Below are 65327 nucleotides of genomic sequence, written 5' to 3'. Positions count from 1 at the left end.
GAACAAATAATGACAATTCATGGTACAAGCTTGGATGTTGAAGTCGACCCGGATAAGGGAGAGATGGTTATGACTACACCAACCACTATGAGTGAAGAATTTGTGCTTGAAGAAATTGTGGAAGCACCAAATGTGATGGTAGAAGTTGAGGAGAACCCGAAAGAAGAAGATATGGTGATGGTAGAAGAACACTCTTTGGCCAAGCAAGAAGGGGCCAATGATACTTCAAGGTATGACAAATTTATGGACTTGGTAATGAAAATGGAGACCTCAAATCCACCTTTGGTGGAGATGCCTTGTTACTCCGAATTCCTTGAAGAAGTCATTTCTAGAAGAGTGGACATTAGTGGTCATGAGCTTGATGCCTCAAGTGAGGAGTGCAATGTGGTCAAATCTAAAGAAATCCCCGTCAAACTTGATGACCCCGGGAGTTTCTCAATTCCTTGTACCGTTGGTGACCAAAAGGTGGATAGTGCTTTGTGTGACTTAGGGGCAAGTGTGAGTGTCATACCACTTGCCCTTGTGAAGAGGTTGAATGTTTCAAGTTTAGCCCGCGCTTCCATTACAATCAAGCTTGTCGACGGGACAATCAAATCTCTAAATGGGATTCTAAAGGATATCATGGTTCAAATTGGTAAGATTTCAATTCCTACCGATTATGTTGTGTTGGACATCCCTATGGGAAGACGCTCTCGTGTCATTCTTAGTAGGCCATTCTTGGCCACGGGAGGGACTACCATAGATGTCAAAGAAGGACTATTGTCATTCAAAGTTGGGAAGAAAAAATTTGAATTTAAGCTACCACATGCTTCAAAGAAAACCGTGGTTCAAACTTTAGAACTCCATGAGAATGAAGATGAGAACATGGAACTCTTAATTTCTTGTGAGTTGAAAGTTGATGATGAGTCCCCAGCTAAGTTCCTTGAAGAAGAAGTGAATGCTAAAGATAAGCGTGGGGAAATGGGCAAGACTTGGGAAACCGAGTTCAATTCTAGCACCAATGCCCCTCTAAGATCAAAACCGGGAATTGAAAAGAAGAAGCCAAAAAGATGGAGCAAGAGATCGAAAGGAAAGAGGGTATGTGACCCTAGTGTTGACAAAGAGACTAAGGAAATGCTTGAAGAAGAAATGAGCCGAAAATGGCAAGAAGTATAAGATGCCATGAGTAAGTTGCATGATTTGATGATGAGGACCAAAGGTTCGTGTGTTGTTGATTCTTGTGTTGAAGGTGGAAGGTTGTTGGGATCTCGGGATATTGATCCCGGTTGACTGAAGTCTTTGAATGAAGAGGTTTGGTGGAGTTACTTAAGAACCACCGCAATGTATATATTCTGTTTCTCTTTAATTAAATTTTTACCGCATTTTGCACTTAGTAACATGATTCGAAAAGGAGTTAATCTAAATAGCTCTCTTTGGATTCATATAGTATAGCTTGCATCGTATTTCAATATTGCATATAGATTAGATCATGCATTGCATGCTTATTTGAAAATCACTAAAAATTTAAAAAATCAAAAATCAACAAAAACATGTATTTCATTTCCGAATTTCCTCCACATATTTATTTCCATTGGAAATAGGTAAATAAATAAGTTTGGGGAGGAAATTCCATCAAAAAAATAAAAAAAACATGTTATTTATTTTCAGATATTCACAAAATCCAAAAACATGTTCTTTAATTTCGAAAAATTCAAAAACGGCCAAAAATATGTTTTTTATTTTCCTTATTCTCTTCCTATACTTTGTGCCATTGAGGACAATGTAAATTTCAAGTGTGGGAAGGGAAATATCCACTTTGTGTATATTTTCTATATTTGTATGTATTTACTTGTTAATTTGAAAAATTAAAAAAAATGTCTAAAAATTGAAAAAATTCAAAAAGACCAAAAATATTGCATTGTATATATATACTTGTTGTCAGCTAACCTTTGGTATAGACATTGACCATTTGAGGCATAAAGGAGCTAGAAGACCCGCTTGCTAAACTCGTTCTAATCTCTTGCTCCTTTACCGTTCTTTCTTTACATATCTTGTATATTTAATGGTGGATGGGATTTTGTGGCTTGGATGTTCCCTTGGGGAACTTTTGGATTGTTGGTGTTGATGTGTTTCTAGGATTACTCAAACTTGTTTCACGTTTCAATTCATGTTTGTTTAATTTCCGCATGCATTGTGTCTTGTATATATTTGTTTGTGCTTAATTTGCGTTTGCATTGAGTTTGTGAATACATGTTTTCAAAAAAAAATATGGTCTAGGGAGGAATTATGATACCCCAATGATGAGTTATGTCTTGACCCTGCCTTCCCCCTCCCCATGGCTCACACCCGTGTCATATGGTTAACATATGGGAAAAAGGGCATGACCACCATGTTTTGGCCGCCTTGTGGGACCGGGAGGACCGTAGGCTAGACCTAGACCTAGACCTCGACCTAACTACTAAAATGTGAGGATTAGAGCCTCCTAGGGTCGGTGTATTCTCACCCGACCCCGTTTCGGAAGGTGAGTAGGTCTCCTCGCGAGATGTGTTATGTCTAGACGCATAAGTGTGTCATTCCATCCTTAGACCGTGAGTTGTTTTCTTTTTTATGCACATTTCTTGAAACGAATTTATTCACATATACTTGAACCTCACATAGCCGAAATAAGCCTTGTTTCGACCCTTGCATTAGTTCCTCTTTTGATTCACCCCTTTTGAGCCTTAGCCTATTTCACTTGGCATAACCACAAAATGAACTACATTCTATAAATGACCTTCTGGTCGGACTAAATCTTTTCGGTAACTTGTCGTTAGGAGCACCTAGACAAAAACACAATTTATAGCTTCACAAACAACTCTACAATTAGTAAAGAGGCAAGTAAAGGTCGGATCCCAAGGGACGAGAATTGAAATGAGATTTCTATTGAAACTAGTGGTGTCTTAGGGGTGTCACAATTTGGGTTGATGTAGAAGGTCACTAAACTAAATAGCAATGAAAGTAAATAAGCAAGATCAATTGAAAGGGTTGTAAACAATTGATAAAAAGCACTAGGGTATCATGGGGTCATAGGGGAATCATGGGAATTGATCATACAAACATGTTCTCAAATTATAAGCAAGCAATTATTGTTGTGATGTATTGAGTTGGGTTATATCTTACAATCCTAGGAAAGTTTGGGTCCCGGAGCCAAATCGATTAGATTGTACAACACCTACAAGTCGACTTAGTCTTCCCTACTCAACAACATGCATGGTCTAATGAGACTCGAGTTGGTTTATATCTTACAAGTCTCATTGAAAAGGTAGGTGATGGGTAAAAATTCAAGTATTCATAGGCTCGCATTTCATCAAACATAACATGTGCATGAGTTGAGATCAAAACAAGCAAGCAAATAAACCATGAAAGCATATTAATTTAAGCATGAATCATTCCCCATGTTGGTTTCCCCTAATTACACATTAACCCTAGCTATGGAACTACTCACTCATTATCATGTTGAACATGCTAGCAAGGTTATCAATCATACCAACAAAGTGAAACATGATGAACAAATGAAAGTAATTAACAATAATTAAAATGGGATTAAGAGAATTATACCTACTAATGATTCCAATAATAAAGTAAAGAATAAATGAAGTACTTGATGCTTGATTGAGAGGTTGTCAATCTCCCAATAATAACCCAAATAATCTTCAATTACCCAAAATAAAGGATGAACAAAAGAGAGATTAAGGAAATAAAACTTGTATTAAAACTTGATTAATTGTTGATTACAAAACTAAAGAGAGATTTGATTGATATTAACTACTCTAAGAATTGATAAGAAGAACATGCTCTTCCAATTAGACTAATGGGGTATTTATAGTGGAAATTAGGTGGATGCATTAGGGTTAACTAAGGGCTTAAATGACGATTAAGTCCCTACTTAGGGAAACGCCGGTATTTTCTGAAGGATGGGCATCTTTCTTGAAGCTTGAAGAAACGAATTTGCGTTGTCTTGGAATCCGTGCGTCTTAGGCTCGGGACGGCCGGATTCTATTGTCTCTGCCCGGGCGTCTTTGGGAGAAGATGGGCGTCTTCTGGGGTTGCTGCCCCGGCGTCTTTGGTAGAAGACGCGCGGATTGTGAAGGTGGAGGACGGGCGTCTTCTTGGGAAGACGCACGGGTTGTCATGCAGCGTGCTTTCTTCTTCTTTTCTTCCCTTTTCTTCATAAAATCCTTGGGGATTTCCTCGGAGATGCAAGAATCTTTTCTCATCATTGCCCATCTCCTATAATATGTACAAAGGCCTTCTAATCTTGTCTCTCCTTGATGCTTGATCATTGAATACAATCAATTTAGTCTCATTTTGCCATGAAAATGCAAGGTTTGGACTCCTTTCCTACCAAGGACACAAAACCTCAAAGAATATGCAAAACAAAGAACTAAAGACAATAAATGACCCAAATATGCACTAAAAAGCATGGGAACAAGGCTAATTCGGGGACTAAATATGCTCTAATTATGGTCACATCAAATATCCCCAAACCGAACCTTTGCTCGTCCCGAGTACAGAGGTGACAAAGACTAGGACCATTATTTAAACTAACCTAATAACATAGCCGATATGAGACAATTAGCGGGTCTCACTCCGCCCCTTCAACTCATAACAAGACAACCATGAGGTAGGATGCCTTCTTGCAAGGCAAGGTGGGTCTTGCCAAAATGGCGACACATCCAAACATTAAGCACACAAAATCAAATAATGGATGCATCTACAAAAGGAATAGCCACTTCCTCATCAAGTGGCGGAGTCAACTAAAAGGGAACAAATTTAAGAGCATGTATTCCGTCACAAATACTAGTTCAACAAATCACTAAGGCTAAGAGGATGACACTAAATCACCTCCAAATGGTGTTAAACTAGACTACTTTCGTCCTCAATTTCCAAATACTTTCGTCTAGAGCGATCGGATGGCGTGGAATGATGATCCCCATGATGCTAGTAGCACATGACATGACAAGTCTCGAGTTCTCTACAAAAGTAAAGGTCATGGATCGTCCCAAGCTCGATAAAGTGTCTTGACAAAAAGGCTTTTTGGGAATGAAATGCTCAAATCGTTGTAAACAAGGGTGGATATGAATAGCATTCAACAATTGACCTCATTCAACTTTCACATTTCAAGAATTAGAGATGGGGTTTGTCCCTTCCGTGCTAATGTCCTTTGCTTTCGCCAATCGCTTATTAGGCAACCGGTTAACCTCTAGACAATAGCTTTTCGGGGTGATAGTCACTCTGTCTTTGGGCGGTTGAATTCACAACCGTGTGGGCGCCCAATTCAGTGGATCCATCTCCAAAGCACATCAAAGTGGTACGCCTCCATCAAAACGACTAAAATTCTCAACATTTCAACATTTCAAAACATTTGAGGTTTCCTTGGCAGTAAAACGTTTCCACATAACAAAATCCTTGAAATGAGCACTTCAAACTTATTGATAGAAAGTATTTTTAGGTTGCCATACCACAAGGTCTATCAAGGTCACCTAGACAAGTTAACCAAGTCCACATCGCATCACGGGGTTGGATAGGTGACTCACATGCAAACCCTTGACTAGGCTTTGGGTCATGGGTCGAAAGACACTAGTATGACACAATCTAGGGTGTTTTACATCCATTCTAGTAGGCGAAGTTTTAACTTGAAAAAGTATTTGTAATGGCTTAATTGCTCTTGTCAAAGTTCCCAATTAGGCACTTTTCAAAACATTTCATCTAAATGCAACTATATGCCATGATGCAACTATTATATACATCCTAATGCAAGTGATTTTACCAACTAATATGACATATAAACTAAATGTAAGTCCTAAGTTCACATTGTTATACCACATCAATCAAAATAAAGCCACATAGTCATTAACATAAAGAGGAAAAAGGAGATTGGAAAGATCATACTGTGCGGTCTTCATTATCCTCATGTCTCGGATGTGGCGTAGTCGATCAATGTAAACAAGGGTAAAACAAACACAATATATACAATATATACATGACTACACTACAAAGGAAATGAACTTGTTTTTGGTTTTTCAAGTTTCAAATTTTTATGATTTTTCGAAATTTTTCAATTTTTTGGATTTTTTGAATAAAAGTTAAGTTAGAATTCCCCATCCCCACACTAATATGGGCATTGTCTTCAATGGCCAAAATGATGGGAAATCATGCAAGCATGATGCATGAATTCTACACTAAATGCAAGCTACACTAATCTACACTACATGATGCATGAGTTTTTATTTATGACGGAGAGGATAATTTAGATTACCTCCTGTTGTGTATGTATGTACTTCCCCAAACCGAGTTAGACATTATTGCTACTGTCCTAAGGTTGGGTGTAGTTCATGCACACACTATGCAATGCATGAAACTAAATTTGTCATTTTGGATTTTTTAAAAGTGGGAACAATAAAATGAGAACACCTCAATGGGGCCGAGGTGTTAGTCCTCTATGGTGCTAGGACTACTCCAACAATGATCAAGATAAATAAATAAAACAAAGAGAGAAATAGACAAACCTCAAGAGGGTAGGAGCCTCCAAAGATTGCTAATCTTCCATCATATCATCACTATCATCATCTTCCTCAATAGAAGTGGACACATCACCACTTCCTTCTTCACTTTGTTGTTCACTTTGTTCATCATCCTCTTCTTCTTCTTCACTAGCCTCTTCATCATCATTATCCTCATCAACCGCATCACCAACAACCTCATCGTCACCCGGACTCTCATCCCTAGATGCACTCGGAAAGAAGACTTCCCTATCTGCCCAACTAGGCAAAGGACATGAAGGATCAAGTAGTCCTTGCCTAGATAAATGAAGGAGGGGTGGATATTGGGCTAAGTAAGCATCTTCCCGATCCTTGAAAGCTTGCTTGTGCATCTCTTGCATAAGAAGAGTCATATAATCTTTGCTTGCTTCAACACCTTCGGGTTTGAACTCTTGGTACTTGAAAGGATAGGGTGGTGTGACAATGGAAGAAGAGGGCATTTCAATTTCACCCTTTTGTTGTCGGATAATGTACTCGGCCTCTTTTGAAAGGGGAAGGAGATAGTTGGTCCGGTGGACACTTAAACGACAAATCTTCGAAGGCAAAGTAAAAGATCTAGCCTCACTAGTGAGCCACCCATACTTGGTGTCAAGAGGGTTATGAGAGACCCACTTGTACTTGTTTATCATAGTATCAATATCAATGAGATGACCACCCTTTTTCGCCACATACTTGTTATCCTTGTTGAAGTTCGGATCAAAGTATTTAGCCAAAAGAGTGACTAGACCTCCATTCACAATGACGGTATTGCCTTGCTTCCCACAATCAAAATTTAGCCATCTATCCACCAAAAGCCTTAGAGAGTTGAAAGGCTTGGTGAATTCTCTTCCAATATTTAAGGCCGACTCAAGAAGAACAAAATCGAGCTTGGTAAAGTGGTTGGTGTCTTTTCTTGCAATGATGGTGTTTCCTACGACCTTGTGCCACACTCTAATGCCCGGATGGTGGACTAATAGAGCGCGACTAGCATGATAGTTCTCAAATTTCCTTCCGGAAATCGCCTCCTAAAGAGGGTCGGGGTCATATTTGCCAACATTATTGAAATAACTCGGTGAATCACTAAGACCCAATGCTTTACCCATTTACTCAAAGGAGATGCGCCTACTAACATTAGCTAGGCGGAACTCGATGGTTTCCAAAGTCTCTACCTTATTGACTTTCAAAGAACTCAAGAATTCTAAGGTAAGGGAGGGGTATGTCAATTCTTTTGTTGTAAACAATTTCTCCAACCCCATGGCTTTAAAGAAGGCTCTAGTTTGCTCAAGGACACCCAACTTATCTAAGGCATCTTCACAAATAAACTTGGTGGATAGAAATGATTTTCTAGCAAACTTGGCAAAAGTGTCCCTATGGGATTTGGAAATGAAAATTACCTCCGGATAGTTCGAAAGTTGAGCAATTTCCGGAGTAGTAGATGTTGTTGCTTCCATGGGAGGTTGTTCTTGTTGCACTTCCAAGTTTGGGCTAGCTACCACCATAGCCAATGCTTTCTTTGCTTGAAGACTCTTTTGTCTTGATGAGAGTGCCTTTGCTTTTGGTGCCTTTGTTGCTCCTTTTGTCCTTGCCATTGATGCTTGAACCAAGAAAAGAGTAAAAAATCTTCAATTTGTAGTGTACCCAAATCGATTTAAAGATGAAAGGTTTTGCCTTTATGAATTCAAAAATGGACTCAATGGTTGAAGATTTTGTGCTTGGTTTTGATTTTTGTTGAAAGAGGAGTGATTAATTTTTGTTAAAAGGATGTTTTGATTTGATTTTGATGAATGTATTTGAGGAAATCTTGTTTTTGTGATGGAGAGGATGAGGGTTTTGAGTTTTGAGTTATGGGGTTTGTGGGTAGTGTTTTTGAATGAAGAAATGAAGAAATGAATGTGGGATGGGGTTTATAATAAACCCGAAAAATTTGAAATGCAGGGGGAGACGGGCGGCTTTCCTTCGGGACGCCCGGATTCTGTCTGTTCTGGGTTGGGAAATCTCGCCTAAAGACGGGCGTATTTTAGGAAAGACGGACGGATTTGAAAATGCGGGACGGGCGTCTTTCAGAGAAGACGGGCGGATTCCTTTCCAGGGATTTTTCTTGTTTTTTTCTCAGCCAAAAGACGGGCGTCTTCTCTTTCAGGACGAGCGTCTTTATGAAGACGGGCGGATTCTTTGCAGGACGCCCGGATTTGCTAACAGTCCAAAAATTTCAAAAATTCAGCTCATGAAGGACGGGCGGATTCGGACCAAGACGCCCGGGTTGCTCGAAGACGGGCGGATTCTCTTGAAACCGCTCGGATTCTACCCCTTTACCCTGGATTCGATTCATCCGTGTACCTTGCATATCCCTTGTCATTTTTCATTCTTCAAAATCTCGTGTTCTTCATTGTGGGGGCACTACTAAGGCATGAATAGCCTAGGCAATTGTTATCCCCACACTAAGCTAAAGCACTACACATCAATTGAAATCATTAGTCCCTCCCTCACTTCTCTCAAACATGATAATTATCTTGATCAAGGCATAAAAATCCAAAAATGACAAAAATGCAAATTAAGAATTAAAATGCGAGTTAGGGAGTTAGAAATATTTACAAATGGTGGTTTAGGGAGGACTCCACCAAACTCTCATTCTTGATGAGATGTCAAGGGGGCATGTCCAAGGTGTTGTTGATGTTGCTCAACACCTTGAAAAAGTAATCAAAAGCTTGTTCATTGTCGTGATAAAGTTCTTCAATAGATCTTTGCCCTTGTTGTCGGTCTTGATCGATAGCATTACCAATATAGGGATTGAAAATCCCTTCAAACTCATCGTCCCAAAGACCACACACTTCATCTACTTGATCACTAAAGATCTCTTGAGTTGATAGAGACAACTCTCCCATTATCTTGTTTTGGCCAATGAGGCCATCTTCTTTATTGCTTGACTTTGGTGAGCTTTGCAAGCTCTCTTTGTTACAATTTACTTGCTCTTTGAATGGAGCATCTTCAATTTTCTTCTTCCATTGGAGTTCCGACTTCTTCCTATCATCCTTCCGGCGATAATGATCAATCATAAAACATGGTTCATGCAAACGGGGAGCTCTCATAGTCTTGTCAAGATTGAAAGTTATACTCTCATCTCCCACTTCTAGAGTAAGCTCTCCATGTTTCACATCAATCACCGCACCCGCGGTGTGTAAGAAAGGTCTTCGTAGAATGATTGGAATGTTGGAATCTTCTTCCATATCAACAATGACAAAGTCCACCGGGATGAAAAATTTCCCAATTCGCACGAGAACATCTTCCCATATCCCTAATGGTGTCTTCGTCGATCTATCGGCCATTTGGAGTGTAATATTGGTGCATTTAAGCTCTCCCATCCCCAACCCTTTTACTCACCGAGTACGGCATAACACTCACACTAGCCCCTAGATCACATAAGGCTTTGTTGATCGTGGTGTCGCCAATGGTACACGGTATTGAGAAGCTTCCCGGATCCTTGAGTTTTGGAGGTGAACTCCCTTGAAGTATTGCACTACTCACCTTAGTGAAGGCGATAGTCTCAAGCTTCCGGATCGACTTCTTCTTTGTGAGGATGTCTTTCATGTATTTCGCATAGGCCGGCACGTGATTGATTAATTCCGTGAAAGGAATTGAGACTTCCAAATTCTTCACAATTTCCATAAACTTTCCAAGTTGGTCATCAAATTTGGGCTTGGCTTGACGACTTGGAAAAGAAAGTCTAATCACAATGGGCTCCTTCTCCTTGACCTTGTCTTCATCTTTCTTTGAGATTTCTTCTTTTGATGATTCTCCATCTTTGGAGTTTTGCACAATTTCTTCCTTGTCACTAGCTTCCACAACTTCATCCTCAACTTGCTTCTTCAGTGCTTCATACCTTGTACCACTTCTCAAGTGAATGGCACTAACCGTTTCATGTCTTCGGGGATTACTTTGAGGTGGTAATTGCCCCTTTTGTCTTTGTGAGCTTGAAGATTCTAGTTGAGTCAATTGGATTTCCAACATTTTGGTGTGAGCTAGGATGTTGTTGATGGTGGTTTCCTTTGCTTGACTATCTTTTTGCATTTGAGTGAAAAATTCTTGTTGATTCTTTTGCATTTGAAGGACCCCTTTTTGAACATCAAAACCTTGGTCATTTTTTTGATTGTATGGAGATTGATTTTGGTAACCTTGGTTTTGGTTGAAAAAGGGTCTTTGATTTTGGTTTCTCATGGGAGGTGGGGTGTATGTTGTTTGAGGGTTTTGAACATTTTGGCTTTTGTATGAGAGATTTGGATGGAATTTGGTGTTTTCATTGTAATAGTTGGAATAAGGGGTACCACTCTTGTCTGCTTGGAAAGCATTCACTTGTTCATTTGTTCCCCTACATTCACTTGAGTCATGTCCCAAAGTTCCACAATTCTCACATATCCCACTTGGGATTGATGAAGATGCCGTCATGGCATTAACATGATGCTTTGGTGATTTTGAGGCTTCTTCAAGTCTAGCCATAACTTTTTCAAACTTTAAATTGATTGTATCAATGTGAGCACTGAGTTGAGCACCCAATTGAGTAACGAAGTCCACTTCATGCTTTCCTCCTCTAGTAGCCTTGCGAGGTCTACTATATTGTGAGTTATGGACCGCCATTTCCTCAATTTTGTTCCAAGTTTGATTGTCATCAACTTCGGTGAACATTCCATTTGATCCCATGTTGAGAATGTTCCTTGAATCTTCATATAGACCGTTCCAAAATTGTTGTACCAAGAACCACTCGCTAAGTCCATGGTGAGGACATGAGCGACAAATTCCTTTGAACCGCTCCCAAGCTTCATACAAAGATTCTTCATCCCTTTGCTTAAAACCCGTAATTTGAGCTCTTAGCATGTTAGTCTTTTCCGGTGGGTAGAATTTTTTGTAGAAAGCTAGAGCCAACTTCTTCCAAGAATCAATTCCGAGAGTGGCCTTATCAAGGCCCTTCAACCATTGTTTCGCGGTGCCAATTAGAGAAAAAGGAAATAAGACCCATCGAATTTGGTCTTGAGTTACACCGGTTTGAGAAATCGCATCACAATAGTCACAAAAGGCCTCCATATGAGAGTGAGGGTCTTAACTAGGCATCCCCCCAAATTGGCTCCTTTCGACTAATTGGATAAATGCGGATTTGGCAATGAAATTTCCGGTTAGATGTTGTGGTGTGGGAGTACCATTGGGTAGGTTCTCCTCGGTGGGTACGGAATGTGATGAAAACTTAGGCATTGTGGGTTGATTTTGTGTTGTATTTTGTGTTGGGTTCTCCTCACCTTCTCTTGCAAAAGGGTTGATGAACTCAATAGTTGGTTGAATATCTACAACCTCACTAATACCTCTCAAATTTCTCCTAGCAAGTCTTCTATTGGTTGTCAAAGTTCTTTTAATTTCACGATCAAAGGGTAACAAATCATCTTGTGACCTTCTAGACATGCAAAATATCAAACAACTTGAAAACAATTAGAACAAACCTTGAGGAGTTTTACTTCCTCAAGGCAAAGAAAGACACAACTAATAACAATATAAGAAAATCTAAATCAAGTTAACACCGTCCCCGGCAACGGCGCCATTTTTGGCCGGACTAAATCTTTTCGGAAACTTGTCGTTAGGAGCACCTAGACCAAAACACAATTTATAGCTTCACAAACAACTCTACAATTAGTAAAGAGGCAAGTAAAGGTCGGATCCCAAGGGACGGGAATTGAAATGAGATTTCTATTGAAACTAGTGGTGTCTTAGGGGTGTCACAATTTGGGTTGATGTAGAAGGTCACTAAACTAAATAGCAATGAAAGTAAATAAGCAAGATGAATTCAAATGGTTGTAAACAATTGATAAAAAGCACTAGGGTATCATGGGGTCATAGGGGAATCATGGGAATTGATCATACAAACATGTTCTCAAATTATAAGCAAGCAATTATTGTTGTGATGGATTGAGTTGAGTTATATCTTACAATCCTAGGAAAGTTTGGGTCCCGGAGCCGAATCGATTAGATTGTACAACACCTACAAGTCGACTTAGTCTTCCCTACTCAACAACATGCATGGTCTAATGAGACTCGAGTTGGTTTATATCTTACAAGTCTCATTGAAAAGGTAGGTGATGGGTAAAAATGCAAGTATTCATAGGCTCGCATTTCATCAAACATAACATATGCATGAGTTGAGATCAAAACAAGCAAGCAAATAAACCATGAAAGCATATTAATTTAAGCATGAATCATTCCCCATGTTGGTTTCCCCTAATTACACATTAACCCTAGCTATGGAACTACTCACTCATTATCATGTTGAACATGCTAGCAAGGTTGTCAATCATACCAACAAAGTGAAACATGATGAACAAATGAAAGTAATTAGCAATAATTAAAACGGGATTAAGAGAATTATACCTACTAATGATTCCAATAATAAAGCAAAGAATAAAAGAAGTTCTTGATGCTTGATTGAGAGGTTGTCAATCTCCCAATAATAACCCAAATAATCTTCAATTACCCAAAATAAAGGATGAACAAAAGAGAGATTAAGGAAATAAAACTTGTAGTAAAACTTGATTAATTGTTGATTACAAAACTAAAGAGAGATTTGATTGATATTAACTACTCTAAGAATTGATAAGAAGAACATGCTCTTCCAATTAGACTAATGAGGTATTTATAGTGGAAATTAGGTGGATGCATTAGGGTTAACTAAGGGCTTAAATGACGATTAAGTCCCTACTTAGGGAAACGCCGGTATTTTCTGAAGGATGGGCATCTTTCTTGAAGCTTGAAGAAACGAATTTGCGCTGTCTTGGAATCCGTGCGTCTTAGGTTCGGGACGGCCGGATTCTATTGTCTCTGCCCGGGCGTCTTTGGGAGAAGACAGACGTCTTCTGGGGTTGCTGCCCGGGCGTCTTTGGTAGAAGACGCACGGATTGTGAAGGTGGAGGACGGGTGTCTTCTTGGGAAGACGCACGGGTTGTCATGCAGCGTGCTTCTTCTTCTTTTTTTCCCTTTTCTTCATAAAATCCTTGGGGATTTCCTCGGGGATGCAAGGATCTTTTCTCATCATTGCCCATCTACTATAATATGTACAAAGGCCTTCTAATCTTGTCTCTCCTTGATGCTTGGTCATTGAATTCAATCAATTTAGTCTCATTTTGCCATGAAAATGCAAGGTTTGCACTCCTTTCCTACCAAGGACACAAAACCTCAAAGAATATGCAAAACAAAGAACTAAAGACAATAAATGACCCAAATATGCACTAAAAAGCATGGGAACAAGGCTAATTCGGGGACTAAATATACTCTAACTATGGTCACATCACCTTCCTTGATCATGAATGAGTCATGTTTATAGTAGTGATCTAGGTGGTGTCTTGGGTCCTATTGGGTCGGAGTATTGGTTTCTTTTGGCATTTGCACATAAATAAGAGGTTTTGAAAAAGAAATGAAAAATAAAAGAGAAAATTAGAAAAGTTTTGAATAATTCCAAAAAAAAAGTTAGTTTGTGATTGTAAATATTTGTTCTAGAAAGAAAAGAACAAGCAGCACCCCCTACTCATCATTTACGGGGGTAGAAAAAGCCGTTGCTAGAATAAGAGGTCTTAAGATGGTTTTCCAAGTGAGTCGGGTTTACACAATTTTTGCATGAATTTGGGATACAAATTCTTTGTTAGGGTGTAGACGTTATTCATTGTGTGCAAATAAGGGCCGAGTTGAAAGGTTTGTATAAAGGTTCTAACATTTTTCCAATTTGAGTCGGGTTTATATAATTTTTGCATAGTCTTGGGTAATCAATTCTATGTTACGGTATAGACGTGTCTCATGTGTTGCAATAAGAGATGGAAAAAGCGGTATTTTGGTTATTCTTGATTTGAACCTCACATAACCAAATGTTGCTTGCAACAATCCCGTTTCGTCCTTCTCCCTAGCCCCGATACAACCCTTGTTTCATATTATGTACATTTTCCCCTTTTTTGCATCTCACTTGGTCATAGGATTGTCTAACACTCTAGATTGCGGACACGTTCTCGCGAGTCGTAGTAGTTGAGTGTTTTGAGTACTTTTTGTACACATAAAAACACCCATTCTTTAAATGAGTGACGAGTGAAATCCGAGAGGTTGTCGATGGTCCAAGTCCCTTTAGCCATGGGTCTTTTTTGGTTGAATCTTGCGCGTGTCGTGTCATTCTTGGAGGACTAGCCTTGCTTCTCATTTTCCCCGGCTTAGAATGTGTTTCTTTGGCTTGCGTGAACATATTTGGGTTGCTCGTGCCACGTTTAGGGAGTTGGCACCTCGTTGAGGTTTTGAGACGGTTTCACCTAACCTAGACCTTTCAATTTTTCAAAGCAAAACCCTTCGCTTAGATGAGGAAAGCGGTTGACTTTTTGATTTATGCATCTTATGATTGATTACGTGCTTAAATGTTGGATGTGTCTAGATTTTCCGCAAGCCCCCACTTGCCTTGCATCGGAATGCATACCTCATTGTTGTTTCGGTGTGAGTTGAGGGGACGGAGAAGGCCCGTTAATTGCCTTTCATCGGATATTATTACTTTAGCTAGTCTTTTTTATTATGGGTCTTAGTTTAGTTTAAATGAGCTTACTCGAGGAAGAGTAAGATTTAAGTGTGGAATATTTGATAAGTATAATTTTAGTGTCATTTTTACCCCATATTTAATCATTTATTTGACTTGATTTTGTGCACTTCAATTGACGTAATAGATCATTTTATTTACTAATTTATAATAACTAGTATATATCCCGCGCAAATGCGCGGTTTTTTAAATAGGAATATTAAAGCAAATAACAATTATACAACTGATATTTTAACTCAATTTGAAATTCCATTGTAAAATTTATTATTATTATTATTAATGTTTTGTATTAATGGGTGAAAACGAAAAGTTCACTATAATCCATTTGTTGATATGATATAATGAAAGCCCAATTACAGATATAATATAATAAAAGCCCAATAATAGATATGATATAGTGAAAGCCCAAATATAGTCAAATTCATTTAGGCGGGAAATTTTTAGAGTTTTCTTATTCTTTTAGTATAAGGGGGATTAGTTGCATTAGTTATATTTAATATATAGTCGGGTTTTTATATAATATTAGTATTTAATAGTTTAATTTTAATTATCGCGAATAAAAGTATATTTTTGTCGGAATTTGGGTTTCACATTCGCTATGTGATCTTGTAGGTACGAGTTCGTGAGGAAGGTCATAAACCGAGTCGGGTTCGCGAATAAAGGAAGGGAAATTGACACAGAAACCGATTGAAGTAAGACGAGTCAAGAGGAGTTTTGTGCTAATCAAATGGAACAAAGCTCAGCTGAAACCCAAGTCAACCCCACACATTTTTTTGCTCACGGCTGATTCAATTCATTGCATGCTCATATGCAATCACCATTACCCACCAAAAATCCGTATTTCATCATCACAACTCACCATTTTTCATTGCTCTACATTCCATCATCATCACCAATCCCCTGCTCGTGTGCTCACCATCATTAATCAACAACAACAGCAGCAGCACCCCAGAAACATCACCATCATACTCACCTTCCTCAACAACAGAGCCCGACACCGACTCCAGCAGCTTCATCTCGACAGTAACCGTGGCTGCCCAGGCAAATTCGACACCATACCAGCCATTAATTGTCCACCACAGTCGCCTGAAATCGGAACCCGACATTACCTCTGAACTGAAACCCGAAACCCGCACCTGCAAACCACTAGCAGCGACACCACTATTTCAACCACGATCACCATCAATTTCACCCTCCATTAACAAACCCGCGACAACCTTCAACAACAATCGTTCACCACCTTCATCTCGCCTCACCACCATTCACACACCACCTACATTACACGACAACCAACAGCCCCGAATCGAAACCCGATTCGAAGCATCATCAACCCAGCAACATCCTCACATCAAAGCCCGACATCGGAACCGGGTCAACAATTGAACCATCGTCAATCCCGACTCCGTTTCCGCCCCCTTGCCGCCATCAACAGTTCATTCCCTGCATTAACCCAGAACCGATCATCAACCCCGCATCAATTTAATCTCGCAAACAACACGCCCAGAGCCGGCCCACCGGCTGCCCCCTCACCGGCTCTCATTCCGCTCTAAATCCTATCAATTTCACCTCAATTTTCCAGCGGGTTTTGTGCTGGTGCACAGGCGGCGGCCGGTGAGCCGGCTGGCACCCCTTTTTGGCAATTTCAGATCTCGTTTTTCGTTTTTCTTGTTTTCTCCTTTTTGTTTTGTTTGAATGACGTTTCCCCTTTCCCCCTTAGATTATTTTTTTGACCGTGTTGTACTCCCTCCTTACCACACCAAAGGTAACGTAGGGAAAATTGGAGTATTTAAGAAAAAGTTGAAAAAGTAAGGGTAAAGAGGGAAAATATAGGTGGGGTATGTAATTGTGGGTTTAATTGTTGGTTGGTAGGTGGGGTATGTAATGACATTTTGTGTAAATATCAAATGGTTATAAGGATAACTTGGTAATGTTGTGGGCCAAATAAGGAATGTTACCTTTGGTGTGGTACGTCCGTTTATAGTAAGTGTTACCTTTGGTCCGGTACGGAGGGAGTATTAGATTATTATTATTTTTTTGGTGAAATGTGAGTTATAGCATTATATATCAAAACATAAAACGTATCATTTACAAGGTTATTAAAGAGAAGGTTCTCAACAAGCTACCAAACTATATATCCTACTGCAAGCCAATATTCCTAAGCATAGCTAGGCTAACTTGATCCATGTTTGGACCAGCTTTGAACTTGATACGTCTCCTGGCTTCCTCTTCAATCCGTTTAGCAACAATTTCAGGTCTGGTAATGAAGTTATCGATCCTTGCATTATTTCTATGAAGCCAGACATTATAGCAGTGAGCATTCATCACTACTGCCATTATCTTCCATCAATCGACCTGATTACTGCTACCATGTCATTGACAGCAGGCATAGGTCTGCCAAGCCAAAGTTCTAGCTTACCTCTGATCCTGCTGCTGTAAGGACAGTAGATAAAAAGGTGTTCATTAGTTTCAGGCATACTGTCACAACAACAACAATGATTATCATTGCTGTAACCAATTTTAAACAGTTTATCTTTGATGTTCAGTCCTCCTTGGAGAGTAATCCAGGTTATCATTGAGTGCTTAGGAGTATTCCTGTTATTCTAGACAAGCTTAGTCCAATTCTGAGCAGGGTGAGGCATGACCAGCCAGTCATATCCTCCTCTAATTGAATAGCCATGAGCTTGAGCAGTCCAGGTACCATCAACATATCCATCTTTCAGTAAATCTTTTACCTTACACACGTTTTTCCATGACCACGGGGCAGTTGCAGGAGACTTATAGTTATGCCATTGCTACTGTTTGATGTAAACCTGATTTATCCATCTAATCCATAGTCGATCTGCTTTTGAATATACCCAGTTCACCACTTTACCAATTGTGGCAACATTCCATAGCTCAGCTTTCTTTATTCCCAGACCACCTTCAGGTTTTGGCAGAGTAACCTTGTCCCAAGCAACCAAGGGAACTCTATGATATTCAGAGCTACCATCCCAGAGGTAGTTTCTACAAATTGCTTCAATTCTTTTAATGACACTCTTTGGGATGATAAACATAAAAGCCCAGTAATTGTAGAGGGTATTTAGCACTAAATTTATGAGAGTAAGCCTGCCAGCATATGAAAGTTTTTTGGCTCCAAGACTTCGAATTTTCCCTACCATTTTCTCTGTTAGACTATTGCATTCCTTCTTTGTCAGTCTTCCAGCTTGAATGGATACTCCCAAGTATCTAAAAGGCATCTGGCCCTCACAGAAACCAGTGACCAGTATTAGATTATTATTATTTAGTGATATTATTATGAGACTAGTATAAAAGAACACCATACTACTATTTAGAATAGAATTATTTTACCTTAGATTATTTTCCTCTCAAATATTTGTAGAACCCTAGTAAAATATTTCTCCTCTCTTGAATTTTTCTAGACTAAGTTGTAATCTTTATTAGAAATTAATACAATTGCTCTTTAGTTTATGTAAGTTCTTCAATTCTCATTAGTTTACATTAGTCATTTGTGTTGTATTTTGAAGATTAGAAGAAATTCATCTTCCATTATTATCCAAGTTTGTTCCTTTCTTCTTAGTTGGTATAATTCTCACCTTTTATTTACATTTGTTTACATTTATGTTCTTTACTTAATGTTTTCATTCAAAGTTTCCATCTTTATTATGTTTAGCATATTTGTGTGTGTATTGTTCCATCTTATTGTTAGTATTTCATCCTTAAACATGTGTGAGTAGTTCTCATCTAGGCCTTAGGGGGATCTCGGATCTATAATGGGTATGATTTTGGGTTAGAATTATAAGGATTTGGGTGTTTTAATGGTTGTCACTTTCTTGCACATGAAGTATTTGTAGAATTGCTCCTATGAAAGTTTGAGTATTTTCTCACATGTGACACGGCTATCGCAACCCTATCAAAGATAAAACCTAACGGTCTCAATTAAAATGTAGCAGAGGCAGTCGAGTATCGAATCCACAGGGAGGTAATGTAACTATAGCTGTCTATTTCTAATCCTATGGTAACAATTGGGGTTTATTGAAATTGGTTCTTAAACTACGAAGTTTGAAAAGAAGAGAAATAAAATAAAGAGCAGTAAAGGCAATAAAATACGATTAAACTATCAAGAAGAGAGGGACATGTCGGGATTTCGGTTCACTACGGTAGTCCAATAACTCACCAGTAAATGATTCGCATTTAACTAATGTGAGACGGATGTTAAAAGGTCCTTTCGGTCCACTTTCTATCCTAAAATACCACTAACTTAACTTTCATCCTCATTAGGGTAGTCTACTATTTATAGCAGGCCTATTTAGTCCAATCTTTCGATCCAGGATTAATTTTAGCCAGATTAAAGGTTGACATAGAAGCATGCACTCAACTAGGTCGGGAATTACAGTTAAATTGCTATAGTGACAGAGTCTCGTGATTAATTCGTCTAATTCATCTACTAAATCGTCATCTTTCTACCGCAGATTCCCTAATCCCAACATGAAGGGAGTTTAGCTACTCATATCGGTGATTAAACTAACAATGAGACAAATTTCAAGCAGAAAACATAATGAATAAACAATAAATCGCAATAATGAAAATTAGGGCAAAGAGAAATAAGAACACAATTGAGAAATTAAAGCAACAAATAATTATTATTAAATAAGGGAGAGAAAGGATTACAATCAGTGCGAATCCGGCGTAAAGAACAACTGAATCCGAGCAATAATAACCCAAAGTAAAGTAACAAAGAGGGAAAAGCAAAGCAACGTACTAAAGTTACGAGAGAGAGTTTGATAATATGATAGATAATCCTAATTAACCTAGTAATGCGTGCTTAAATAGCAAACAAAACAAGTTTATGCGAAATAAAACATCACGCGGGCTAATTAAAGCCCAAACCCATAAAAACCACTCGATCGAGTGGATTAAAACCACTCGATCGAGCAACTCTTCAGCGGTTTCTACTCGATCGACCAGGAAAGGCACTCGATCGAGTAGAGGTCTTTGTGCAAGCTAAGGATCGAGTGAAAACCACTCGATCGACCACCGAAGGGCAAGAAAACCACTCGATCGACTTGTAAAAGAGCTCGATCGAGTACTTGACTTCATTTCAGCTCACGTCTGCGTTTAAGTGCCTCATAATGCGTGACACGACGCCTCCAAATGCAGTATCTTACTCTGGCACAATCCCGTCTCCTCTAAATGCATGCAAAAAGGACAAAAAGAAGTGTGGTTCCACTACTTTCGCGATCATTCCTACAAAAAGGACAAAATACACCAAAGTAGCCAATTCGGGGCAAAATACCATAAAAACAAAGTATAGAAATGCATAGAAATACGTCTTTGAAATAGGCTAAAAAGACTATACATTAGGCACGTATCAAATCTCCCCAAACCAAACCTTTACTCGCCTCGAGTAAACTCAAAACTAAACTAATGGAACGGAAATGATAACTCAGAGCTAGCTTAACTTGTCTACTTGAACCAATTTAATGCAACAAAAATCAACAATTAAAGCCAAGCGGTCGATGCGCAAACGAATTATAAGCCGTTCGAAAATAAAGTGACCTATCGACCTTGCAAGACCAACAAAATCGGACTCTCGCGTGGTCATTCTTCTCTCATGAAGCAAAGGGCAAATGTATTATGTAAGAGAGAGAAAAAAAGACACTCACCACCTAATCTGCGACCTACGTAGCATGCATGCATCAAAAATGAAAGACAATTCAAGTACTAATGCACAAATTCCAACCGATAATGTCCGTCACAGCCGAGGGTTTGCAAATAATATGGGAATAGTGAGGTTCAGGTGAGAAAAGGCAAAACAAGTTATGAAAATGTGGAGGTAAAAGCGTCAAGCTAGTTCCTAACAAGACCATAATGAAACCATCCGGATCTCAACTGACTGAAAAACTAAGTACAAGTGCCCTTCACTTGGCACAAAACTCACTAGACTCAAAGCACAATCTCCTCAAAAATATGGGATAGAACGGAGGAGTCGACGGTCACAAACTTCCTCTTTAAAAGCACCGTCAAACAACCGATCAAACAAACAACCCTTTTCGATTGTACGTCTTCAAACATCTTCTCAACTCTGACAAGAGGGCACAACTGTTTTCATAATTTTTTCTTTCCTTTTTTTTTTTCGTTCCAGCGTTTTTTTTTTTTTTTTTTTTTTTTTTTTTTTTTTTTTTCACGTTTTCCTTTTTTTTTTTTTTTTTTTTTTTTTTTTTTTTTTTTCAATACTTTTTTTTTTCTTTCCTCCTTCCTTAGTACAAACACCAACTCCAAACAAGAATTACGGACCAAACTGCAATGGAAGACATACCACAAAAGAACATACTAACTAGCTTGATTAGGCAGGCTTAGTTTGGAATGTAGCTAATGGGTCAAAAAGGCAAGTTTTGGCTAATGTGGAGCTAAATGGGTGAAAGATATAAAGAAAGGGGAATTTGCGAGACCCTCCCTGCATGTGACACCAACCACAAACCCGAATATGTGCATTTGACGAGAAATTGAATGTCATAAATGTGCAAAAGAGATGAACATGCTATGCAAGGAGTACTACTCTCAAAATTCCTAATAAACTGGTCATAAATGGCACCAGTTATGGCTCTAAAAACTCAGAATTTTTAAGTAGTTTGCCGGTTTATAGGTCAAGTCTAAATAATCACTTATATTTGAACAAAATTAAGTAGATTATGCGTATGACAAGGCTAAAAACTATCAATAAAAGTGCAAGGCTCAAGTAAATTGACAAGTTATAGTACAATTTCATCACGGAAATCTACCGTTCCGATTCAACCTATATGCAAAAATAAACGTGAAATGTTTTTGAATTTTTGAAATTTTCTAATTTTTTGGATTTTTTTGATTTTTTATTGAAAATAAACAACAATGCAAGCTGAAAAATTAAACGTGAATGTGAAACAAATGCAAATGCAGACTCAAAAGGATGCAATACCCTCCCCAAACCAAAACGGACAACGCCCTCGTTGTCCTCCAGCATACACCAGCAGAAAAATGGGGGATCGGGAATACACAACCTATAAATAAAGTGAAAGCAATAAATAAAGGAGACAAAATAAAAGAGTAAGAAAACATACAAGACACGAACTTCCCCAAACCAGCCAGAAAACTGGGGAAGTGAGTAGACCAGTAGCTACTCGTCGTTGTCGTCGTCGTCGCCATCTCCATCTCCATCTCCCTCCCCCCGGTACAACGGGTCTCTCGCCTCCTCTCTCCTCTCCCGCTCCTCAGCGCGAGCTCTCTCCACCGCCACCTCTGGGGTCCTCGCTCTCTCCCCCTCCCTCGACACCGGGTACCCTCACCGGGAACCGGAAGAAGGAAGGGTGTGGCCAACCCTCGGGGATCGGTCTGTGTCTCCGGAAGTGGTACTCGTACAGAGGGTGTAGTGTCAAAGCTAAGTCCCTCTCCATACGAGCCTGACGCTCTGCAAGCTCAATCAACAGACCGTAAACTGCGCCCCCTTGGTCCTGGACCGTGGGCGCTACAAAGGGAGGAGGTGGTCTAAAAGTAGCCGGAAAGACCGGCTCATTCTGAGTCTGGGTCTGGGTCTGGTCAGTGGGAGGTGAGGCAGGAGTAGGAGTAGTAGTAACAGCGGGAGTAGGGGTCGGATCGGGAGTAGCCGTAGAAGGCTGGGTACTCCCTACAGGTGTAGACCCCTCTCCAGTCTCAACTCGCCTCTTTATAGCGGCGGGCTCATCGGGAGATGGACGAGGCGGAAGGTGAAGTAAGGGCAAGGCAGGCAGACGGTTGCCCTTTGGCACAGTAGGTAAGGGCTCAGGACGGGGGAGACTGTCGCAAGGTAAGTCAACGGACAAGGAGTCGTCAATCTTCCAAGTCCGGTAGATGGGGTAAGCCAATGCTTGAGCAAGCATGGCGGCGGACTCGACCTCTCTCCCACGAGTGCTACGCAAGTCACGAGGCCAAGGGGAGAAAAGGCGATGGGCAAGAATGGTGGCTATGCCACCGCAGCAATGGTTCCGTCTCCTTCTTCCCCGTTCGTGGAGGTAGTCTTGGGCGGTGAGGTAGGCAATGTTGAAGGTAAAAGGACCCTCACGATCGACATTCGGGTAACCGCCCAGGATGGAGAGCTCGCGGTTCGTGATGTTATTCGGCTCCTTTCGGCCGAAAATAGAGCTCCCCCATGAGTCCGAGAAAACAACGGACGGGGGATGGTGGACTGGTGGAGCTTTCGCTCCTGAAAGCGGGTGCCGGGCCAAGCACCGCCAAACCTGTTTGTAAACCTTCCTCGAGTCTGACGTCACACCCGAGGAGGTAAGGTCTAGCAACCTACCAAACTCGGCCCGGGGGCATCGAAAGGTCCGGTTAAATAACCGGAAAGAGACCGACAGCGATCGGGGTCGATGGCGTATGCCCCCGAGGAGAAGGTAAAAGAGCCGAGAAACTCGAGACTCAGCTCTAAGAAGGTGTGGCCTCTCATGGTAATGAGGCCAGGCATCCCCGTGACCCGTAATAAATCACACACTGACTCGTAAAGGCCAAGATTCTCTAATGCCGATTTGTCTAAAAATCGGGAAGGCATATGTTCACACTTCAAAGAGTTATAAAATTTATCGCGATGTAAAGCATTGACGAATAATACTGCGGGTAGTCCGGTGAGAGTCCGGGGAAGTGTCCCCTCGAGACGATGAATCGTCTCTCGAAGTAGGCGGGTCGGCGGTGAAGTAGAAGCGAAGCGGGGGTAGCAAACAAGGAAGGGCTAGGCTGCGGTGGAGGTAGAAGTGGCTGAGCTGGTGTAGCTTTGACTAGTCTACGACCCGGCCTCCATCTCTGGAACGCATAGCGGCCCGCTCTCGGACTGTGTAAGGAACTAAAGCGACTCGAAGGCAGTGAGGCTGGTGTGAGTGTGCCACAGTGTAGAAGTGGTGGCGAAGTGGTGGCCGGAGTAGCTGGCGAGCTCCCAGTGAGCCGGCTGGAGCGTAAACTGTCCTGCGCAACAAACAAGGAAGACTGGGGCTGCGGTGGTGACTAAAGTGGAGCTAGTGGCAACAGCAGGGCCACGACTCGCTCAAAGACGGACTGGGAGGTGAATGCGCGGAAGGTAAAGTACTAGACTCCATCCTGTAATCAAAGCAAGGGACATGATAAGAAAGAATGGCCGCTAACCGTGGCTAAAACAACGCGTTAACCAAAGATGTGACAAAGACATGTAAGTCCCTAAAAGTCGAAAAAATCGACTCTCAAAGATAGCATTCCCAACAATCCTAAACAAATTCGAAATGGCGGACATGAGTGGTGATAATGTGACAACGTAATGTATGCTAATGGAGGCTAAAACGATGAAAAAACGCATATGGAAGCATGTAAGACTCCTAGCAGTCGAAAATTCCGACTCATAGTACAAGATTTCCCAGCAATTCACAGCAAGTAATGGCGATAGGGGATGGAAAAAGCAGTTAACAACAGCAGCAAGTAAGAGAGAACTGAGGTTAAACAAGGCAGCACAAAGACCGTCTGACAGTCGGAAAATTCGACTTATGAGCCCTAATCGCGGAAATCTCGCGCAAATTTCGAATTAAGCAAGCAACAACAGCAAGGAATTGGGATAAGATCATCAAGCAGCTAATTAAGGGCATATAAAAGCAATTAAGTCGAAAAATTCGACTGAACATGGATTTTCGAAACCCTAAATTACTTCTACCTCATAAAATTCGAAATAATTGAAATTAAAATGCAAGAGGAATGAAGAAACACTTACTTGATGATATACAACCTACAATTTGCAATTAAACTTCAAATAAACAAGCAATAATGGCGATTTAACGAGCTTAAAACCGCAAACCCTAAAACCCTTTAAACACCGAGAAAACAAGCACAATTAGAGGGGGAATCAAGGGGCTTTTGAAGATTAATTAACAAGGAAGGGATTGTAGGTGGCGGATTTGGTGATTGGGCATGAAATTTAGGGATTTGGGGAAGGAATCAATCGCACATAAGGGGGGTGTTAGTCGAAAATTGGGAAGAATGAATTAGAAAAGGAATTAAGGAGTTTAAGTTAGAAAAACTCCCTTGTCCTGCTCAATTCTACTCGATCGAGTGGTTTTAAACCGCTCGATCGAGCACTGTTGATCCTCTAGCTTCCTATCGAGTAAACTGTTACTCGATCGACCATTCCCTTATTTGGCTTTACTCGATCGATTGGAAAAACAGCTCGATCCACCATATTTTCACTCGATCGAGTACAAAAAGTACTCGATCGAGGACTTCCTCTTGTAGACTCTTGAATTTTCGTCTTTTCTTCCTTGAATTGCGTGAAGCTTCCCCAAACCTGCATAAAAACACATCCAAAAGTTTCCCAAAATACCAAATACGCAAAAACACAGTCTATAGTCTTATGTCTATGCTAAAAATTGTCTAAAACTAATTGTCCTAATTAAAACGCAAATAAACAAATTCAAAAGAAGTTCAAAAATTGTCTATTACAAGGTGTTACACGGGGCATTTCCCCGTTTAATTCCCATCAAATTTCAGTAGCCCCTTCGTGGGCTTCTGACTGGAGGACGTCACCTCAGCAACGCTGACTGTCCTCTTCATCTTCCATGAGCTTGAATTATCCTTTGAAACAGTAGGAGGAATGTAATTCCAATCTATGTAGGTTCGAACTTGCTTCGTTCTTGCTCCTCTGTCATCTTCTTTGGCATCCTTTCTTCCAATTTGATTGATAATGGCTACACCATGTCCCTTGACAGCCTCATCCTTGCTTTCATCTGTACCTGCAGTGAGGAAAACAGACGAACTTTTCTCCTTTTTGCTCTTAGTCTGAGGCGGAGGGTCAACAATAGCGGCACAATCCTCCAAACTTTCATTTGGAGTGTCAATAATAGGAACAATAGAAGAGAGAGCATTGCAAGGCTGGGCTTGCATGGGAGCTCTCCGAAACTTGGGTGATGAAAATCGCTCCTCATCCCCTACCTGAAAGGTCAAAGTCTTCCCCCTGACGTCTATTACTGCACGGGCAGTGGACAAAAATGGTCTCCCTAAAATGATAGGGGTGTGTGCATCTTCGGGGATGTCTAAGACAACAAAATCAACGGGAATAAAGAACTTCCCGATCTGAACAGTTACGTCTTCTACTATACCTAGTGGCCGTGACAGACTACGGTCGGCCATCTGGACAGTCATGTTGGTGCAACTCAGTTTTGTCAAACCAAGTCTCTTAGCCAGAGACAAAGGTAAGACACTTACGCTAGCGCCTAAATCGCATAGCGCATTATCAATCAATTGCATACCGATATGACACGGAATTGAAAAACTACCCGGGTCTGATTGCTTAGGGGGTAACTTATTTTGAAATAGGGCTGACCCCACCTCAGTCAAAGCTACGGTCTCACTGTCATTAATAGTCCTCTTACGTGCTAAAATTTCTTTCATAAACTTTAAATAAGAGGGTACCTTAGTCAGCAATTAAGTGAACGGCACGGAGACTTCCAAGCTCTTCAAAAGTTCGACAAATTTGCCAAACTGTTGATTAACTTTGGTATTCTGCAGCCGCCTCGGGAAGGGAACCGTGATTGGTATCTCGAGTCCCTTGTTTCTCTCTTCCAACGTATCTTCCGGTGCAAGTTCAGTATCCTTTGGACGCTTCTTACCTCTAGAACGAGGTCTTTCCGGTGATATCTCACTTAAACGAGCACTAGCAGGCTCTCGTATAAGCTTCCCGTCATCAATACCACTCGATCGATCAACTTCTTCAGTCGATCGAGCGGTTTCTTCTTCAACAGCAGTCGATCGAGCAAAGTTTCTACTCGATCGACCAATCTCATTATCTGCTTCACTCGATCGAATAGGAATCCTACTCGATCGACTAGTTTGTTCCTCCTGTTCACTCGATCGAGTGGAAAAATCACTCGATCGACCACTATCATCCTCAATTCTACTCGATCGAACACCAGTCTTCAGTCGATCGAGTAGTTCCTTTGTCGTGAGCCCTTTTTCTCGACGATAATCGCTCACCATCGATAATGGATTCCCTAGGGTCTGATTTCTTCACTTCTGGTCCCTCATAAGAAAGACCGCTTCTCAATTCTATCAGGTTTACCGTCTCGTGTGGATTCTTCTCATTTTGAGTCGGTAATTGACCCGGCTTTCTCGAGGATTGATTTGCAGCAAGTTGGGCAACTTGAGTCTCAAGTGCCTTAAATGACGCGTTTTCTTTGTTGATTTTGTTGATCATTCAAATTGCAATTGCTTCGATATGGCTTGCATCATGGACTTAAGCTCACCCATTTCACTCACCCCACTAGAAGATGATGCACCTTGGTTAGGAGGGTTGAAAGAAGGAGGCTTCGATAGCCCTGTTGATTCTTGTGTGGAGGAATATACGGGCGATGCGGAGGGGCGGTGGGATTGAGTACATTCTGACTACTCCACCTCAAATTGGGGTGGACATTCGGCTCGTAAATAATTGTTGTTCCGCCCGTAGTGTTGGAAGGCGTATTGCTCAAAAGGATTGGGACAATGATCTGAGACATGCCCCTCTCCTCCACATCTTCTACGAGAAAAGGACCGTCTGTCATAGCATTAACCTGATACATCCCTCCCTTGGAAGCTCCTCCTAGCTCATACTTGCCAAACCTTGCGATAAGAGCTTCAAGCGCAAATGACGAAGAAGATTCAGCAACTCTTCTTTGATTTCCTCTCGAGTTCCCATATTCAGCCTTATGGATGGCTAAATCATCTATGATCTTCCACCCCTTGGTTGCTCCCAAGTTTTCAGCAAATCGGCCATTGGCCGCAGCATCCAAAATAGCCCTCTGATCGTCATACAATCCATTATAGAAATGATTGCACAAGCTTTATTTTTCGAAACCATGGTGCGGTATGGTACGCACTAGCTTCTTAAATCGAACCCATGCCTCGTGAAAGTTCTCGTCAGGCCCTTGTTTAAAACTTGTTATCTGAGCTCTAATGGCGATAGTCCTCGATGCAGAAAAGTACTTCTTATAGAACGCTAAAGCCAGTGAATTCCAATCAGTTATACCGTGAGCAGCTCGGTCCAAATCCCTATACCACTCCCTCGCAAAGATCGCGGGTGAGAAGATAAACATGGTTTCTTTTATCGATCCATGTCACGCCAAAGGTGGGGGTATGGAGCAGCAATAATCAATAAAAGTCTCCATGTGCTTCTTTTTGCATCCTCGTTTGCAGCCCCCCACCGAATCGATTCTTCTCAACCATATTAAGGTAAGAAGGTTTCGGCTCGAATTTCCTGGCTTCCCCTGGTAGCTCGAACCCCTTGTAAAGATCCTCAGCTGTGGGTTCAGAATGACTGGCAATGGTCGCTTCTTCGGCCATTTCGGGAAAGTCTGGAAAAATAACGGTTTCAACTGCTGAATTTGAAACTGGAGAAGAAGGCGGATTATCCTCGAACAGTTCGTTCTCGTAATAGTTGGAATGAGAACTAGACTCTTCCTCTAACTGTTGATCTTGAAACAATCTCCTCTTTACGTGCAAAGATCTTTCAATCTCAGAATCGAATGGTAGTAGTGGACCACCCTGCGACCTGCGCATAAGAAGAAACTACAACAGAAAATAAGAATAGTCTAAGGAACGGGTGTCCCTTAGACTGGAAAGGACTAAAAATAAAGCAACTAATAAATTGAACAATTGCCTCCCCGGCAACGGCGCCAAAATTTGACACGGCTATCGCAACCCTATCAAAGATAAAACCTAACGGTCTCAACTAAAATGTAGCAGAGGCAGTCGAGTATCGAATCCACAGGGAGGTAATGTAACTATAGCTGTCTATTTCTAATCCTATGGTAACAATTGGGGGTTTATTGAAATTGGTTCTTAAACTACGAAGTTTGAAAAGAAGAGAAATAAAATAAAGAGCAGTAAAGGCAATAAAATACGATTAAACTATCAAGAAGAGAGGGACATGTCGGGATTTCGGTTCACTACGGTAGTCCAATAACTCAGCTGTAAATGATTCAGACGAACTAATGTGAGACGGATGTTAAAAGGTCCTTTCGGTCCACTTTCTATCCTAAAATACCACTAACTTAACTTTCGTCCTCATTAGGGTAGTCTACTGTTTATAGCAGGCCTATTTAGTCCAATCTTTCGATCCAGGATTAATTTTAGCCAGATTAAAGGTTGACATAGAAGCGTGCACTCAACTAGGTCGGGAATTACAGTTAAATTGCTATAGTGACAGAATCTCGTGATTAATTCGTCTAATTCATCTACTAAATCGTCATCTTTCTACATGATTCCCTAATCCCAACATGAAGGGAGTTTAGCTACTCATATCGGTGATTAAACTAACGAGACAAATTTCAGTGAGAAAACATAATGAATAAACAATAAATCGCAATAATGAAAATTAGGGCAAAGGGAAATAAGAACACAATTGAGAAATTAAAGCAACAAATGATTATTATTAAATAAGGGAGAGAAAGGATTACAATCAGTGCGAATCCGGCGTAAAGAACAACTGAATCCGAGCAATAATAACCAAAAGTAAAGTAACAGTAGGGAAAAGCAAAGCAACGTACTAAAGTTACAGTAGAGAGTTTGATAATATGATAGATAATCCTAATTAACCTAGTAATGCGTGCTTAAATAGCAAACAAAACAAGTTTATGCGAAATAAAACATCACGCGGGCTAATTAAAGCCCAAACCCATAAAAACCACTCGATCGAGTGGATTAAAACCACTCGATCGAGCAACTCTTCAGCAGTTTCTACTCGATCGACCAGAAAGGCACTCGATCGAGTAGAGGGTCTTTGTGCAAGCTAAGGATCGAGTGAAAACCACTCGATTGACCACCAGAGGGCAAGAAAACCACTCGATCGACTTGTAAAAGAGCTCGATCGAGTACTTGACTTCATTTCAGCTCACGTCTGCGTCTAAGTGCCTCGTAATGCGTGCCACGACACCTCCAAATGCAGTATCTTACTCTGGGACAATCCCGTCTCCTCTAAATGCATGCAAAAAGGACAAAAAGGAGTGTGGTTCCACTACTTTCACAATCATTCCTACAAAAAGGACAAAATACACCAAAGTAGCCAATTCGGGGCAAAATACCATAAAAACAGTATAGAAATGCATAGAAATACGTGCTGAAATAGGCTAAAAAGACTATACATTAGGCACGTATCAACATGTTTGGTTATCTTGGTGTCTATACTAGTGGATGGACAATCTTGGTGTGTAGACTATTGGATGATGTTTGTGTATATGTGTGACGAGTTTTAGTTAATCATATGAAGGTTGGTTAATGAACTCTAGGTGTCCTAAGACATTAGGTATAATTCCTTGACTATTTGTCTCCCATTTCCCATATTTACCTTGTTTTATGCCCAACGACCCGAGTGAACGCGAAAGCTCTAGTCTTTCTCATATTGATCAATTACAATTTCATTTAGTTTAATTTTATTCCTTAATTGCATCTTAGTTAACCATTAATCAAACCTCCTTCATTTATTTGACTAAAATTGGACTTAAACGACTAAGTATACACCCCCGCCATCTTTGTGTTCGACACCTTAATTATACTACTTAATTTGGGTTCTTTATAAATTGTTTTTGATAAGGGTGTGACGACCTACCCTACTATCATATAGTGACTTTCACATAAATTCGATTTATAACCTTTCGTCATACTCTAAGTATACGAATTATAAGAATGGCGATAAATCTTAGCTTAATGAATTAATCCCGCAGCGAAAGCAAGTGGATTCAATTTCTACATGTACAATACCTTTGAACTTGTCTAGACTCTTATCAATATAAGAATATTCATTTAACGCTAATATCCGCTTAGAACTATGTTTATAGGTTTGGATAACTTAGAGAAGTTTTATTCCTCCCCTAAGTCTTTCATCATTCACAATGATCAATATGTCCCTTATATATAAGACTATTAACACTACATTATTCCCACTAAACTTCATGTATAAATAGAACTACTCGACAATTTGAGACATGTTTATCACATGATCAAAACATACAATTCAACTCCTTAACATATACTTAAGATTTATTTTTTAAGTTTGTATCCTACCTTAGGATAGTTGCGATTTACAAAACTCATGCAAGATGATTTTAAAATCCAACTATATCAAATCATATCCGAGTACAATGAAGCGTTGTTGTGTGCAAAACCTTTGCCACCAATTAACCAAGCTAAATAAACATTTTCATGTTTATGCTTGTTTCGAACTTTTGCAGAGTTGAAACTAGATAAAGCATCTTAATAAGTTACAGGTTTGTTATTTTCAAAAATAACATTATTCATGTCTACTTAGATTTCGAAGAAATATTTACTGATTTTGACCAAGAAGGAATATCTTCCCACGTCTTATTCTCAGTTTGTGGCTCTTGAACATTTTGTCCCAATTTGTCTATAAGAAATGATCCTCTTTTGTCTAATAGACAGCATCACGAGCCACAAACCCTTTGTTCTCGTGATCATGTAGGAAGAGAGACTACATGTTCACTATCGAAACAAGCTACAATTTAGGTACCATGCCTAACCATATCACATATGAAATGTAGATGATTGCTTTAATTATGTTTTGTTTTAGTGGAATATATAAATACTAGACAATTTGTGATAGAAACTACTTCCAACTTTATAGTAAAGATTCAATCATATCGTATATGATTCTTTGTCACTTTCTAATATTATGAAGGTGAACTTGTGATACCATATCACACTCTTTTTGGTGTTTATAAAAGTCTTCACTTTATTGTTCCCTATTTTAACAAAGTACTAATACTTTGGTTTTATAATCTCTAGGTTTTGATACTTTTAAACATTCATTCAACTTGTTCAAAGAATCTCTCTTCTTACCTCATTAAGTGGATATCTAGTATCTACCTAGCTCGTTGGTAGAAGAGATTAAGAAGTAATAACCTTTTCTGATTGAAATTAAATTCGACCATACACTTCAAAGTGTAAATAGGGCAAATATCTTGCTCTATTCATAATCCTTCTCTAGAAAAAAGTCATGAATTAATCTTGCTTTGAATACAAGATTCGTACATACCAAGAGAGTCCCAATCAAATGGTTTGGGACACTAGTCAAAACTAGTTTTTAAATGCAATTTTCAATCAAGAATTGAGAAATGATTGGGGTCACCAACTTGAGTCTTATATAATATATATATATATATATATATATATATATATATATATATATATATATATATATATATATATATGAAATTTATTTTTAGTTTGAATATAATTATCTTGATTTGTATGGTTTCACCATAAACTTAATCGTAGTATATAAGGGCACAACGCTTGTTTTAATTGCACAATATTAAAACCCTTTGCGTTTTTCTACAAAAACTTGAATTATATTCTTATTTAGACTTAGTGTACATCATAACAATTATTGAGGTGCAATTCTAAATAGAAAACTAAAATGAATACACTATAACACTTATATGGATGAAATGGCAACTACCCTAGTTCCATTCATGTAAACTTCTGAATTTATTCTTGCTAGTCGTCGTACGATTATTCAATATTAGGATTCTAAGGATTTACAAAACCCTCGGATTGTGTTATGAACACATCCTCTTTTAAATACCAATTTAGAAAGGTGATTTTGACATCCTTTTGCCATATTTTATAATCATGAAATGTGGCAATTTCTAACATGATTCAGAGATTTGTATCAAATACTCATGACGTGATAATTTGCAAGAACACAATGTCAATGTCATTGATATTCAAGAAAGAATATGTTGGAGTCACACAACCAACTTCCTTGATCTTTACTTATTTGGGGTTTGTATCTAATTTAGTGTCTAACACTTTCTCTTTCGAGCCTAGTTCTCTCCTTAACTATTTAAGATTGGTACTTACTTCTTATTGCTCTCGCTAACTTTAAGAATTTCCATTTGATGAAGACTTATCTTCATATAAATTCCTAGTTAATCCTTCACAAGGGTTATCTTTATTGTGGTATTTGGTTAATCAAAATTTCTAACAAATTAATTTACCAATTTTACATTGTCATGTTCTTAACAACATAAGTGCTTGATGACAAGTGTTTAGGTTGAGCAATAAGATTTTTGAACATTGGATGCATAGAAGATATTATCAAAACATATTTTAATCAAGTACTACTTCTATTCATATTCTTCATAAAAAATCATAGGTATGTAAGGAATTTTAGGATGCTAATCTTATATTTGCATAGGACGATTCCTATCGAGTTCTATGAAATAGAACGATTCCTATGGATCTAGTCCACAACCTATGATACGGTTCATATGAGGATTTAGAAAGAGATTCTATTTGTCATTAGTAATAGTGTTTTAGCGGAGACTCGTGTTACAAACGAATTGATATCATATATAAATAGGAGCGATAATAAAGAACAATATAAATCAACAAAATAATGGGAAAAAACAACATTCATCGTAAATAATGAAAACATTTTAGCATGTTTTAGCATTTATATAATGACCTTCACCCAATTATATAAATGATTCCGAGATCCAAATCCATATTAACTCCGGCATGGGAAACCGATACATCCCTCACTAATATAACTCGGTGGGTTAACTCTTTAACCGACTATAGAATTAGAACTCTCGGTCGATGAAATTACGTTAAATTCATCTCTAGCCTCGGAACATAAGACTAGTCTTCATGTCCCGTTGAGACCAACCAAATTTCGCGTGTAATAACTTGTTATTACCCCACTTACCCGATGAAAAATGAAAGTACCCCCGGAAACAGAATCTACCCCAAATGTCAAAGGGATTCATGGGTCCTACTATTTGGAAAGGCTAATCTCAATTTTAAATATGTGAGAGGTCTTGTCGATTTATTATTTATCACCTTTTATGTGAACTATATTAGTGAACTACGATAATTATAATCGACACGGTCGAAAAACGATATTATATATAAAAATGCATGTGATGTAATGGCGATTTGGCAATACATATAACATATAAAGAAAAATGCAAAGTAATAAATAAATTTCCTAGTATGGCCTTCCTAAAATAGAAATTCTAATATTCTATTACAAATTCGGAAACCAACTCCAATGGTCTCTTGAACTTCAAGTGACACACCTCCGAAGGAAACACCGTCTTGATCAAAACTCCTTTCCTAATGGATCCGTCTTTAGGAAACACCGGAATTACAAAATAATAATAAAAATATATAGCTATTCCTATTATACATTTGTAATAAAAATTTAAATCTATTAAATTATAAGACGGTGATGCGAGATTACATTAAAATTACAACCGAATCGATATTCCCTTTCATTACGGGTAATACCAATTAAAAAACTAAGGCCATACTAAGATAAAATTACATAATTCAAAAATTATATAAATAAACTATGACATTCATCAAAGAAAAATGCAGCATTATAATATGTATCTAACATGCCAAATTATGTGCCATATCGCCCTATTTAAACTTATATCTTAAATATAAGCCGGTTTTATGGATATTCGTAATTTTAACTTATTAAAATTACACAAAATATTACTAAAATCTAATTTTAGTCCAAGTTAATTATCCTAACACCTTAGGACTCAAAAGTTAGTCATCACTCAATTTTTGACAATAATTCAACTTGATATAACATTTATGCTCATATAGACCTTAAAAAATCATAACTTTTTATGAAATAAATCCAAATTTAATTACAATAATTTCAAAATTTAAAATTTATATTTTTTAATATTCTGGAAAAATTGCATGACACTCATAATGTCAAAAATCAAGGTTAAAAATTTTGAAATTTAAATCGAGAAAATTATAGTTGCTTTTTATCGGTTTTATCAAATAAAACATCTAAAGCATACGAAAATTAATCCAATCAATGTTCCAACTTTAGATCTGAAATGTGCGATAATTATGCAACCTAAAATAATTTTCTCATGCCATTTAATTCATTTTAGATATTTATGCTAAAATGCTCACTCTTTATGTCATTTTTACACTAAAAATTCAGAAATCATGCAAAATGAATCAAGTTCATCTAAAATTTTACACATAGTGAGTAAAATGTTCATGTGACAACATATTAAAACTTCATGGCATGTTTCGAAGTTTAACAAATTTTAACCAATTTACCTCGATATATCTCATTTTTATCTCATAAAAATATAAATCATGCAAAATAAATCAAATTTATACGAAATTTTACGTACAATAAGTAAAATATAAATGTGAGGTCATATAAAAATTTCAAGGTCAGAAACAAGGTTTAACTATTATTAGCATTTTAAACACCATTTTATACATTAAAATGTAATAAAATTACTAAAAATCATTAAAATGAGCAAAAAATTACCATAAATCATCAAAATGACCTAAATTCATTTTAGAACCAGAATATATAACATACAAAAATTTTTGTGGCTCTATCTTCATAAATCACAAATTTTAGTTTTAATTAAGTTACAAATAACTCGGAAAAACCAAACCGATTATGCATGCAACAACCATTTGCTCTGATACCACTTGAAAAGGATACTATACCCTCTAATTAAACTCATTTAATTATTGATCTAAATAACTCTTTTAATTAGATGTTGATCTTATGCATGAATAACATAAAGAAAATTAGAAGTAAGAATAAAATTCCTTACAACATGAAATTGGATATAAGGGCACAAGTAAGAACACCTTTCTTACTTGTTCTTGAGCTTAAATATTGGATGATTCTTTTTGTCCCAAATTTATGAGAACCTCCTTTCGAATGCACCAAGACAACCCCCTTAAAACTACTAAATAATTAACTAGATTAATTTAGTAGTTGACCTTAAAAATGATCTAGTATTATTTTTTATTACTACTATAGTAATCTTTAAATTAGATCTTTGAATAATAATTTTCTCAAAAATATTTTTAGAGAAAACGAGAAGAGTAAGTAGTGGAAAAATGTAAGAATTAATTGAAATGAATAAAAACAATTCTTATTATTGAAAGGGGGAGTGAAAACCGGTTGGGAGGGAGAGGATTAGTGAGCCAATGCATCCCCATGTACTTTTTGCATTGTTCTTTTCCATATAAACTAGGGTGTAGTCTATTATAAGATGGTAATCATTATGTTTTTAACAGTTAAAAACAATTTACCATTTAATCCTATACTACCCTAAAACCGGTGCCCCTTTTGTAATGTGGAGTCCATTTTATTTTTGTCAATTTGTCATTTTGTCATATATTGTGTGACATGTGACAAGTAACATGTTATTAATAATATTGATGCATATTTAACAATTAAATATCATTACATATATTAATTTAATTATATACTACAATTGACTAATAATTCACATTTACAAGTAAATAAAATGGTTCATGTTAATATAATCTACAAAATATTGTAATTATAATTAACCGTTCATTCTTAATTTAATTGTTTCATAAACAATATTTTAGTAATATAACATCTTAATTACTAAAATGAATCGAATTTAATCGAATTACAATAAGATTCATATTCTTACTCACATACATGAATTGTTCAATTTTAAAGAATTAATTAATATGTATCAATATACAATTAATTAATTTTATCTATTAAGGGAATCGTCCTTTAGGTGTGACCTTAAGGGATCAACGAACTGATCCCCACCGTATAAACGACAGTAATGTCAAACTCTAGTCAGCCAATCATTACCGATTAATGTTGACCAGTTGACTTATAAAATGAATCATCCCTTTACATACTCTTATTATGATTTTCAATAATGTGATCGCACTATTGTTGAGGACACATACTCCAACACACACCTCCTTATTAACTCTTTCTCCATCACCTCAATGTTCACATAAAATGTCACACCCTCATACTCACAAAGGCTACGAGTATTTGGTTTACTCAACGTTATATCTTCTTCATTAAATACCATACTTTCATATTCACAAGACCTCAAGGAAATTGGCTCTTCCAACTTCACATCTTCCACATCAAAGGTTATTCCTTCATATTCACATTCTCGATCAATGCTTAAAAATTGGTGAGGAATGGTTGGTTGGGTGGTTGCTTAGGTTGCCTTCATTTGGGCAATTCGAATTGCCAACTCTTCACCATGGGTAACAATGCTTTGGAGAACATTGTTCCTATTTTGGCTCTCTTCTAGCACTTGTCTGAAGAAATTTTGTTGGTCCCATTATTTGGAGAATTATATTTTGAATGTCAAAGCCATGCTTATCTTCTTGTTGTGTGTGGGTGTGAAAGTGGTCATATTGTGGCATTTGGAATTGGTTGTAAAGTGAGTCTTGGGTGGGTGGTTGTTGTGGATATTGGATGTGGTGATTTTGGTAGGAAAGGTTGGGGGTAGTAGTTAGGACTTTCATTGTATGAGTTGTAAGGTAGGTTTGTCTTGACTTGCTCCTCAAACTCCCAATACCCATTGTAGTCATACTAAAAAGATCCACCACATACTCCATGTGTCAAGTCTTAAGCCATCATCATAGCTAAGACAAGGAAACAACTACAAACACATAAACTACAATAAAACGGTAAGAACGACCTTGAGGAAGAAGTTCCTTAAGGTTAAAGCAAAATTAAAATAGACAAACAAACACGAACTTAATCGCAAAACACCGTCCCTGGCAATGACGCCATTTTGATGGTCAGCGAGTCGTTGTTCACTCAATCAAGCAAACACATTTATATTTTCAACAAACAACTAGTAAGTGGTTAAGTCGAGGTCAATCCACGGGACGGTGTGATTTGGGTTCTAAGTCTATCTATCTCAATTTAGGCTAGTGTCACAATTACTGGGGTTTGAGGTTTTGTTCTAAACTACGACAAAGAAATGTAAACAATTGAAGAACAAGGGAAGTGAATAGAAATGGGATGTAAACAAATCATTAAAGACACTAGGGTGTCATGGGATCATAGGAGAATCATGGTAAGATAACATAAATGAGTCACATAGATGCAAGTAATTATTATTGTTGGAATCGAGTTAGCTTATGTATTACAATTCCTAGGGAGTTTTAGGTCCCGGAGCTAAGTCGATCAAGACTTTACAACACCTACATCGACTTAGTCCTCCCTATTCAACTATATGCATGGTGTAACAAGCCTTGAGTTAGTTTATATCTTACAAGTCTTGTTGAAAAGATAAGAGAATCATGCTAGGTTGTCAATCAAGCATTTCATTAAACATAATGTGGACACAGCCACTCGCGTCGTGCGCACTCACGTGTTGATTTCGAGGCGGCGTCAATTCTCCCACGGAACTCCTGCGTGAGGGCGAGGCACGTCATGGGCCGTTACTGATTTGAAAGGCATCGAAACCGGTGAAACATTTGACAAGCCTGCATTTCTGGAGTCGCCACCAATTTTTATGGAAAATTGAAACCGTTCGAATACTTCGCGTCATGTCAATATACAAAGTAGTGACATGAACACTAAGAAGTTCGTTACCCTTAGCATTCTATGTCTAGAATGACTCTCGAGATGCCAATGGACATGGATGTCCAGAGATAACTGGAGTAAGGGGTGAGGGTACGTATTAGGAAGCTCGTTTATTTAAAAACCTATTCCCGCCCGCCTCGATAGCGGCCTCTACTAATGATCAGGGAAGTGGTTTATACACGATAAGTTATCAATTGTATGCATGCTATGCAACATCCAATGTTTTAGACCTAACATGTGAGATTAGACTAAGTCGGTGAACAAACAATTTAGCACTCAATTGGGTCGAAGTTGGAAGTTAGATTAATTACATGTGAATGCCAAGTAAATAGATAATACAAGATAATAAGTAAAGAACAAACAAATAAATAAATAAGTTACAATTGATAAACTTGAATTTACATCATAAACATACTCAAAATATTTTGAAAAGAAAAGAAAATAAAAGAGATAAAAGAAAATAGAAGAAATAAGGAAATTAAAAGAAATAGGAAATAAAAAAAAAATATATATAAATAAAAAATATGAATTATAAGGAAAATAGTCAAATTATGGAAAATATGTCGAATTATGGTGATAATAAGAATAATAGTTGATTAAAATCCTAATTACAAAAGCTATGTAAAAACGAGAAGAGTTCAGAGGTAGAAGCCATCCCAGAACAGGCGCAGCAACAACTGCGTCCTCTGGAAGAGGCGCATCACTTGTTGCGACTGTTCTTGAGTTGGGTTCTGACTGGGAAAGTCAGAACCGCGGGTTAGTTATTGTTCGTTGGTTGATTTACGTCGATTATTAGCATACGACTCAAGTAGAAGTGTTTTAATCAGATTATATGCATCTAAGATTGTCGTAAAGTGAAAGAAAAAAAAAACGAATTAAAACGAAGGTTTATAAATTAAAGTTATTCACGACGTCGGAATCGATTTATATACAAGACTTTTAAAGACGGTTGAAAGCAAAAAGAACAAAGTCTGAAGAATAAAGAGAAATATGTACAAAAGAAGAATTTCAGGGACATGATATGAATGAATCGAGTCTCTTAAATCCGGGTTTGAATAACAGGAAGAAAATCCGAAAATATTTAATTATATGGGATTTAAGTAGAAAATTATTGAAAAGGATTTTATGAAATAAATAGAAACTGCAAACAGCAAAGGTTCGAAGAAATAAAGAAGAAAAAACGAAAGATGAAAACAAACAGTGGCACGAGGAAGAAGAAGTGGAGCGACAACGGATAAGCAGCCCCTGGAAGAGGCGCAACATATACTGCGACCATTCTAGAAGGCGCATCAGTTGGTGCGTTTCTTCTCGACGTCATATCACTGCTGTTTTTATTAAAACGGTTTGAAACTTGACTTTTGAAAACAGTTTGAGCATATTTATGATATGAAATCTTACGTTAATTATAATACCGAAATAAAATAAAGAAAATTGGGATTTTACACCCTCATACTTACATGTTAGCGTCGCAAGATTTAACTAAATCGGTTTTTTAGTGGTAACTCGACTCGATCTATGCAAATAAGAAAGTGCCCTTGAAAAAAGATTTAGACCAAACTGATTTAATTGATTGTGTAGTGGTCAAATTGGTCGGTCCTGCAAACGTGACTGGTACTCATAGAGATCTGAGCTTACGTGGTCTTAGAATGCAAAAGAAGAAGAGAAGGGCAGACACTCTGTAGATACCTCATTTCTACACCTCTCGCCAACCACCCAGTGATGATTGGGCCGCATGTTTAATACGCCGAACGATTTTATGACAGTCCAAAAGTTCACCGACAAGTGATAGCTCAAACACTCGAGTCAACCCCTTTGTCGTCTTCTACCTACCGATAAGATCATTTTGACAGTAATTAGAGTTCATTTGAAGTCCGGGTAAAAAACCGCTTCCTTTTCTAAAAACCGTTTAAATGTCGAGTCGGATATTCCAGAATGTTCTAGTATTCTCTGGATATTTATTCCTAATTTTAAATTAATATTTTTAAGTAAATATCTTCCGTATTTTGTGTTCTATAGAATAAGGAAGTGTATATCTACCGAAATTCCATAATAAAAACGCGGAAATCTTTCTTGCTGAGGAGGAAACATATGGGGAAAGGACGCAGCAGGTGCTGCGTCTCTTCCAAGGATCGCAGTAGCTGTTGCGCCTCTTCTCCAGCCTTTTTTCACGCTTTTCAGAATATTTCCGTGATTTGTTTCCGTATCCGTGTCATTCCTAAACTCCTTCACCTGTTTAGTATAAATCGAGACCTTCGGCCTCCATATTTGGCAGGCGAGTGTTCAACCCCTTCTTTCTCTCTCTTTGCATTCTAGACTACGCTATTGCTTTCGACGCCTACGTGCTTGATCAATGGACCAAGTAAGCTCAGATCATTCTGAGTCCCAGTCACGTTGCATAGACCGACCAATTTGACCAACTCCACGTTTAATCAACCTAATTAATCTTTTAAATCCTCTAATGAGGGCACTTTCCACGCATATTCGAGTCGAGCAATCACTAACGTTAACTTTAGTAAATCTCATTTCGTTAAACATGTAAGTCTGAGGGTGTAAATCCCATTTTATTATTGTACTTGTATTTTGTATCAATTAATGTATATTTATATCAAGAGCACGTTCAAAAACCGATTTAAAATCCATATTTTAAAACCGTATTTACAAAACAGCGAAGGTCAGACGTGGAGAAGAAACGCATCAGCAGCTGCGCCTCTTGAAGGGTCGCAGCATCTGCTGCGCCTCTTCTAGAGGCTGCTTGCTGCTCCTGCTCTTCTTCTTCTTCCTCGACTTCCTGTAAATTTTCCTTTTTCTTATTCTTTCTTTTCTTTCGTTCTCTATTGTAATTTTTGGTATATAAATTGTTTTTAACAAATCGCTTTTAAATTACAATGCCTAATTCGTCTTTAATCCCGAGTAATTCAATACTTGAGGGTTTTCGCCGTTTTAATTCAAACCGATTCTTCTGGGTATCGACTTGTTCATGTCGGGGTTATAGAAGTCCTATTTGATACAAAAGATTTCTTGTGTGTCTAGTTTCACTAATCTAACCTCAAGTTTCGTTCTTTTTTGTGTTTCCGACACGAGTTCATCATAATTATGTAAACCTTTGTAAATTCTCGTTTTTATTCGTTTTATGACTTGCCTAGATGCATGTAATTAATTAAAGCACTTTAATTCAAGTCTAATATTGATAATCCATCCTAAATCTACCAACGAACGATAATGATGTTGCGATTCTGACTTCACAGTCAGAACCCAGCTCTAGAATAAAGGCATGAAGTGTTGCGCCTCTTCCAGAGGACAAAAGCAAATCCTGCGCCTGTTATGGGTTGGCTTATGTCCCAGAACTGTTTCTCGCTTTAACGTAGCTTCTAATTACAGTTTAAATCAACTATTACTTCTATTATCACCTCTAATCTGACGTATTTTCATATTTTAAATTCCAATTTTATTTTCCTTCTATCTTCTTCTTCGAAATCTCGTCTTTGAGCGTGCTTTTGACGTAGAAGAAAATAACTTTGTAATTATTGTAATTTTAATTATTGTAATTCATTTATCATTTATTATTACGTATGATTTTTTTTCTTGGCATTCACATGTAATTAATCTAACATCAACTTCGACCAAATTGTTTGTTAAAATACATGTTAATAGACATAGTTTAATTTCACATGTTAGGTCTAAAACATTGTTTGTTGCATTGCATGCATTACATCGACGACATATCAAATATGAACGATTTCCCTAATCATTAGTAGAGACCGCTATCGAGGCGGGCGGGATTAGGTGTTCGAATTAAAGAGCTTCCTAATACGTACCTTTAACCCTTACTCCAGCTATCTCTGGATATCCGTGTCCATTGGCATCTTGAGAGTCATTCTAGACATGGAATGCTAAGGGTAACGAGTTCTTAGTGTTCATGTCATTACTTTGTGTCTTGACATGGCACGAAGTATTTGAACGGTTTCCAATTTTTCGACAATAAATTGGTGGCGACTCCATAAATGCAGGCTTATTTAACCTTTCACTGGTTTCAATGCCTCACAAATCGATAACGGTCCATAACGTGCTTTGGCAAACCAAGGTTCCGTGGGAGAAGTGCCGCTGCCTCGAAACCAACGCGCAGGTGCGCGCGGCGCGGTCGGACCATGTCCATAGTTTGTCGACTCCGCTGGGGGAAATACACTTATGTGTTACCCAGGGTAAAACTTGAACAAGGTTAGTGATTAGTTTATACGAGACAGTTGTCGATTTTCATTACTCGACCTTCTTAGGTCGTTTCATTTGATCTTCCTAGGCCCTAAACCAACCCATTCGACCAATCGTCCCATCTGGACGGTCCAAATTCTTATCTGGGCCTAAAGATGGATAGCGATTGATGTCAACCATACCACGATGCTTACTCATGTTTGTATCAAGAGCTTTCACTAGTCGAGGGAATGGACTAGGAACCGACCTTACTCATGTTTGGCACGGACCTGTCCACTGACCAGGGTTTGATTTCTTGGTATGGCAACCCACCTTTCTAAGCCAAAACCCTTTAAATGCACTTAGCATACCGTTATAATGCCCATATGTATGTCTGTATTATATACGTGATCACCATTTGTAAACAAAACCATGACGAAATTTTGTAAAATAAAATCCGTTTCAAAATGTAAACATTTTCAAAAATGGCCTAAAGCAGCGCAAAATAAGCTGAAACTCTGTCCAAATGTCGAGTCAAAATTCGAGCCTCAAACCCATTTCAAAGCTCACTTCGAGTCAGCATTACTACAACTACACTACTGTTGTCTAGGACAAGCATTTTAAAATTTGTCATTTTCAAATCTCACTTGACACAGTGGCATACACCCACTTCACGAGTCGAGTCTTTTTTGAGTAAGTGTGCGAAAATGGTCGATCGTGTTTTGATTCGTCGTCGATTTCTTATCCTCAGTCCAAAATGGTGGGAACTAGTCATGGAAGAGTTAATGGTCAACCCGAACCGTCCGCATATGGTAATGGTAAAATCCTAGTTGTACTCCTTCGTCTCCATACAAGCCAAGACCAAGCTTAAGATCGCCTTAACGTTATTGAAGGTCGTATTGTCGCTGTAGAAGCTAGACTTCCTCCTGCAGAGGATCCTATTCCCGACACGCTCATGCGCAATGATCCTCCACCCTTTGGACCACTAGAAGTCAATCTTCCACCAGGTCCTACTGAAGCTGAAAAGCGACTCCAGCATTTGGAGTAGCAACTAATATATCTCAAGGGAGATGAAATCTACAAGGAAAACAGCCGCAAATATGAGGTAGTAAACGCAAAACTGCCAACTAACTTCAACATGACCGACATCCCGAAGTTTGAGGGGCATGAAAACCCTTTGAACCATATTCGTGCATTAAAAGATTATATGTCTATCAAAGGCATTAAGCCAGAGATGTTCCTAAGGATCTTTCCTTCATCTCTGGATACTATTCCTAAGCAATGGTTCTATTCCTTGGATCACAAGAAAATCGCCACTTGGGACGACGCTGCAATTGAGTTCACCAAGCACTACATAGATAATGCTGAAATTCAAGTCAATATGCGCACTCTAGAGGTTCTTACCCAAAATGAGAAAGAAGGTTTCACCGACTTCCTATGTAGGTGGAGAAAGACTAGCACGCAACTCGTCGAATGCCCAGATGAAGCTACTCTTGTTGAAAAGTTCTTGAACAATTTAAGGCCAATCTATGCGAACCATCTAAGGTACCAAAACATAAAGTCTTTCAAAGACTTAACTGTATTAGGAACGAGAGTTGAAGACGACATCCATAAAGGACTCTTGTCCAAAACGATAGGTCGTGGATATCAAGGCACAACGAGTCGTTCTCATGGCTCCACTAGCAAGACCGACGAGGTCAACCTTGTCGAATCATCTACTAAGAAGAATAACCCGCAGAGGAAGTTCACCAACGTTGGTGACTCGTACTCAAATGCTATAAAAAGACTGATGAAACAAGGCAAACTCCAACCCATATGACCTACGCCTGACCCAGAAAAGAAGTCTAGATTCTGGGATGAGAATGCCTACTGCGAATACCATAGAGGCAAAGGGCATGATACAGATAATTGTTTCAAATTGAAGCATGCCATTCAGGATAAGATTGAAGATGGGCGCTTGCCTATACCTCCTGTAAGCAAGCCTAACAATACTCAGAATCCTCTTGGAATTTTGATGATCACAAATGAGGAATCCACCTTGGATTGTTCACACCTCATTTCTCTAGCTGAAGATGAGATTAATGCACTAGAAAATGAGGAGAGTTATTCCACTATCTCCCCTACTATCGCTGATTTTGTCGCATGGGCAAAGGGTGTAAGTAGACAAGTTTCAGAGCTAGAAGCTACAGTGGCATCCCTATACAATCCAAGCACTATACCTAGGAGAGACATGCCAGTGATTCCAATCTTGTCTCAAGGATCCACAATGCAAGAAGTAATCGCAGTGACCGACAGTCTAGTCGAGCAAATAATCAACCTGGAGGCTGAAATCATAAACTTGAGATAGCTTCATATCGCCAGTGGAATATGGGCGGATGACGATGAAGATGTTTACCTCAAAGAACAACCTCTAGTCCAGGCTAGTGAAGATCAAGATAGACCACCTTACTCGCTCGGGACGTCCATACCAAAATGTCACTCAAGGACAAATGAGTGGTCCAGTTGCTAATGGTCCAACTACTAACACCAATGTCGTCACACCAAATGATGGCGAAGATACATCTTCTGACCATTAATTGAAGGAACTTCAAAAGACAAAGGCTGATCTTTCAGTCTGGCAACTAGTTGCAAGTTCATTTCCTCAGCGCCAGGCTTTACTGCAAGCATTGGCTAAATTAACCGTTGCACACGACTCTACACCTGACGACATCGTCAACCTAGTCTTCCAAGACTCAATCATGCTAAGTAACCCAGTTACTTTCTCAGATGAGGACTTGCCTCCCTTTGGCGTCACTCAACCTCACTCTATACATCACAGTCACATGTTTGAAAAAAAAACGTACCAATGACTTTGGTGGATGATGGCTCCGAAGTCAATGTCATAACACTAAAGACAACATATAAGTTAGGCATGAAAGAATCAGACTGGACTCCAACTAACCAAGGCGTTTGAGCATACGTAGGAACGCGATGTAAAGTAATGGGGCTAATTAACCATACTGTGGCCACTGGGCCAATCGATCGAAAGGTTAATTTTCAGATAGCAGACATCGAGGCATCTTTCAATATACTTCTAGGTAGGCCCTGGATTCACGCTTCCAAAGCAGTGACATCTACCTTACACCAAAAGATCAAGATCCCTCTAGATGGCAAGGTAGTGACGATCACTTCATCACCTATCAAGGCCGTAATAGAGAAAATGCCAAGCAACTAAATGGTTACAGATCCATTGTACGAGCTTGGAGGATTTCAAATCATAAACCTTATAGAGAGCGAGCTAGCTCCCTTATAATTCAACCTATACTCCAACTTGGTGGTCAACTACATACTCAAATCCCAGGGATACTTCCCAGGGATACTTCCCAGGAATACCACTAAGCCCCATCAGAGAAAATACCTTTGCACCTTTTAAGGAAGGTAACTCCCAAAGGATACCACTAGGCTTGGGGTACAAGCCCACGAAGGCTGAAACCTTGGAAATGCTTGCTCTGGTTCAGATTCGCAAAAGTAAAGGAGTCCAAATGCAACCCTACCTCCCTACACTAAATGGGTACTTCGTCAGGGGAGGGAACTGTCAATATTTTCATAGATTTCCCAAACCTTGGCGTTACAGAGGCATTCAACTAGCTGCAATCGAGGTCTTCCACGATTGCTACTTCATTCCTCCAGATATGGTTTCTACCGTCAAAACTCGTCAGACACCTTGTATCGACGAACAGGCTGTTAGCCTTCTATTTGGAGAAGATCGATTCATCAAGGCAGTGCAGGATGAGATCATTACCATGATACTTCAAGACGACATTTCAACCCTGCAGCACTGATCACCGACACCAGCTCAAATTAACAGAATGGATGGATAAAGTCGATCAAATGGACCAACAATCAAGGAAAATTCTTCAAACTTACTACTGGAGAAGGAGAGATGTTCAAAGGAGAACCCAAAGACGATGAATTCGAGTCAGAGTCAGAATCGGAGTCGGAGTCGGGATCTAAGTCTAGAGAAGTCACTAGAGAGTTTTCTCCTGTCGTCACTCCCCACCCTTTTGTTCCTCCTAGCATAGCATCGCCAAGTAACAGTAGCTTGGGGAATGTCCCGGCAATTGTCCCTTTACCGCCACTGACTACTACGCAGATGGGTTTTTTGTTTCAGCTATTTTCAAACTTTATCATGAATAAATCTGATTATGCTTACTCCTTGTGTTATTCTGAATGCAATTCTGTTTACGATGATAGTAAAAATGATACTGACCCAGACTCAATCGAATTACCTCCCTATATAATTAAATAAATACTAGAAGAGGGGGAAGGGGCACCAGTTATAGAAAACACCAAACCTATCAACGTAGGAACGGAATTAGAACCCCAAGAACTTAGGATAGGGACGACCCTAAACCCAACTAAACGGGCCAGTTTCATCGATATCCTACACGAGTTCAAAGACGTCTTCGCTTGGTCTTACAAGGACATGTCAGGGATCGACAAGGATATTGCAGAACATTGCATTCGAATTAAGCCGGGTTTCAAACCTGTAAAATAGAAGCTTCGTCGGATGAGGACAGAATGGGCTCTTAAGATTAAATAAGAAGTTGATAAGCAATTCAAAGCCGGATTCATCAATGTTTCCGAGTATTCAGACTAGGTGGCTAATATAGTCCCCGTACCCAAAAAGGATGGGCGAATTCGGGTTTGTGTTGATTTCAGAGACTTGAACAAAGCGAGTCCTAAAGATGACTTCCCTCTACCACACATCGATATATTGGTAGATAATACAGTAGATCACGCACTGTTATGCTTCATGGACGGGTATGCAGAATATAACCAAATTAAAATGGCCAGAGAAGATATGCATAAGACAGCCTTCGTCACTCAGTGGGGCACATACTGCTATACTGTTACACCATTCGGGCTAATCAATGCCGGGGCTACATACCAACGCACTGCGACTACTTTGCTATATGACATAATGCATAAAGAGGTGGAGTGTACGTAGATGATATGATCGTCAAATCTAAGGATAAAAAAGGGCACATCGCTAACCTTCGCAAATTCTTCCTCAGACTGCGCAAATACAATATGAGGCTCAACCCTCAGAAATGTGCATTCGGGGTAACATCAGGCAAGCTTCTGGGATACGTTATCAGCCATAGGGGAATAGAAATCGATCCATCCAAGATCAAGTCCTGAATCAAGATGCCATAACCCCAAACAGAAAAAGAGGATATAGGATTCTTAGGCAAAGTACATTACATAATTCGATTCATATCGAAACTCACTATGATCTGCAAACCTATCTTCAAAAAGCTCAAGAAAACGGACCATACCATATGGGACGATGACTGTCAGAAGGCATTTGACAGGATAAAGGAGATATTGGCCAAGCCACTAGTGCTAATGCCTCCCCAACAAGATCAACCTCTTGGTTTATATCTCACAGACTGTTGGAAAAGAAGAAAGAGCTATCTACTACCTTAGTAAGAAGTTCTTGGAGTACGAGAGTAAGTATACACCACTCGAGAAGACATGCCTCGCACTTGTGTGGGCAACAAAGAAGCTACGCCATTACATGCTTAGCTACTCGGTTAAAGTGTATTCTAAAATGGATCCCGTCAAATACCTCTTCGAGAAACCCGTCCTCAATGGACGCTAGGAAAGATGGACCTTAATGGTCTCAGAGTTCAATCTCAAATACGTATCTTTGAAAGTCATAAAGGGGCGTGCTGTGGCTGAATTCTTTGCAGATAATCCTATCAACGATACGCAGGCAGTAGACATGTGGTCTTTTCCAGATGAGGACATTTTATAAACCAGTATGGATTCTTGGGATCTTTACTTTGATGGGGCATCCAATTTGAGAGGATTTGGGATAACAATGTTGCTCATTTCTCTTGAAGGCGATCATACACCACTTTCTGTCAAACTCGACTTCGAGGTGACAAAAAGTGCAGCAGAGTATGAAGCTTGCCTCATTGGTCTACAAGCAGCACTAAGTTTGGGCATCAAGAACCTTGAAGTTCATGGTGACTCATCCTTGATCATTAACCAAATCACTGGATCCTGGAAAATCCGAAGTGAAAGTCTAGCACCCTATCAGGCTAGGATAGATCAGATTGCTCAATTATTCGATCAGGTTACTTATTTACACCTGCCTCGCGAAGAAAAACAGTTTGCGGACGCTCTTGCAAAACTCGCATCCCTGATTAATATGCCAGACAACATGGCTGAAATGCCTTTGTGCATCGAACGCCGTTCAGAGCCAGCCTATCTACACTTCCTTATAGATGAGGAGGAAAACGAAGGAGAACCTTGGTTCCAGACCATTCTAAATTTCAAGCTTAATGGTACATATCCACCAGATATGGATAAGAGGGGACAACGCGCCATACGTCTACTTGCCTCTCAATACCTCCTCATACAGGGAGAGTTATACAAAAGAACACCACTTGGTGTCATCTTGCGTTGCATTGATCATTCACAGGCATAGAATGTAATGGGAGAAGTTCACGATGGAGAATGCGGTCCTCACATGACTGGACCTATAATGGCAAAGAAAATTACACGTCTAGGGTATTACTGGATGACAATAGAGTGAGATTGCATCAAATATGTCAGGCATTGTCAAAATTGCCAGGTCTTTGGGAATGTGCAACATGTCCCTACCTCAATGCTATATACTATGACATCTCCTTGGCCATTTTCTGCTTGGGTAATAGACATCATCGGGAAAATCACTCCAGCTGGGACATGAGGCCATTGTTACATTCTAGTAGCTATCGACTATTTTAATAAATGGGTCGAGACAACATCTTACACTAGCCTTACAGCCAAACATGTGGCAAAGTTCATACAAACCAATATCATCTGTCGATATGGTTGCCCACATGAAATCATCAGTGACAACGAGTCACATTTTCAGGCCGAAGCTGCACAGTTGCTAGCCAAATATAAGATCAAGAATCACCATTCCTCGCCGTACAGACCTCAAACTAATGGCGCGGTAGAGGGAGCTAACAAAAATGTCGTGACAATCCTCAAGAAAATGATCGATAATTATCTCGATTGGCCTAGCAAAATACCCTTTGCATTATGGGGATAACGCACGTCATTTAGGACGACCACTGGGGCTACTCCTTTCTATATGACTTACGACATGGAGGTTGTACAACCAGTAGAGCTAGAGATTCCATCTCTACGCATTCTACTCGAAAGTCAAATCCTAGAAGCTGAATGGAATACGGATAAGTATGATGAACTCGTCCTCTTTGACGAACCTAGGCTACGCGCATTACATAATGTTCAGACATATTAGGCACGCATCAAACGAGCCTTTAATAAATGGGTCAAGCCCATAAATATCAAGGAAGGGGATTTAGTGCTCAAGTTAGTCATACCTCTCTTACCTGTCGAACCACGGGGAAAATTTAAACCGAATTGGGTAGGACCGTTTTTGGTCAAGTCCATACTTTCAGGGGGTGCGGTTAAGATCACAGACCTAGACGGGAATGAGTTTTCTAATCAAGCTTATGACATTTCGCTCTTGCGTTTTGGCATTTTGACATCCTCATATCATCAAATTGAGTTGCATTTCCTTAGGAGTAAGTAGAGCACACGCTTATTTTTTCTAAGTTCATTACAAGCTCTTGCTTCGAACATTTATTCTTTTACATTTTTTCGAACTACATACAGGGTTGGATTTCATTTTTTCTAATGAAGACGTAGGTAATCCTTCACAGGATACAACCTGTCATTTCAGGATGTAAATAGAAGGACATTTGCATGTTGCATTTGAAATTCGACAAGAATAAATAAAGAAAATTTATGAAAGTTTCTTAACTAATAAATCATTTATTCATTATTCTTTAAATAATAGTAATACGCCAAATACATATAAAATTAAAAATGCTGAAAATTAAAATGCTAGGCGAGGATTCTAAATCGCCGACATTTATTACAACTCAAAATAATAAATAATACTATTAAAAATGACTAAGGCTACTCTTCCATTTCCCCCTTGCCTTTGTCGGCATTGTCACATTTCTTGTCTCGGCCACGAGCGGGACACTCTTGCGTTATTTCCGACCTAATCACTAACGGAAGTTCTCACGGTCTAGCTTTCCCATTTTGATCCACCACTATCTTCTCGGCAGGAGCATTCTTTGGTTCCTTCGACGGACGGGCGACCCGATATCCGACCTCTTCTTCCTCCTCAGTTAAGTACTTTTGGTTCTCCTTCGCCACTTCGCGGATTTTATAGTCTACGGACTCGTGTTTCCTTAACTTTTTACGCTCCTCGGGAGTGCCAGCTTCCCTCCACTGTAGATACGAGTTAGATACCCATAATGAGCTAACCGGACCGGGTATGAACCACATATTCCTTTGGGCCCAATGATTTGCCCACTCTCTACAAGACTCCGAAGTATGCGCCAAGGCAGTTTGAGGGACGGTGTCCAGCTTCGAGATTTTCTGTCTTAGGCCCACTTGCCTTATCAATCTCTCAGGAAAAGTATAGACCATGAATTCCAAGCCGGGAACGCGAATTGACCGTGTCGGATCCAAAGACGATACTCCAGTCACTGATCTGAGATGCCACCATGACACTATCCACCTAATCAAGAGCCCACCTTCACTCTTCAATTTATATTCCCAATAATCGCATACTCGAGTGAAGTCCACCGTGTATAGCCTCGTTCTCATCGCAATTAATCGGGAGTGATATCCTGTCACGTCAACTGGGGGATTGATCAACCGCAGTCTTTCCATCAGCCAGATCTGCAAAGAAGGGGAAGAGAGTCAATATCCCAAAACCGGCTAAAAAAACAAAAACAAAAACGGAAATAAAAAACGGCCGAATAGGACAAGAAGACGGGTTCTTACCTGTAAAATAATAGGATTCCCAAGATAAAGATGCTTGTTGTTCGCCTTCCTATTATCCAATCCCAGAATGGTCTCCCCTAGAATCAAGCATGCTGGCCTTCTACGCAGTTCCAGTTGCTCTACTATGCCTAGAAACCGAGGGTCACCCCTCAGCTCTTTGTCCACATGCCCTCGCAAGATATAGCAATGAAGAAGGCAAAATCCATAAGCTCTACGCCTCACCACATAAGAGATAGTAGGGTCCTCCTTATTTATAAATCGATCGACAATTTCGAACATACGGACACCTTTTAAGGTCACAAGATGGTCTATCTCAGCCTTGGTCAATCCAAGCAAGTCCCTGAATTTATTAGTATATCCTTGAGAGCTAGGAGGTATAGCTGGAACACTTTCGGCATCCCATTCTCCAACCGCACCAATTTCTTTAGGAAAAGGACAAATTTCGCCTCTCGAAAAGGCAAATACATGAAAATTAGGATCCCAATATTCAAGACAAGCATCCAGAAAGGGCCTAATTACCTTCACCACCTTCAAACTTATGATTGATGCTAGATTAAAAGCACCCATGTCGTGTTTCTCCATATTTGTAAATTCATTCGTCCACTCCTTAATGCGATTTTCAAAGGCATCCATAATTTTTTTGGACAATTTGAGAAGATATAGGAGGTTTTATAGGAAGTCAAGGAAGGGAGAATTGTGAGAATAGAAGCTCAATCGAGGTCTCTATTTATACTATTCGATGTTTCCTAAATTCAGCTTAGGACGGACTAACTGGAAAAAGGACGCAGCAGTTGCTGTGCCTCTTCGAAGGATCGCATCTCCTGCTGCGCCTCATCCACAAGCTCTCTTCCTCGTTTGACAGCCACGGGATCTTTCCTAAATCTGTTATAGTTAAAGTTTCCTATTCCTATAGGTGCTTAATTCTGTACTTCCGAATAATCACCAAATTTATGTTTCCTAATCTTTTACGGGTTCGCTTTTCGAGGCAAAATCGACATTTTCGCCAAATACGCAAACTTACTCGTTTTTTTTTTTTTTTTTTTTTTTTTTTTTTTTTTCGGGGAATCATTTCACTCCCTCTTTTCACAAATGTTTATGAAACACTTAGACATTTCTTTTAAAATCTTTTTTTAGGGGGTAGCCTTCCCTATCGCCCGGTCGCGTCATTTTTGTCCATTTTCGGGCACTTTTTTTCATTTTCTCTTTTTTCGCGCTAATTTAGGCCATTTACTTGTGAATTCTTTTTTGTTATATGTTTTGCTTGTGATTTCCAACGTGAATTTTGGCAGCATGACGGCGTAAACCGTCATATGCCAAACCTATTTTTCAAAGTGATGTGACCATAATTAGAGCATATTTAGTCCCCGAATTAGCCTTGTTCCCATGCTTTTTAGTGCATATTTGGGTCATTTATTGTCTTTAGTCCTTTGTTTTGCATATTCTTTGAGGTTTTGTTTCCTTGGTAGGAAAGGAGTGCAAACCTTGCATTTTCATGGCAAAATAGAGCTAAATTGATTGAATTCAATGACCAAGCATCAAAGAGAATCAAGATTAGAAGGCCTTTGTACATACTATAGTAGATGTGCAATGATGAGAAAAGATCCTTGCATCCCCGAGGAAATCTTCAAGGATTTTATGAAGAAAAAGGAAGAAAAGAAGAAAGAAAGTAGTTGTAAGACAATCCGAGCGGATTGTCCACAAGCCGCCCGTCCAAGAGGTGCAATCCGAGCATCTTCCCCAGCTGGACGCCCGTCCAGAACCACCACAATCCGCTCGTCTTCCCTTGAATCCGCTCATCCAACAAGCCCACAATCCGCCCGTCCCGTGCCCTGGACGCTCGGATTGTGTGTCAGCCATTTCGTTTTCTACACATTTCAAGGAAGGATGCACATATTTTTCTAAGACCGGCAAAAAGGAGACCGGAATTTCCCTTGAGACCGGCGATTCCTCAAGGACTTAATCGTCATTTAAGCCCTTAGTAAACCCTAATTTATGTAACTAATCCCCACTATAAATACCCCATTAGGATAATTAGAAGATCATGTTCTTCTTAGCAATCTTTAGTGTAGTTAATATCAATCAAATCTCTCTTTAATCTTGTAATCAACATTTAATCAAGTTTTAATACAAATTTCATTTCTTTAATCTCTTTTAGTTCATCTTTCATTTTGGGTAATTGAAGATTATTTGGGTTATTATTGGGAGCTTAACAACCTTCCAATCAATCATCAAGTAATTCTATTATTCTTTGCTTTATTATTGGAATCATTAGTAGGTATAATTCTCTTAATCCCTTTTTAATTATTGTTAATTATCCTCATTTATTGATCATGTTTCACTTTGTTGGTATGATTGACAATCTTGCTAGCATGTTCAACATGATAATGAGTGAGTAGTTTCCTTAGCTAAGGTTAATGGGTAATTAGGGAAAACCGACATGGGGGATGATTCATGCTTAAATTAATATGTTTACATAGTTTATTTGCTTGCTTGCTGCGATCTCAACTTATGCACATGTTATGTTTGATGAAATTCGAGCCTATGAATCCTTGCATTTTTTACCCATCACCTATCTTTTCAATGAGACTTGTAAGACATAAACCAACTCGAGTCTCATTATGCCATGCATATAGTTGAGTAGGGAAATTAAGTTGACTTGTAGGTGTTGTACAATCTAATCGATTCGGCTCCGGGGCCCAAACTTTCCTAGGATCGTAAGATATAAACCAACTCGATCCATCACAACAATAATTGCTTGTATGATCAATCATAACAATAATTTGAGAATATGTTTGTATGATCAATTCCCATGAATCCCCTATGACCCCATGACAACCTAGTGCCTTTTATCAATTGTTTACACCCATTTTTAATCATCTTGCTTGTTTACTTTTATTGCTATTTAGTTTAGTGATCTTCTACTCCAAACCCCAAATTGTGACACCCTTAGACACCACTAGTTGCAATTGAAAATCTCATCTCAATTCCCGTCCCTTGGGATCCGACCTTTACTTGCCTCTTTACTAATTGTAGAGTTGTTTGTGGAGTTATAAATTGTGTTTTGGTCTAGGTGCTCCTAACGACAAGTACCGAAAACTAAACCTCCAAGTGAGTCCGACCAAAAATGGCGCCGTTGCCGGGGACGGTGTTAACTTGATTTAGATTTTCTTGTATTGTTATTAGTTGTGTCTTTCTTTGCCTTGGGGAAGTAAAACTCCTTAAGGTTTGTTCTAATTATTTTCAAGTTGTTTGATATTTTGCATGTCTAGAAGATCACAAGGTAACTTGTTACCCTTTGATCCCGAAATTGAAAGAACTTTGACAACCAATAGAAGACTTGCTAGGAGAACTTTGAGAGGTATTGGTGAGGTTGTAGATATTCAACCAAACACTATTGAGCTCATCAACCCTTTTGCAAGAGAAGGTGAGGAGAACCCAACACAAAATCCAACACAAAATAAACCCACAATGCCTAAATTTTCATCACATTCCGTACCAACCAAGGAGAACCTACCCAATGGTACTCCCACACCACAACATTTAACCGGAAATTTCATTGCCAAATCCGCCTTTATCCAATTAGTCGAAAGAAGCCAATTTGGGGGGATGCCTAGTGAAGACCCTCACTCTCACATGGAGACTTTTTGCGACTATTGTGATGCGATTTCTCAAACCGGTGTAACTCAAGACCAAATTCGATGGATCTTATTTCCTTTTTCTCTAATTGGCACCGCAAAACAATGGTTGAAAGGCCTTGATAAGGCTACTCTCGGAATTGATTCTTGGAAGAAATTGGCTCTATCTTTCTACAAAAAGTTCTATCCACCGGAAAAGACTAACATGCTAAGAGCTCAAATTACGGGCTTTAAGCAAAGAGATGAAGAATCTTTGTATGAAGCTTGGGAGTGATTCAAAGGAATTTGTCGCGCATGTCCTCATCATGGACTTAGCGAGTGGTTCTTGGTACAACAATTTTGGAACGGTCTTTATGAAGACTCAAGAAACATTCTCAACATGGGATCAAATGGAATGTTCACCGAAGTTGACGACAATCAAAATTGGAACAAGATTGAGGAAATGGCGGTCCATAATTCACAATATAGTAGACCTCGCAAGGCTACTAGAGGAGGAAAGCATGAAGTGGACTCTATTACTCAATTGGGTGCTCAACTTAGTGCTCACATTGATACCTTCAATTTGAAGTTCGGAAAAGCTATGGCTAGACTTGAAGAAGCCTCAAAATCACCAAAGCAACATGTTAATGCCATGACGGCATCTTCATCAATCCCAAGTGGGATATGTGAGAATTGTGGAACTTTGGGACATGACCAAAGTGAATGTAGGGGAACAAATGAACAAGTGAATGCTTTTCAAGCATACAAGAGTGGTACCCCTTATTCAAACTATTACAATGAAAACACCAAATTCCACCCAAATCTCTCATACAAAAGCCAAAATGTTCAAAATCTTCAACCAACATACACCCCACCTCCCATGAGAAACCAAAATCAAAGACCCTTTTACAACCAAAACCAAGGCTACCAAAATCAAACTCCATACAATCAACAAAATGACCAAGGTTTTGATGTTCAAAAAATGGTCCTCCAAATGCAAAATAATCAACAAGAGTTTTTCACTCAAATGCAAAAGGATAGTGAAGCAAAGGAAATCACCATCAACAACATCCTAGCCCACACCAAAATGTTGAAAACCCAATTAACTCAACTATCATCTTCAAGCTCACAAAGAGAAAAGGTGCAATTACCACCTCAAAGTAATCCCGCGAGACATGAAACGGTTAGTTTCATTCACTTGAGAAGTGGTACGAGGTATGAAGCACCGGAGAAGCAAGTTGAGGATGAAGTTGTGGAAGCTAGTGACAAAGAAGAAGTTGTGCAAAACTCCAAGGATGGAGAACCATCAAAAGAAGAAGTTTCAAAGAAAAATGAAGACAAGGCCAAGGAGAAGGAGCCCATTGTGATTAGACTTCCTTTTCCGAGTCGTCAAACCAAGCCCAAATTTGATGACCAAATCGGAAAATTTATGGAAATTGTGAAGAATTTGGAAGTCTCGATTCCTTTCACGAAATTAATCAATCACGTGCCGGCCTATGCAAAGTACATGAAAGACATCCTTACGAAGAAGAAGTCGATCCGGAAGCTTGAGACTATCGCCTTCACTAAGGTGAGTAGTGCAATAGTTCAAGGGAGTTCACCTCCAAAACTTAAAGATCCGGGAAGCTTCTCAATACCGTGTACCATTGGCGACACCACGATCAACAAAGCCTTATGTGATCTAGGTGCTAGTGTGAGTGTTATGCCGTAATCGGTGAGTAAAAGGTTAGGGATGGGAGAGCTTAAATGCACCAATATCACACTCCAAATGGTCGATAGATCGACGAAGACACCATTAGAGATATGTGAAGATGTTCCCGTAAGAGTTGGGAAATTTTTCATCCCGGTGGACTTGTCATTGTTGACATGGAAGAAGACTCCAACATTCCAATTATTCTAGGTAGACCTTTCTTGCACACCACGGGTGCGGTGATAGATGTGAAGCATGGAGAACTCACTCTAGAAGTGAGAGATAAAAGCATAACTTTCAATCTTGACAAGACCATGAGAGATCCCCGTTTGCATGAACCATGTTTTATGGTTGATCATTATAGCCGGAAGGATGATAGGAAGAAGTCGGAATTCCAATGAAAGAAGAAAGTCGATGATGCTCCATTCAAAGAGCAAGGAAATTGTAACAAAGAGAGCTTGAAAAGCTCACCAAAGTCAAGCAATGAAGAAGATGGCCTCATTGGCCAAGACAAGAAAGTGGGAGAGTTGTCTCTATCAACTCAAGAGATCTTTAATGACCAAGTAGATGATGTTTGTGGTCTTTGGGACGATTAGTTTGAAGGGATTTTCAATCCCTACATTGGTAATGCTATCGATCAAGACCAACATGAAGGACAACAAGTGAAAAGATCTATTGAAGATCTTTATCATGATAATGAACAAGCTTTTGACTACTTCTTCAAGGTGTTGAGTAACATCAACAACACCTTGGACATGCCCCCATGACATCTCACTAAGGATGAGAGTTTGGTGGAGTCCTCTCCAAACCACCATTTTTAAATATTTCTAACTCCCTAACTTGCATTTTAATTCTTACATTGCATTTTTGTCATTTTTGGATTTTTATGCTTTGATCAAGATATCTATCATTTTTAAGAGAAGTGAGGGAGGGACTAATGATTTTATTAATGTGTAGTGCTTTAGCTTAGTGTGGGGATAGCAATTGCCTAGGCTATTCATGCCTTAGTAGTGCTCCTACAATGAAGAACACGGGATTTGAAGAATGAAAATGACACGGGATATGCAAGTGCATGGATGGAACTGAATCCAGGTAGACCAGGAGGAATCCGAGCGTCCTTATGGGGAATCTGCTCGTTTTATGGGAATCCGAGCATGTATGGGATAATCCGTCCGTCCAAATGAGCTGCAAATTTGAAAAATTTGGTCTGTTAGAGAATCCGAGCGTCCCAGCAGAGAAGACGCTCGTCTGAAAGAATCCGCTCGTCTTTGCAAGAAGTCGCTCATCTTTTTGCCAGTGCAGATTGAGAAAATTCGCTGTAACAGAATCCGCTCGTCTTTAAGGGTATCCGCTCGTCCTGAATTGCAGAAATCCGCCCGTCTTCACTGAAAGACGCTCGTCTTTAGGCGAGATTTCCTGAACCCAGATTGAGCAGAATCCGAGTGTCCCGAAGGGAATCCGCTCGTCTTCCCCCTGCAGTTTTGAAATTTTGGGTGTTTTAAATACTCCTTCCCACATTCATTCATACATTCAAAACACTACCCATAAACCCCAAAACCCCAAAACCCTCATCCTCTCTATCACCAAAAAACAAGATTTCCTCAACCAAATTCAACAAAATCAAATCCAAATTTCCCTACAACAACAATTAATCACTCCTTTTCCAACAATAATCAATCCAAGCACCAAAATCTTCAACCTTTGAGTCGATTTTTGAAATACAAAGGCAAATCCTTTCATTTTAAAATCGATTTGGGTATAATTGGAAATTGAAGACTTTCAATCTTTTCTTAGAATAATCATCAATGGCAAGAAGAAAAGGGTCAACAAAGGCACTTAAGGCAAAGGCACTCTCAAAAAGGCAACAATGCCTTCAAGCAAAGAAAGCTTCAATGGCTATGGTGGTTGCTAATGCAAACTTGGAAGTTCAACAATAACAACAAGATCCTCCCTTAGACGCAACAACAACAACAACTCCAGAAATTGCTAAATTATCAAACTATCCGAAGGTAATTTTCATTTCTAACTCCCATAGGGATACATTTTCCAAGTATGCTAAGAAAGCCATTCTACCCACCAAATTCATATGTGAAGATGCCATGAACAAATTGGGTGTCCTTGAACAAACAAAAGCCTTCTTTGAAGCCATGGGGTTGGGAAAACTGCTTACTACAAGAGAATTGACATACCCCTCCCTTACCTTGGAATTCCTGAGTTCATTGAAAGTGACTAAGGTAGAGACTAGAACATATATCGAGTTTCGCCTTGCCAATGTGAATAGGCGCATCACGTTTGATGTTTTGAGTAAAGCATTAGGTCTTAGTGATACATCATACTATGATAAGATGCCCGAAAAATATGACCCCTCTCCTCTTTGGGAGGCGATTTCCGGGAAGAAATTTGTGTGAGCTTTCATGCTTGTCGCGCTCTATTAGTCCACCATCCGGGCATTAGAGTGTGGCACAAGGTCATCGGGAATACTATAATTGCAAGAAAAGAGACTAATCACTTTACAAAGCTCGATTTTGTTCTACTTAAGTCGGCCTTAAATGTTGGAAGGGAATTCACTAAGCCTTACAATGCTCTAAGGCTTTAAGTGGAAAGATGGCTGAATGTTGATTGTGTTGGGAAATGTGTCCTCAACAATAGTGCGATCACATGATTTAATATCATAATTAAATCTCATATAAAGAATACATAAGCGATGATTCAATTATATAGTCAACTGATCAACATTAATCGGTAACGATTGGCTTGCTAGAGTTTGACGTTACTGTCGTGGGACGGTGGTGGTCAGTTGATCCCTTAAGGTCACACCTAAAGGATGATGTCCTTATCTATAAAGTTAATTAATTGTATGTCGATACAAGTTAATTAATTCCTTAAAAAATGGACATTTTGTTTTTAATAAGAGGAGATATGTATCTTATGTTAATGTGATTAAATAAGATCATATTTAGTGGATTAATATGTTAATTCACTAAATTATGTTGAGGTTTTAGAAAAGTTTCGAGGTAGAGGTAATTAGTTATTTATATTTACAAGAGGTTGTGAATTTAACTAACTAGCTATTATGGGACCCATTATATGTTGATATAATGATATAATATTACTCAATAAGTTGAGTGAATATATGTTTATTAATTTGTGTCATAATTGTTGTATGATCAAATTAATATTTAATTATGTACGATAATTAAACATAAGACTTATAAGCATTTGTGGGACAAATATTATAAGACAAAAATGGACCATAATAAGAGCATTGGACCGTTTTTTTTAGAGGATGTAGGACACTTGTCCTAAGTCTTCTATTTTGTCTAAAAATATTAAGACAACCACAACACTTGTCATGCTCACTCTACCACATAAGAGACTTTTAATAAAGCATTTGAAAAAGATTTTTGAGAAGTAAAATTGCTCTTATTAAGAGCATGGGGGCCGGACCTCCTTGGTAAAGACAAGAGCTTTTGTGCTCATCTTTCCCTCTCTCATATTCTCAAAAAATACAACATGCAAAACCTCTTTCTTGTTCATAGTTTTTCCTCCAAAAACTTGAGAAGTTTGATTCAATTTGTTCAATCAAATTACTAATATTATTAGTGTAATATATGAGTATTAGTAATCAATTTTAAGGTAAACTACTAAACAAATATCTAGCTAATATTATTTAGTGGGGATAAGGAATAATCTTGGGTGCAATCAAGAGGAGAGACTTGTATACTTGAGGTCTTTGGAGGATCGTCTTAATACTCATCATAGCTCAAGAACAAGTGAAGGTAGGAGACCTTACTTGTGCCCATAAACCGAAATTAGTAATGTAAGGGACATTATTTTCTTATAAATCTCTTATTTAGTTATGCATGCACTAGATCTAAAGAACAAATCATTAACAAGTTAATTTGTTCACTTTTAGAGGAGTCTAATAATAGGTATATGAACCTAACAAGTGGTATCAGAGCATAAGGATGTTGCATGCATAATCGGTTATTGTTTTTCCGAGTTAAAAGGTTAACATATAAAACTTAAAAATTTGTGATTTATAAGTATAAGCCACGAAATCACCATGCATGTTATATATTCTGGTCCTAAAATGTTTTTAGGTCATTGTTATGATTCATGGAAATTTATTGCTCATTTTAAGGATTTTTGGTCATTTTATTACATTTTTATGACTAAAATGGGAATTAAAATGCTAAAAATAGTTAAATTTCGTTTCTGATCTTGGAAAATTTATATAACCTCACATGCATATTTTACAAGTTGTGTGTAAAAGGACGAGTTAATTTGATTAATTTTGCATGATTTATGATTTTTATGAGATAAAGATGGATTAAAAGAGGTAAAATGGTTAAAATTAGTTAAATTTCGAATTAAGCCATGATCTTTTAATATGATGTCACATGCAATATTTACAGAGAGTATGTAAATTTCTAGATTTAGATATCTTCTTTAGCATGATTTATGGATTTTTGAGTAAAAATGGCATAAATAGTGACTATTTTAGCAAAAATTAGCTAAAACGTATTGCATGGCTTGAGAAAATTATTTTAAGTTACATTAATATCCCACTAATCAGATATAAAGTTGTAAAAATTATTGGTTTAATTTTCGTATACTTTATACATTTTATGAGATAAAAACGATTAAAATGTAACTATATTTTCTCAAAACTAATTCGAAAATTTTAACCATGATTTTGGACATTATGAGTGTCATGGATTTATTCCAGAATGTTCAAAACATTTAAAATTCAAATTTTGAAACTTTTATGATTTAATTTGGATTTATTTCATAAATATTGTGTTTTTAAGGTAAAAAATGAGCATAAAATTAAATCAAGTTGAATTATTGTCAAAAATTTAGTGATGACTGATTTTTGAGTCCTAAAATGTGTTAGGATAATTAACTTGAGCTTAGATGTGATTTAAGTGTTAATTAGTGATTTTAAAAGGTTATTATCACGCATTTCCATAAAACCGGGTTATATGTACGTCATAAGTTAAATAGGGCGATTTGAAACATCATTTTGCATGATAGGTACATATTATAATGCTGCATATTTCAATTGTTGAATGTCTTTTATTTATATAATTTTGTATTATGTAATTTTATCTTAGTATGGCCTTAGATTTAATCAATATTACCCGTAATGAAAGGGAATATTGATTCGGTTGTAATTTAATGTGATCTCGTATCACTTTTATTTTTTATTTCATTAGTTTTCCATTTTACAAATGTATAATAGGAATAGCTTTGTATTTTTATTATTATTTGTAATTATGGAGCATCTTCAAGACGGTGCCATTCGGAAAGGTGATCCGACGAAGACGGTGTCTTGGGAGGCGTGCCACTTGAAGATTCAAGGGACCAAAGGAGTTGGTTTCCGAATATGTAATAGATTATTTGATTTTCTATTTTAGGAAGGCCATACTAGGAATTTTATTTATTGCTTTGCATTTCTTTTAATATGTTACATGCATTGCCAAATCGCCATAACAACACATGCATATCATATCGAGTCATCGACCGTGTCAATTATAATTATCGTAGTTCACCGCTTTAGTTCACTTAAAACGTGATAGATAATAAATTGACAAGACCTCTCACATATAAAAATTGAGAAATAGCCTTACCAAAAAGTAGAAACCCATGAAGTACCAATTTCACAAGGGAGTTAATCCGGCTTCACCGTAATACAAACCTTGTTACGTTGGCGAAGTGGGGTAGTAAAAAGTTATTACATCAAAATTTGGATTTAGCTCAACGGAAGTATTGTTGACCGTAGTCGCATGTGTTCCGGGCTAAAGATGAGAATTAGAGTAATTTTTATCGACCGAGAGTTCTAAAAGTAGAATCGATTAAAGAGGTAATCCACTGAGTTATATTAATAAGGGATGAATCGGCTCACCGTGCCCAAGTTGATATGAATTTGGATCTCGGAATCATTTATGTAGTTGGGTGGAAGTCACTATATAAATGCAATACTTGTAGTTAAATTTACGAGTATTATTAAAACGATAGATGTTAATTATTTCCTTCATTTTCGGTCTTTGTAGTTAATTATACGCAATGAATTCATCTTATACTCCTACACCCATCACCTTAATTCATAGCTCCAATCATACGATGAAAAATGCTCCGATTATGACAATGATACGATTAGAGAATTACACGTTGGCTTTAGTAAGGATGGAAATCTTTGTCTTTTTACTACTTCTTCACCTCCCACTCACATACTCATGCCTACCTCTCAGGTAAAAGGATCATATGAGGAGAATCTCAAAGATTCCAAGATATCCTTGTTTGATGAAACAAGGAGAAATATCAAATTAAGTGGGAGTTCTAGCAAGAGTGTCCTTGCAAATGAAAGGAGTATTGGTATTAATAAAGAAAAAGCAAAGAAAGGTAAGAAACCCAAATCCGATTGTGAATTGAAAGATGATAGTGAGACTACCACAAAACCAAGATGGGTATCCAATCCTACCATGGATTTCATTATTGTAATGTCATGGGCCATTGGAGGCGAAATTGCCCCAAGTATTTAGAAGATATCAAAGTTGGGCTTGTTACTCCAAGTGGGACTTGGAAATGTGGAAAAGCTAAACAAGAGTAATATGAATCTCCGACAATGAAATGGAGCTCGGGTAGCCGCCACTTCATGAGAAACTTATGTACTTGTTTTTGCTAATAGCTTTGAGTTATAATTTACATAATTGTTATTATGTATCCACTTAGTCTAAATCATTATTTCCATGTGAGACATGAAAGGATCTATATTTTGTCCTCAAAGACAATTGTTGTATTTTATTGAAAATAGACATGGATGTGAGCCATGTTACTTATCTTTATGATACACAAATTTTAGACAGTTCCAACTCATGTAAAGATATCTACATAATACGATCCAAAAGACTCATAACTAGTAATCCAAATGATTTGTACATTTGATTTTTTCAATTGGGTTACATAAATAAGAAACGCATTAAACGCTAGTGTCGACTAGAATTATTGGACCATTTGATTTTCAATCATATGGAATATGCGAATCTTGTCTCCTTTGCAATATAATTTGTACTTCCTTTAGTAGTAAAGGAATACGAGCAAGTGATTTGTTGGGACTAATACATGCCGATGTATGTGTTCTAAATATGCATCATCGCAAAGGATATTTATGACTACTTCGTCACTTTTACCAATGATTTAAGTAAATAAGGGTATATTTACTTAATTAAATATAAAGTGAAGCATTTGAGAGATTTGAGAAATTTCTAAATGATGTAGAGAACCAATTGAACTAAGTACTAAAGCATTACGATGTGATTGTAGTGGCAAAGATCTAAGTAATAAATTTGATTTATTAAAGATGGATTATGACCTAGGGTCACTACCCATAAGATCAAACTAATATGAGTTGGTTTGAGTTATTGAACTCAATTTTGGGAATTTGCAATCCAATACGGACAAGTAATTCTAATCGGATGGTCAACCATGAGATACCTAGAATAGAGAGTCTATTAAACCATATGACATGAATCAGACTGCCATATATGTATCAAGCTGCCATGTTTGGGATGGCCTTTTGAAAGCTAATACATAGTCTAAGTAAAACACCTAAAACTCCGTTAAATATATATGTTTGTGACTCACAAAGCTATCTCTCATGAATATTGATATATTTCTGAGAAATAGAGTGGGAGTAGATTGAATCGTCACAAACATCTCTGATAGTTGAAATGTTACTTTGTGAAAGTAATTGAATTATAGAGTGGGAGTTGGTATTGAACTATTATCTATGAAGATAGTATGAGAGCATAGTTCAGTAGGAGTCTATCGCACATGTCTTAGTGTTTAAAAATATTACTTTGTGAAAGTGATAGTATCATGACCTTATTACATACGAGCCGAAGCATTACAATCCGAAAATTGTTGCTCATAAGAAGATTTACTTTAAAGTGAGGGTCTCTTTAAAGGTAAATAAAGCTTTAGAGTATACAAATGCATAAGATTTACATAAAGATGTTGATCAAGATAAATTGTGTTAGGAATTGCTGCATTTCATTTTAATGAAGAATGGCAAATAGAATTCGCTTTTCTAAAATGGGAATTTAGAGAAGGAAGTGTTTTAAAAACACAAAACCTTAGATGAAGATCTAAGAATCCTAACATATTATGCATAGCTATCTTAAGTGATCACAAGATGGTCTTAAGCTAGCATTAAAGGATTATACTTTTCGTTCATGTGATTATAGTGAATTGTTTCATTCACATGATTGAAGAATCATGATATACATGAAGTTAAGTGGGAGCTAGAATTGTTTCTCCATGTCATATATGATGATAACATATTACTTATTGAGAATAATATACCAATGATCTCTTCTGGTAAGAGTAATTGGGAGACATGGAAAGGGATGCAAAGTATTCT

The 65327-nt window shown here is 38.4% G+C and overlaps 2 non-coding genes across 2 annotated transcripts; one reads left to right on the top strand and one right to left on the bottom strand.

Annotated features, from left to right (window-relative positions):
- Nucleotides 1-11298: 11298 nt before the first annotated feature.
- LOC141637368 (small nucleolar RNA R71) lies at nt 11299-11405 on the top strand. Its single transcript, XR_012541752.1, has one exon. It is a non-coding gene; the product is annotated as a small nucleolar RNA R71 (small nucleolar RNA).
- Nucleotides 11406-55435: 44030 nt separating this feature from the next.
- LOC141637384 (small nucleolar RNA R71) lies at nt 55436-55542 on the bottom strand. Its single transcript, XR_012541768.1, has one exon. It is a non-coding gene; the product is annotated as a small nucleolar RNA R71 (small nucleolar RNA).
- Nucleotides 55543-65327: the final 9785 nt, after the last annotated feature.

The sequence above is a fragment of the Silene latifolia genome, unplaced genomic scaffold (genome assembly GCF_048544455.1).
Source record: "Silene latifolia isolate original U9 population unplaced genomic scaffold, ASM4854445v1 chrun_scaffold_16, whole genome shotgun sequence".
Classification (NCBI taxonomy): Eukaryota; Viridiplantae; Streptophyta; class Magnoliopsida; order Caryophyllales; family Caryophyllaceae; genus Silene; species Silene latifolia.
Note: the sequence above shows the minus strand (reverse complement) of the source record. Positions and strands in the feature narration are given on the sequence as shown.